The sequence below is a fragment of the Bufo bufo genome, chromosome 5, assembly GCF_905171765.1.
Source record: "Bufo bufo chromosome 5, aBufBuf1.1, whole genome shotgun sequence".
In the NCBI taxonomy this organism is placed as follows: domain Eukaryota; kingdom Metazoa; phylum Chordata; class Amphibia; order Anura; family Bufonidae; genus Bufo; species Bufo bufo.
Window position 1 is genome coordinate 14,255,350 of NC_053393.1, and position 72,089 is coordinate 14,327,438.

At 48.2% G+C, this 72,089-nt stretch overlaps 1 protein-coding gene across 1 annotated transcript; it reads right to left on the bottom strand.

Moving 5' to 3' along the window:
* Nucleotides 1-8,590: 8,590 nt before the first annotated feature.
* On the bottom strand, nt 8,591-37,386 carry LOC121002356 (general transcription factor II-I repeat domain-containing protein 2-like). Its single transcript, XM_040433821.1, is given in 9 exon segments — nt 8,591-8,813; nt 8,866-9,114; nt 9,216-9,297; nt 9,773-9,893; nt 29,849-29,900; nt 29,902-30,427; nt 30,430-30,597; nt 36,350-37,065; nt 37,067-37,386. Coding segments are annotated over 9 exon segments (2,457 nt in total).
* Nucleotides 37,387-72,089: the final 34,703 nt, after the last annotated feature.

Genomic DNA, 72,089 nt, shown 5'->3' on the forward strand with positions numbered 1-72,089 from the left:
TCACCGAGATTCCTGGCTTCGGTGAGGTAAGAGGCGGTAATTTTAAGTGTCAGCGGCAGTTAGTGCTGACTGACACAATTTATTATTTAGTATGGCTATAGAGCCGATCCGGGCCGGCTCTTACTGGGAGCAGCCAAAGTGCAGGGTGGGTGGCTGCTCCCCACGTTCCAGGCCGGGTTTTGGTTTGGGATATAAAAACCCAGCCAGCAGTCTCAGCTATTATCCTCCACTTCACAGTGAAGCTGTGGAGACGCTGTGGTTTTGGGATCTGCATGAGGTGTGCCGTGCTAAAGAGCTGAGAGCCGCATTGCTGGAAAGCAGGCCCCTAAAGCCTGCAGTGGATGGCTGATGAAAAACTGCTAACAAGGTGAACGTTTGTGTTCTGTGGACTTTCCATGGTGTGAACATACACCAACACTGCGAACTGTTATTTTGTTTTGCCTTTTGTGTGAATAAACACTGAACTATTTAAGTTAAAGACTTTGTGTTTGCCTCTATAACGTGTCCGCTAAGATGCCTACCAGAGCAAATCCCCACATTTGGTGTCGGAGGCGGCTAAAAGCAGTGAGGCAGGCCTGAAGGCCGAAAAAGTTTTAGTTTTTTCCCCGGGCACGAGTGTATGTCTTTTATCAAGCCGGCAAGGTTACGACCCGTATCCCCTGACAAAATGGAGGCGTGAAAGCCCTCGTGGAGGCTAATTTGCAGCAGCGGGAGGCAAACAAGCAGCAGCAGGAAACCAACCAGCTGCTATTACAGCATGTGATGGCATTACAAGCGGCAGGAGCGTCCCAGAACGTCCACGATGCCCGGAAAGCTGTTCGTGCGGCGATCCCTAAGATGACCCAATTGGACGACGTCGAGACGTATCTGGCGGTGTTCGAAAAGGTGGCCGTGCGGGAGAAGTTACCCCGAGACCAATGGGCTGAGGTCGTCGCTCCGTTCCTGGCGTCTGGACCCCAGCAGATGTTTTTCGACCTACCAGCTGACTAAGCGGCCGACTACCTGACCGTAAAAGGTGAGATTCTGGCAAGACTGGGGGTGAATGTGTTGGTCCGGGCCCAGCGAGTGCGTCAGTTGGAATTTAACCCGGCTGAACCCGCTAGACCGCAGTATTATGATCTGCTGCATCGGCTGCAAAAATGGCTGCAGCCTGACGTACTGAGTACCACTGCTATGCTGGACCGCCTGTTGGCGGATGTGTTCTGGAGGGCTTTGCCGTACCCTCTCCAGCACTGGATCGGCCAGGTGTCCCCTGGTAATGCCTTAGAGATGTTTGACCTGGTGGAGCGCTACGAGGCCACCAAAAATCTGCAGGGGGGTTCTTTTGGGAGGGGGCCAGTCAAACCCTGCAAATCTCCATCCTAGGCCCGGCGGCTGGGGCCAGCCAAACCCGCCCGGGATGTACCCCCTGCAGACCTAGCCCCAGTGGTTTGCTGGCAGTGTCACGAGCCTGGACACATAAGGGCCAACTGTCCCCATCGGGGTGAACCCATGAACACTTACTCTGGCTACCGCCCCTCAATGTACGCCACGAGGCTGTGTCAGGTGCAAGTGGGACATACCCTGGCAGTGGCGCTGCTGGACTCAGGGAGCCTGGTTTCCCTGGTAAGAGCTGCCCTGGTGCGGCCTGCCGAGTATATTGGCCGAAGAGTAGGCGTAGTGTGCATCCATGGAGACTTAAAGGACTATCCCACCGCCCTGGTGTCACTATCCACGGTGGCCGGCACGTGGACTCATGAGGTGGCCGTCGCCACAAAGTTGCACTATGAACTAATAATTGGGAGAGACTTCCCCGGTTTCCTGGCACTATGGCCAGATAAGAAAGTTATCGATACCCGGGAGACAGATGTGACCCTAGCAGAGTGGCCCGGCTCAGGTGGGAGACCAGAACCCTGGGAACCTGAGTCCGAAGGGCCAGCGCCACTTCGGTAGAAGAGAAGGAGACAACCCCACTAAGTGTGATGGTGGGAGACGTGGAGGACTTGCCGTCGGGTTCCGGAGTTGGCAGACCTCAATTTCTCCGGAGATAACTTTGGTACAGGACAGCACCAGGACCCGACTCTATCTTGAGCCTGGGAAAATGTGGTAGTAGTTAAAGGTGAGCCGCAACAACCGGGGGCCAAGTCTATGTTCCCCCGTTTTGGGGTTTAACAGGAGATGCCGTATCGGGTAAATCAACTTCGGGGTGAGCATATTGAACAGCTGGTGGTGCCCAAGGCGTATCTCAAGCTCGTGTTGGAGTTAGCCCACCAACATGTTCTTGGGGGACACCTGGGCCAGCAGAAAACGCAGGACCGGATTCTACAGCGGTTCTACTGGCCCAGTGTGTTCAGAGAGGTGGAATAGTATTGCAAGTCTTGCCCAACTTGACAGATAACCAGCCCCAGCCACAGCCACATTTCCGTAGTCCTCTGGTCCCTCTCCCGATTATTGAGGTTCCATTCGAGCGGATCGCTATGGATCTCATAGGCCCAGTACTGAAGTCCACTAGAGAGCACCAACACATCTTAGTCGTCCTCGACTATGCCACTCGGTACCCGGAGGCAGTGCCTCTGCGTCATACATCAGCCAAACTCGTAGCTAAGGAGTTAATGGAGATGTTTTCTCGAGTGGGTCTGCCTAAGGAGGTTCTGACTGACCAAGGGACCCCATTTATGTCCAAGGTCATGAGGGAACTCTGTAAGTTGCTCCACATAAAACAGCTACGGACGTCCGTGTATCATCTGCAAACGGATGGCCTGGTAGAGAGGTTTAATCAAACACTAAAAAATATGTTAAAAAGAGTGGTGTCTAAGGATTGGAGGGACTGGGACCTTCTTCTGCCCTATCTCATTTTCGCAGTGGGGGAGGTGCCTCTACTGGGTTCTTGCCCTTCAAACTGCTATACGGCAGACACCCTCGCGGTCTGTTGGACGTTGCCAAAGAGGTGTGGGAACAACAGCCCACACCGCACAAAAGTGTTGTTGAGTACATTACCCAGATGCAAGGACAGATGGAAACAGTTTTACCTCTGGTTAGGGAACATATGGAGGCAGCTCAGTGAGCCCAGAGTAGGGTCTATAATCGGCAGGCTCGGGTCCGGAACTTTAACCCGGGTGATCGGGTGTTGGTTCTGGTACCGACCGTAGACAGTAAGTTCCTAGCTAGGTGGCAGGGGCCCTACGAGGTACTTGAAAAAATTGGAGAGGTAGATTACAAGGCACACCAGCCAGGGAGGCGAAAGCCGGAGCAGGTTTACCATGTGAATCTGCGCAAACCCTGGAAAGATAGGGAAACCTGTACGGAAGACACCCCACGTCCAGGGTTCCTAGGGAAAGCGGATTCGGCCCCTTTGTCTAAAGCAGGGGAAGTGGCTGCCACAGTGAAAATTGCTGACAGCCTCTCCTCTAAACAGACTCAGGAGGCCTGGGAGTTTGTTAGTCGGAACATGGATGTGTTTTCGGACCTTCCTGGACGCACTTCCATAATCCAACATGACCTTGTCACTGAGCCTAAGGCAAAAGACAGGCTAAAACCGTACCGGGTACCCGAGGCTCGGCGACAAGCCATCGCGGAGGAAGTGCAGCTGATGCTGCAGCTGGGTGTCATCGAGGAGTCAAAAAGGGAATAGGCCGGCCTGATAGTCTTAATACCCAAGCCGGACGGGATATTGCGATGCTGTAACGACTTCCGCAAGCTGAATGAGGTGTCCAAGTTTGACGCGTATCCCATGCCCCGAATAGATGAGCTTATTGAGAAGTTAGGTCAAGCCCGGTATTTTTCTGTGTTGGACCTCACCAAAGGGTACTGGCAGGTACATTTGACGGAGGCTGCCACAGAAAAAACGGCTTTCATCACACCAGAGGGGCTGTATCAGTACAAGGTATTACCCTTTGGTCTACATGGCGCTCCCGCCACGTTTCAAAGGCTAATGGACATTGTACTATGTCCACATCGCTTGTACTCTTCGGCGTACCTGGACGATGTCGTTGTCCATAGCACCGACTGGGAAAGTCACCTACCTAAAGTACAGGCTGTAGTGGACTCCCTTAGGAAGGCTGGCTTAAGTGGCTTAACCGCTAACCCAAAAAAGTGCTCGATAGGGTTAGAAGAGACCAAGTACCTGGGGTATGTAATTGGGCGTGGAATGATCAAACCTCAGGTGAACAAAATTGAGGCAATTCGGAATTGGCCCCGACCTGTCACTACTCGACAAGTAAAGTCGTTCCTGGGTATGGTGGGGTAATATAAGAGGTTTGTCCCCCACTTTGCTACAGTCGCTACACCATTGACAGGCCTTTTGAAGGGACGCAAGTCAGTGACGGTTCAGTGGAATAAGCAGGCGAAAAAGGCTTTCTCCGCTCTGAAGTTGGCCCTGTGTGGGTCCCCGGTATTGGTGACGCCCGACTTCAAGAGGGAGTTTGTGGTACAGACCGATGCCTCTGAATTAGGCCTCGGAGCTGTACTGTCTCAGTACATCAATGGGGAGGAACATCCTATTGTTTTCCTGAGCCGAAAGCTTACCCCAGCCGAGACTAGGTACAGTATAGTGGAGAGAGAGTGCCTGGCTATCAAGTGGGCACTTGAGTCTCTCTGCTATTATCTGTTGGGGAGAAAGTTCTGACTGGTGACCGACCACTCCCCTCTCAAGTGGATGAGCAAGGCCAAAGATACGAATGATCGGGTCACCAAGTGGTTCTTGTCTTTACAAAACTTCAAGTTTTCCGTGGAACATAGGGCAGGCAGGTTACAGGGAAATGCAGATGCCCTGTCCTGGGTACACTGTCTGGCAGGTGTTCACCCCCTCAGGGATGAACAAAAGGGGGAGGTATGTAGGAAGGCGCAAGGGGCAGTCATTGACTGAAGGTATGTGTCACCGAGATTCCTGGCTTCGGTGAGGTAAGAGCCGGTAATTGTAAGTGTCAGTGGCAGCTAGTGCTGACTGACACTATTTGTTATTTAGTATGGCTGTAGAGCCGATCCGGGCCGGCTCTTACTGGGAGCAGCCAAAGTGCAGGGTGGGTGGCTTCTCCCCACATTCCAGGCCGGGTTTTGGTTTGGGATATAAAAACCCAGCCAGCAGTCTCAGCTATTATCCTCCACTTCACAGTGAAGCTGTGGAGACGCTGTGGTTTTGGGATCTGCATGAGGTGTGCCGTGCTAAAGGGCTGAGAGCCGCATTGCTGGAAAACAAGCCCCTAAAGCCTGCAGTGGATGGCTGATGAAAAACTGCAAACAAGGTGAACGTTTGTGTTCTGTGGACTTTCCATGGTGTGAACATACACCAACACTGTGAACTGTTATTTTGTTTTGCCTTCTGTGTGAATAAACACTGAACTATTTAAGTTAAAAACTTAGTGATTGCCTTTATACTGCGTCCGCTAAGTTGCCTACCAGAGCAAATCCCCACAGTGTATATACAGTATATATACACTCACCTAAAGAATTATTAGGAACACCTGTTCTATTTCTCATTAATGCAATTATCTAGTCAACCAATCACATGGCAGTTGCTTCAATGCATTTAGGGGGGTGCTCCTGGTCAAGACAATCTCCTGAACTCCAAACTGAATGTCAGAATGGGAAAGAAAGGTGATTTAAGCCATTTTGAGCGTGGCATGGTTGTTGGTGCCAGACGGGCCGGTCTGAGTATTTCACAATCTGCTCAGTTACTGGGATTTTCACGCACAACCATTTCTAGGGTTTACAAAGAATGGTGTGAAAAGGGAAAAACATCCAGTATGCGGCCGTCCTGTGGGCGAAAATGCCTTGTGGATGCTAGAGGTCAGAGGAGAATGGGCGGACTGATTCAAGCTGATAGAAGAGCAACGTTGGCTGAAATAACCACTCGTTACAACCGAGGTATGCAGCAAAGCATTTGTGAAGCCACAACACGCACAACCTTGAGGCGGATGGGCTACAACAGCAGAACCACTCATCTCCACTACAAATAGGAAAAAGAGGCTACAATTTGCACGAGCTCCCCAAAATTAGACTGTTGAAGACTGGAAAAATGTTGCCTGGTCTGATGAGTGTCGATTTCTGTTGAGACATTCAAATGGTAGAGTCTGAATTTGGCGTAAACAGAATGAGAACATGTATCCATCCTCTGATGGCTACTTCAAGCAGGATAATGCACCATGTCACAAAGCTCGAATCATTTCAAATTGGTTTCTTGAACATGACAATGAGTTCACTGTACTAAAATGGCCCCCACAGTCACCAGATCTCAACCCAATAGAGCATCTTTGGGATGTGGTGGAACGGGAGCTTCGTGCCCTGGATGTGCATCCCTCAAATCTCCATCAACTGCAAGATGCTATCCTATCAATATGGGCCAACATTTCTAAAGAATGCTATCAGCACCTTGTGGAATCAATGCCACGTAGAATTAAGGCAGTTCTGAAGGCAAAAGGGGGTCCAACACCGTATTAGTATGGTGTTCCTAATAATTCTTTAGGTGAGTGTGTGTATATATATATATATATATTTGTGGTAGATGCTAAAGGCAACTGACGAGGAGGAGCACCTAAACCCCTGCCCTAAGCTGGCTGAGTTGTGCCGGGAGCCAGGAGCGTGGGTAAGCCTAGAAGTGGGCAAAAAAGAAGCGAGGAGACTGGGAAAGTGGTAAACCATTTAATACGCCCTCAGAGCACGAGATCACAAAAAGCCTGGGATATCTCGACATTCGGGTTAGGAATGTACGTAGCAAAACAAGAGGACCGCCACTGCCCCATTTTTTTGATCACGTGGGCCGGGACCCTGTTTTTGGAAGCAGCCAAAGCTGCCCCGATACGGAATGAATGACCGGTGATGGTGAGAGGGTTATACCCGAGACCTGACGCCAAGGTCCTGATATGGGATGTCAACTGGACAGAAAACCTTCGTGGAAAGGCAACAGCGGGAAATTGGGCGGAGCGTCTTGCAGCAAAGCCAACAACTGTTGAAGGACTCTGACGGACACCAATCATTGGAGGTCCTGAAAAACTTGACCTCGGAGGGAGGCCCGTGCTGACTAGTTTTGGTAGAAGGTAGATGGAGGACAAAATGGTCCTGGGCCCAGGTAGGTTGCTGTCTCTGCAGTTCCTGATGCCTGGAGGTGGTGCGGGTGAATTTGCCTGGCCTGAGGAAACCGTAGAATCCAAGGTACATTGCTGCCTTGATGACTAGGCTGCGAGGGGGCCCAAAAGGATTACCATCCAAAGCAGAAGAAAGTCTCCTAAACATTTCACCGGAGACAGGCTGTCTATGGGCAGGGGAGGCATTCCCGCTTTTCTGGATTCCCCGGAGTGCAGCTTTGACGGCCTGTATTGAAAAAATGGAACCTCTGCCTGGTCTGTGGAGCATGGAGCAGTGCTGGATCCCAGCTAAATACAGTTTAATGGTATTATAAGAAAGCTTGCGGTGGAGATGACAATGGGCGATGAATGCCAATATGTAGGAGATATCATCCAGAGTACCTTGCAGGTGAGACCTGCAGAATTCCTTATAAATTTTGAGGCCGGCTTGGTGTTGGAGGAGAGGGAATGTTGAACTAGGTTCCTGGCGTGTGAGAGGAGGGATTCTAATCCATCACCAGGGAATTAATCGAACAACCATGGACTACTCTTGAAACCAAACGTGAGCCTGTCCGCAAAGTAGTAGCGACCAGCCCACTTGAGTCCATAGTATCCCCATAATTTCGGTTGGACAGGAAGGAGCTTGAAGGCATCAGCAATATCCGCCTTTGCCAACCAAGAACCCCTGACGGAGAGCACAATGGACTTAATAGCCTCATCAATAGAGGAATATTGCATCGAGAACTCCTCTGATGGGATGAGTGAAATGGGACTGGGTGTGACAGAAGCATGAGGAGCAGAAAGATCATAAATTAAACGCTTTTTATTAGACTATTTTTTTAGAGACCAGACCAATCGGGTTGATACGCCAGGAAGAAAAGGGGATAACATCAAGCGGGCCAATGAGGAACCCCTTATCGACCTCCGACAGGAGCAACTCCTCAACCGCTGCCGGGTCCCCAGTGGCAGACCGCAAGTTAACGCCCTCCCAAGAGGTCTGAGGAAGGGCAATAAGGCCTGTGTGGAAGCCTTCCGTGAAACCGGACAACAGGAATTGAACGAACCCCCTGTCATGATGATCCTGCAGAAGGACACCAAGTAAATCAACATTAATGTCGGCTAGTCAGGACTGCTTGGCAGACCTCTTGGGACAGGCGGAACGAGGGTGAGCCCTGAAACACAAGGAGCAGATGTGGAGAGCCCTGCAGCTGCTGAAGGCGCATCCGCCCGCATTGAAGTTATTACAGACCTGGCTTCTACCCAGGTACACTATAGGGCGACCAAGCTTGTCAACCCCGGGGGGCGCCCAGTTGAGAACCGAGGGGCCGGGCAGGGACCTATCCTGGATGGGGTTGACAGTGTTGGGACACCAGTCGGAGGGGTGGAATATGGAGCCCTGAGACCCGCAAAGTGGCGGCAGAATAGCTCCATATCGATGTTGGCCCAGAAGCAGCCGCAGCCTTTGCCGAGAAGGAGCGTTGATAGTCGTAGAACGACGAGCCGCCATACTTATGACCCAGGTCGGTGATGAGGTAGAGGTAGGTATCTAACCCCTACCTCCTTTCGGGCTGAGCCGAACAAAGGATGTCCCTGAAAAGGCTAAAAGCCAGCACGAATTCGGGGATGGAGAGCTTCCTATGAAGCCGAGCGTCCTTGACCTTGAGCACGAGTGAGACATCACCACAGTTAATGACCCTGTTCTCGGGCACGTCTTGAGAGGCGATGAGGATGGACGCCAAGTTCACATCCTTCCCCGCCAGAATGTCTTTTCTGATACTGTCGGGAATAAAATGGGAAGGTGCCACCTGGGGGCTGAGTCCGGAAGTACCTGACGAAAAGATCTGAGAAGCAGCGGGAACCGCCGGAGGGTTTAACGCTTGGGGGGGCGCGGGGGCCCCGAGATTCCAGCACCGTCACCCTGGACTGTACGTCCGCTACCGAGCTGACCAGGGAGTCAATGGTGGACTGTAACTGGGACAGTGACTGCTGGATGGACGTAAACCCGGACTGGCCTGACACTGAAGATTCTGGGACTGACACGGTGTCATCCACGTCCGAAGCCCGCGACATGCTTGACCTGCAGAGAAAGAGACACCCCTGGATAACCAAGTATGTACGGGAGGTAGAACAACCAGAGCCGGGAGGAGTGAGGCCTGGGGAAAAAAACGGGAAACGTACCTGAAGTTGCTAGAGAAGGCCTGTAAGACGTTTAAGGAACCCGACCTGGGCAAAGTGTCGGATGAAAGCTGCCGGCTAGAACCTGGAAGAAAAAGGGAGGACATGCAGACTGACCAGACCCCAGACCAAGGCCCGAACGGTACAAAGTAGACGAAGCGAAGCCCGCGCGCGCCGTAGAATGAGTGAGCGTAGAGAGCTAGGGCGTGCAGGAGGCAAGAGTGACCGAACCAGGACAGAACCACAGGAAGTTTGTGAAGCGACCCCTGCACCCTGGGAGACCGAAGCCGAGACTGGGAGACCCTGAAGAGTGATCGGAACGCTGACCCGTGAAGCCTAGGCGACCCGAGGTGAGGACAGAAACGTGACCTGAAGGAGGGTGATGAATGAACGCGGCAAGCGTGAGTGAACGGGGCGTGCCTAGCCGAGGGCCAAGATACGGACCAGACCCAGACTGAACACGGAAGTGCAGAAACCGAGATGAGGACGGCAGGAGTGACGACGGATGGAGCCTGAGCGAATCAGGGGAAGTGGCACGAGGTGAACCCAGAAATACATACCCACGTGGCCAGGCGGCGGACAGGCCTGGCAGATCCAGGAAAAGGTGCCTCGGCGACCAGGAAGATGATAGCCAATGGAAAGAGCCAGAGCCTGGACAAACCCGGCCGACGGCGTCGGAACCTGGGAGAACAAGGACGGGTGAGACATGCATGGAGAGACCAGACCTGGATGGACCAGGCTGACAAGGTGAACAGAGCCTGGGCGAACCAGGACGAGACTAACAGTGTAATAGACAGAGCCTGGGCGAACCAGGCGAACTGGATTGGACCAAACCAGGGCGTGCTAGGAGGAGGTGTCACAACAGGAGACTGAGACTGAGGGACCCGGTCACAGGAGGACAGGAGCAGGTCGTGGCGGAAGGACGAGACAAACTGAAAGAGAGGAGTGCCGGGGCGTTCCAGGCGGACAGAGGTAGAACGAGCCTGGGCATTCCAGACGGACAGAGGTAGAACGAGCCTGGGCCATCCAGGCGGAAAAAGGTAGAACGAGCTTGGGCGATCCAGGCGGACAGAAGTAGAACGAGTCTGGGCGATCCAGGCGGACAGAGGTAGGATGAGCCTGGGCGATCCAGGCGGACAGATGTAGGACGAGCCTGGGCGTACCAGGGAGAAGCAGAAGAGAGAGACGGAGCCTGGCCGAGTGAGAGGCTTGGAAGACAGACAGGATGACCATCAAGCCCCTCCAGAACCGGCGGACAGACAGCCACATAAAGAATCCCACAGGAAGTGAAGAACATGAATGCTTAACCTGACCTGACGTGACACACACAAAGACATAAAAAATAAATAAAAAAAATTGTACAAACGATATGGCCATGACAAGATCTCCAGGCTGACTAGACAGTCAGCTGAAAAAACGGCCTAGTGGTGCACTGGAACACAGGGGTAACACTGCACTATCCGGCAGACTGACAAACCAGAACCAGGCTGATGCATGGAACCGTGCTGGAGCTGTAATGGCCATAATCGCTCAGCACAGGGAGCCACTGGCAGCAGAAAGGGCAAGAGCTTGATAGAATAACTACACATAAGAAGAAAACAGGACTTGCCGATACAGTGCAAAATAGCGATCCACGGCGTGTGCTCCACGCTGGAACGCACGCCGACTCTGCAACCGGAAGTATTTGTGGTGGAGAAGGGAACGAGGGAGGGAGACTCACCCGACCTACGGGATTGACGTACGGGCGGCGAGCAGGCTGCTTGAGGACTCCAGGTGAGAGGAAGCGAGGCGGCTCCTGACCCGGCACTGTGAGCTGTGATCCGGAAGCGCCCAGAGGAGATGGGAGACGGCTCTTATGAGGGGACAGACGCCCCTCCCACAAATCCAGGCTGACATTTCAGCCTTCCAACATATATATAGATATATATATACATATGCTTCTAATTCTGAGGGGGGTTCAGTACCTCCTACCTCTCATTGCCTTCTTAGAAATTGGCTATTAGTAATTAGGCAATGAAGGGCAGGGACTGAACCCCCCTTCAGAATTTGAAGCACATGTCTATGGGGGGCTGCTGTGTGGTAAGCAGTGAATAGTGCCCTGTGTGTATGTAAGTGTATAGATATATATACAGTTGAAACCAGAAGTTTACACACACTATATAAAAAGACACAATATCTGACATGAAATCAGAATAAACCTTTCCTGTTTTTGGTCAATTAGGATTACCATAATTATTATTATTTGTCAAATGCCAGAATAATGAAAAAAGAGACAATGTTTTAAGGCATTTTTATTACTTTCTGCAAAGTAAAAACTTTACATACATTTCATTCATATTTGGGACTAGGGATGAGCGAATTGACTTCGGATGAAACATCCGAAGTAGATTCGCATATAACTTTGCTTCAATACTGTACGGAGCGAGCGCAAGTATCGAAACAAAGTTTTATGCGAATCGACTTCAGATTTTCATCCAAAGTCGATTCGCTCATCCCTATTTGGGACTATTGCCCTTAGGCCTGCCTGTGGCCGTGCTGCGAACCGCAAATTGTGGTCTGCAATGCACGGGCACCAACCATGGGCCAGTCACATGCGGATTGCAACCCAATTCACTTGAATGGGATCCGCAATCTGTCCGTTCTGCAAAAAGATAGAACTTCTCCTATCTTTTTTGCGGAACGGAAGCACGGAACGGAACCACACAAAAGCACTCCATAGTGCTTCCGTTCCATGGTTCTGTTCTGCACCGCATCTCCGGATTTGCGGACCCATTCAACTGATGCAGAATGCACACGGCCGCTGTCCCGTGTATTGCGGACCCGCCGTATGCAGGTCACAATACAGCCACGGTGGACACGCGGTCGTGTGCAAGAGGCCTTAAACTGTATGACTTGGGTCAAACGTTTTGGATATCCTTCCACAAGCTTCTCACAATAGTTGGTCGGAATTTGGGCCCATTCCTCCTGACAGAACTGGTGTAACTGAGCCATGTTTGTTGGTCGCCTTGCTCACACCTGCCTTATCAGCTTTGCCCATAAATTTTCATTAGATTTGAGATCAGGGCTCTGTGATGGCCACTCCAAAACATTGACTTTTTATCCTTAAGCCACTTTGTAACCAGTTTGGCAGTATGCTTCGGGTCATTGTCCATTTGGAAGACCCATTTCCACCCAAGCTTTACCTTCCTGGCTGATGTCTTGAGATGTTGCTTCAGTATTTCCACATAATCTTCTTTCCTCATGATGCCATCTATTTTGTGAAGTGCACCAGTCCCTCCTGCAGCAAAACCACCGCACAACATGATGCTGCCGCCCCCGTGTTTCACAGTTGGGATGGTGTTCTGAGGCTCCAAGCTTCTCCCTTTTTCCTCTAAACGTAACAATGGTCATTACGGCCACAAAGTTCAATTTTAATTTCGTCAGACCACAGGAAATGTCTCCAAAAATGTAGGTCTTTGTTCCTGTGTGCATTTGCAGACATTAATCTGGCTTGTTTTATGTTTATTTAGGAGTAATTCTTCCTGGGAGAGTGTCCTTTCAGCCCATGTTGATACAGTCCTCATTTCACTGTGGATACTGACACAATCTTATATACTTACATAGTTAATACGGTTGAAAAAAGACATAAGTCCATCAAGTTCAACCAAGGGATAGGTGGCGACGCGAATCCCAGGAGGAAATGAAACTAAGATTTCTACACGTTTTCATAAGCATTAATGTCATTTACATTTAAGAATTCATCTAAACACTTGTATAAACCCATCCACTGTGACCACGTCCTGAGATGTCTATTCCACAGATTCGCAGTTCTTACAGTAAAAAGCTTTGACACTTCTGGAGACTGAACTTTTTCCTCTCCAGTCGGAGGTAGCGCCCCCTTGTCTTTATAGGGCATTTTACATGGAACAGCTTTTTTTGTATTGCCCATTTACAGTACCTTGCAAAAGTATTCACCCCCTTGACTTTTTTCATATTTTGTTACATTACAGCCTTAAGTTCAATGTTTCGTTAATCTGAATTCTATGTGATGGATCAGAACACAATAGTCTAAGTTGGTGAAGTGAAATGAGAAAAATATATAAATAAAACTATTGTTTAGAAATAGAAAACAGAAAATTTCCCTGTGCGTATGTATTCACCCCCTTTGTTAGGAAGCCCATAAAAAGCTCTGGTGCAACCAATTACCTTCAGAAGTCACATAATTAGTGAAATAATGTCACCTGTGTGCAATCTAAGTGTCACATCATCTGTCATTACATATACACACCAGAGGCTGCAACACCTAAGCAAGAGGCATCACTGACCAAACACTGCCATGAAGACCAGGGAACTCTCCAAACAAGTAAGGGACAATGTCAGGGTTAGGTTATAAAAAATATCCAAATCTTTGATGATCCCCAGGAGCACCATCAAATCTATCATAACCAAATGGAAAGTACACGGCACAACAGCAAACCAAGAGACGGCCGCCCACCAAAACTGACGGACCGGGCAAGGAGGGCATTAATCCGAGAGGCAGCACAGAGACCTAAGGTGACCCTGGGGGAGCTGCAGAGTTCCACAGCAGAGACTGGAGTATCTGTACATAGGATGACAATAAGCCGTACGCTCCATAGAGTTGGGCTTTATGGCAGAGTGGCCAGAAGAAAGACATTACTTTCAGCTAAAGACAATAAGGCGCGTTGTGAGTTTGCGAAAAGGCCTGTGGGAGACTCCGAAAATGTATGGAGGAAGGTGCTCTGGTCTGATGAGACTAAAATGGAGCTTCTCGGCCATCAAAGAAAACTCTATGTCTGGAGCAAACCCAACACATCACATCACCCAAAGAACACCATCCCCACAGTGAGACATGGTGGTGGCAGCATCATGCTGGGGGGATGGGACTGGGAAACTGGTCAGAGTGGAGGGAAAGATGGACGGTGCGAAATACAGGGATATTCTTGAGCAGAACCTGTCCCACTCTGTGCGTGATCTGAGGCTAGGACGGAGGCTCACCTTCCAGCAGGACAATGACCCCAAACACACGGCTAAAGCAACACTTGAGTGGTTTAAGGGGAAACATGTAAATGTGTTGGAATGGCCGAGTCACAGCCCAGATCTCAATCCAATAGAAAATCTGTGGTCAGACGTAACAAGCACAAACATCCAACCTGAAGGAGCTGGAGCAGTTCTGCAAGGAGGAATGGGCAAAAATCCCAGTGGTAAGATGTGGCAACTGCTCCTAGAGACTTATCCAAAGCGACTTGGAGCTGTGACTGCCACAAAAGGCGGCTCTACAAAGTATTGACTTCAGGGGGGTGAATAGTTATGCACATTGACCTTTTCTGTTATTTTGTCCTATTTGTCCTTCACAATAATAAAAAAAAAATCTTCATAGTTGTCGGCATGTTCTGTAAATTACATGATTCAAATCCTCAAGCAATCCATGTTAATTCCAGGTTGTGAGTCACCAAAACACGAAAAAAGTCAAGGGGGGTGAATACTTTTGCAAGGCACTGTATATATTTGTACAGGTTAATCATGTCCCCCCTTAGATGTCTCTTCTCAAAACTAAATAAATTCATTAATTTTTTTTCTTAACTCAGACCCTCCATGACCCTCATCAGTTTAGTCGCTCTCCTCTGTACTTTTTCCAGCTGCAGTGCGTCCTTTCTATAGACTGGTGCCCAGAACTGATCTGCATATTCCAGGTGAGGCCGCACCAACGCTTTGTAAAGTGGTAATATCACATCCCTGCCCCGCAAGTCCATGCCTCGTTCAATGCATGACAATATCCTGGTGGCCTTAGAAGCAGCTGATTGACATTGTATGCTGTTATTTAATCTACCATCCACAAGGAGACCCAAATCCTTCTCTATAAGTGACTCTCCCAGTGTTACATCACCTAGGACATATGAAGCACGGAGATTATTACTACCAAGATGCAGAACTTTACATTTATCCACATTGAACCTCATTTGCCAAGTTGATGCCCAATCACTCAGTGTCCCAGTCAGCTTGTAGTTTATGGACATCTTCCATAGATTGCACAGTTCTACACAGCTTAGTGTCATCTGCAAAAATAGAAATGGTACGACTACTTCCATTCTCGATATCATTATTAAATAAATTAAATAATAGAGGACCCAGCACTGAACCTTGGGGTCACCACTTATAACCCCGGACTATTCTGAATAGGAATCATTGACCACAACTCTCTGGACACGGTCCTTCAGCCAGTTTTCAATCCAATTACAGACTAGACTTTCCAAGCCTATAGACCTTACTTTACCTATTAAACGTCTATAAGGGACAGTATCAAAAGCCTCATCAAAATCCAGAAACACTACATCCACAGCCGCCCCTCTGTCCAGGCTTCTACTCACCTCACTACATCCTCAGCCGCCCCTCTGTCCAGGCTGCTACTCACCTCACTATATCCACAGCCGCCCCTCTGTCCAGGCTACTACTCACCTCACTACATCCACAGACGCCCCTCTGTCCAGGCTTCTACTGACCTCACAATATCCACAGCCGCCCCTCTGTCCAGGCTTCTACTTACCTCACTATATCCACAGCCGCCCCTCTGTCCAGGCTTCTGCTGACCTCACTATATCCACAGCCTCCCCTCTGTCCAGGCTTCTACTTACCTCACTATATCCACAGCCGACCCTCTGTCCGGGCTTCTACTCACCTCACTACATCCACAGCCGCCCCTCTGTCTAGGCTTCTACTCACCTCACTACATCCACAGCCGCCCCTCTGTCCCGGATTCTACTTACCTCACTACATCCACAGCCGCCACTCTGTCCTGGCTTCTACTTACATTACTATATCCACAGCCGCCCCTCTGTCCAGACTTCTACTTACCTCACTACATCCACAGCCACCCCTCTGTCCAGGCTTCTACTGACCTTACTACATCCACAGACGCCCCTCTGTCCAGGCTTCTAGTTACCTCACTACATCCACAGATGCCCCTCTGTCCAGGCTTCTACTGATCTCACTATATCCACAGCCTCCCCTCTGTCCAGGCTTCTACTCACCTCGCTACATCCACAGATGCCCCTCTGTCCAGGCTTCTACTTACCTCACTATATCCACAGCCGCCCCTCTGTCCAGGCTTCTGCTGACCTCACTATATCCACAGCCTCCCCTCTGTCCAGGCTTCTACTTACCTCACTATATCCACAGCCGACCCTCTGTCCGGGCTTCTACTCACCTCACTACATCCACAGACGCCCCTCTGTCTAGGCTTCTACTCACCTCACTACATCCACAGCCGCCCCTCTGTCCCGGATTCTACTTACCTCACTACATCCACAGCCGCCACTCTGTCCTGGCTTCTACTTACATTACTATATCCACAGCCGCCCCTCTGTCCAGACTTCTACTTACCTCACTACATCCACAGCCACCCCTCTGTCCAGGCTTCTACTGACCTTACTACATCCACAGACGCCCCTCTGTCCAGGCTTCTAGTTACCTCACTACATCCACAGATGCCCCTCTGTCCAGGCTTCTACTGATCTCACTATATCCACAGCCTCCCCTCTGTCCAGGCTTCTACTCACCTCGCTACATCCACAGCCGCCCTTCTGTCCAGGCTTCTACTCACCTCACTACATCCACAGCCGCCCCTCTGTCCAGGCTTCTACTGACCTCACTATATCCACAGCCGCCCCTCTGTCCAGGCTTCTACTTAGCTCACTATATCCACAGCCGCCCCTCTGTCCAGGCTTCTGCTGACCTCACTATATCCACAGCCGCCCCTCTGTCCAGGCTTCTACTTACCTCACTATATCCACAGCCGCCCCTCTGTCCAGGCTTCTGCTGACCTCACTATATCCACAGCCTCCCCTCTGTCCAGGCTTCTACTTACCTCACTATATCCACAGCCGACCCTCTGTCCGGGCTTCTACTCACCTCACTACATCCACAGACGCCCCTCTGTCTAGGCTTCTACTCACCTCACTACATCCACAGCCGCCCCTCTGTCCCGGATTCTACTTACCTCACTACATCCACAGCCGCCACTCTGTCCTGGCTTCTACTTACATTACTATATCCACAGCCGCCCCTCTGTCCAGACTTCTACTTACCTCACTACATCCACAGCCACCCCTCTGTCCAGGCTTCTACTGACCTTACTACATCCACAGACGCCCCTCTGTCCAGGCTTCTAGTTACCTCACTACATCCACAGATGCCCCTCTGTCCAGGCTTCTACTGATCTCACTATATCCACAGCCTCCCCTCTGTCCAGGCTTCTACTCACCTCGCTACATCCACAGATGCCCCTCTGTCCAGGCTTCTACTTACCTCACTATATCCACAGCCGCCCCTCTGTCCAGGCTTCTGCTGACCTCACTATATCCACAGCCTCCCCTCTGTCCAGGCTTCTACTTACCTCACTACATCCACAGCCGCCCCTCTGTCCAGGCTTCTACTCACCTCACTACATCCACAGACGCCCCTCTGTCCAGGCTTCTACTCACCTCACTACATCCACAGCCGCCCCTCTGTCCAGGCTTCTACTGACCTCACTATATCCACAGCCGCCCCTCTGTCCAGGCTTCTACTTACCTCACTATATCCACAGCCGCCCCTCTGTCCAGGCTTCTGCTGACCTCACTATATCCACAGCCTCCCCTCTGTCCAGGCTTCTACTTACCTCACTATATCCACAGCCGCCCCTCTGTCCAGGCTTCTACTCACCTCACTACATCCACAGACGCCCCTCTGTCCAGGCTTCTACTCTCCTCACTACATCCACAGCCGCCCCTCTGTCCAGGCTTCTAGTTACCTCGCTACATCCACAGACGCCTCTCTGTCCAGGCTTCTACTCACCTCACTACATCCACAGCCGTCCCTCTGTCCAGGCTTCTACTTACCTCACTACATTCACAGCCGCCCCTCTGTCCAGGCTTCTAGTTACCTCGCTACATCCACAGACACCCCTCTGTCCAGGCTTCTACTGACCTCACTATATCCACAGCCTCCCCTCTGTCCAGGCTTCTACTCACGTCGCTACATCCACAGATGCCCCTCTGAACAGGCTTCTACTGACCTCACTATATCCACAGCCTCCCCTCTGTCCAGGCTTCTACTCACCTCACTACATCCACAGATACCCCTCTGTCCAGGCTTCTACTCACTTCCCTACATCCACAGCCGCCCCTCTGTCCAGACTTCTACTCACCTCACTACATCCACAGCCGCCACTCTGTCCTGGCTTCTACTTACCTTACTATATCCACAGCCGCCCCGATGTCCAGACTTCTACTTACCTCGCTACATCCACAGACACCCCTCTGTCCAGGCTTCTACTGACCTCACTATATCCACAGCCTCCCCTCTGTCCAGGCTTCTACTCACCTCGCTACATCCACAGATGCCCCTCTGTCCAGGCTTCTACTGACCTCACTATATCCACAGCCTCCCCTCTGTCCAGGCTTCTACTCACCTCACTACATCCACAGCTGCCCCTCTGTCCAGGCTTCTACTCACTTCCCTACATCCACAGCCGCCCCTCTGTCCAGACTTCTACTCACTTCACTACATCCACAGCCGCAACTCTGTCCTGGCTTCTACTTACCTTACTATATCCACAGCCGCCCCTCTGTCCAGGCTTCTAGTTACCTCACTACATCCACAGACGCCCCTCTGTCCAGGCTTCTACTGATCTCACTATATCCACAGCCTCCCCTCTGTCCAGGCTTCTACTCACCTCGCTACATCCACAGCCACCCTTCTGTCCAGGCTTCTACTCACCTCACTACATCCACAGCCGCCCCTCTGTCCAGACTTCTACTCACCTCACTACATCCACAGCCGCCCCTCTGTCAGGGCTTCTACTTACCTCACTATATCCACAGCCGCCCCTCTGTCCAGACTTCTACTTACCTCACTACATCCACAGCTGCCCCTCTGTCCAGGCTTCTACTGACCTTACTACATCCACAGACGCCCCTCTGTCCAGGCTTCTACTGATCTCACTATATCCACAGCCTCCCCTCTGTCCAGGCTTCTACTCACCTCGCTACATCCACAGCCACCCTTCTGTCCAGGCTTCTACTCACCTCACTACATCCACAGCCGCCCCTCTGTCCAGACTTCTACTCACCTCACTACATCCACAGCCGCCCCTCTGTCAGGGCTTCTACTTACCTCACTATATCCACAGCCGCCCCTCTGTCCAGACTTCTACTTACCTCACTATATCCACAGCTGCCCCTCTGTCCAGGCTTCTACTGACCTTACTACATCCACAGACGCCCCTCTGTCCAGGCTTCTACTGACCTTACTACATCCACAGCCGCCCCTCTGTCCAGGCTTCTACTTACCTCACTATATCCACAGCCTCCCCTCTGTCCAAGCTTCTACTTATCTCACTACATCCACAGCCGCCCCTCTTTCCAGGCTTCTACTCACCTCACTACATCCACAGCCGCTCCTCTGTCCAGGCTTCTACTCACCTCACTATATTCACAGCCGCCCCTCTGTCCAGGCTTCTACTCACCTCACTACATCCACAGACGCCCCTCTGTCCAGGCTTGTACTCACCTCTCTACATCCACAGCTACCCCTCTGTCCAGGATTCTACTCACCTCACTACATCCACAGCCGTCCCTCTGTCCATGCTTTTACTCACCCCACTACATCCACAGCCGCCCCTCTGTCCAGGATTCTACTTATCTCACTACATCCACAGACGCCCCTCTGTCCAGGCTTCTACTTACCTTACTACATCCACAGACACCCCTCTGTCCAGGCTTCTACTCACCTCACTACATCCACAGACGCCCCTCTGTCCAGGCTTCTACTTACCTCACTACATCCACAGCCGCCCCTCTGTCCAGGCTTCTACTCACCTCACTACATCCACAGCCGCCCCTCTGTCCAGGCTTCTACTTATCTCACTACATCCACAGCCGCCCCTCTGTCCAGACTTCTACTCACCTCACTACATCCACAGCCGCCCCTCTGTCCAGGCTTCTACTCACCTCACTACATCCACAGCTGCCCCTCTCTCCAGGATTCTACTTATCTCCCTACATCCACAGACGCCCCTCTGTCCAGGCTTCTACTTACCTCACTACATCCACAGCCGCCCCTCTGTCCAGGCTACTGCTCACCTCACTACATCCACAGCCGCCCCTCTGTCCAGGCTACTACTTAACTCACTACATCCACAGCCGCCCCTCTGTCCAGGCTACTACTCAGCTCACTACATCCACAGCGGACACTCTATCCAGTCTTCTACTCACCTCACTACATCCACAGCCGCCCCTCTGTCCAGGCTTCTACTCACCTCACTACATCCACAGCCGCCCCTCTGTCCAGGCTGCTACTCACCTCCTTATAAAAACAAATTAGGTTAGGCTGACAACCCTCACCCTGATGCGTGACCTAGTGTCTCAAGGAGGAAAACATTTTGGAAGATGGAGAAGGAGTACGTAGCAGACCGTGTCAGCATCCTCAGCATCCTCACCCTCTGTCCAGACTTCTACTCACCTCACTACATCCACAGCCGCCACTCTGTCCTGGCTTCTACTTACCCTACTATATCCACAGCCGCCCCTCTGTCCAGACTTCTACTTATCTCACTACATCCACAGCCACCCCTCTGTCCAGGCTTCTACTGACCTTACTACATCCACAGACGCCCCTCTGTCCAGGCTTGGACAGAGGAGCGGCTGTGGATATAGTGAGGTGAGTAGAAGCCTGGACAGAGGGGCGGTTGTGGATATAGTGAGGTCAGTAAAAGCCTGGACAGAGGGGCGGCTGTGAATATAGTGAGGTGAGTAGAAGCCTGGACAGAGGGGCGTCTGTGGATGTAGTTACCTCACTACATCCACAGACGCCCCTCTGTCCAGGCTTCTACTGATCTCACTATATCCACAGCCTCACTATATCCACAGCCTCCCCTCTGTCCAGGCTTCTACTTATCTTACTACATCCACAGCCGCCCCTCTTTCCAGGCTTCTACTCACCTCACTACATCCACAGCCGCCCCTCTGTCCAGGCTTCTACTGACCTCACTATATCCACAGCCGCCCCTCTGTCCAGGCTTCTACTCACCTCACTATATCCACAGCCGCTCCTCTGTCCAGGCTTCTACTAACCTCACTTCATGTACAGCTGCCCCTCTGTCCAGTCTTCTACTGACTACTCACCTCACTACATCCACAGACGCCCCTCTGTCCAGGCTTGTACTCACCTCTCTACATCCACAGCTACCCCTCTGTCCAGGATTCTACTCACCTCACTACATCCACAGCCGTCCCTCTGTCCATGCTTCTACTCACCTCACTACATCCACAGCCGCCCCTCTGTCCAGGATTCTACTTATCTCACTACATCCACAGACGCCCCTCTGTCCAGGCTTCTACTTACCTCACTACATCCACAGACGCCCCTCTGTCCATGCTTCTACTCACCTCACTACATCCACAGACTCCCCTCTGTCCAGGCTTCTACTTACCTCACTAAGTCCACAGACACCCCTCTGTCCAGGCTTCTACTCACCTCACTACATCCACAGGCGCCCCTCTGTCCAGGCTTCTACTTACCTCACTACATCCACAGCCGTGTACGTAGCAGACCGTGTCAGCATCCTCAGTGATCCCTCTGTGCCTTACAAGTACTCTGTGCCTTACAACAAACTGGCGCTTTGCGCCTTGGAGGTGCTGGCCTGCCCTGCCGCCAGCGTTTTGTCAGAGCGTGCATTTAGTGCTGCTGGGGGCATAATAACTGATAAGCGCATCCGCCTGACAGGTTGACTCTTATAAAAATGAACAAGGCCTGGATTGCCCCTGACTTCTCTACTCCACCAGAAGAAAGCCGATGAACATAAAGGCAGTTTAAATGTGTATTTTATAATGTACTGAATACACTGTATTCCCATGCACCCCTTCCACCACAAAAAAGGGTATATGGTTCAATCTTCCTTTTCTCTTCGTCCTACTCCTCCTCTTCCATTATATCAACATGCTTATTAGTCTGCCCTCGCTCCTAATGTTGTAGAGGGTCAGCTCACCTGCAGGCCCTTGCATATAATGTTTTAGAGGGTCAGCTCACCGGCAGGCCCTCACCTACAATCTTTTAGAGGGTCAGCTCACCTGGAGGCCCTCGCATATAATGTTTTAGATGGTCAGCTCACCAGCAGGCCCTCAACCATAATGTTTTATAGGGTCAGCTCACCAGCAGGCCCTCAACCATAATGTTTTATAGGGTCAGCTCACCTGCAGGCCCTCGCCCATAATTCTTTTCAATGGTCAGCTCAGCAGCAGGCACTCGCCAATCATTTTTTTAATGGTCAGCTCAGCAGCAGGCACTCGCCCATAATTTTTTAGAGAGTCAGCTCTGCAGCAGACCCTCATCCCTAATGTTTTAGATGATCAGATCAGCAGGCTCTTGCTCCTAATGTTTTTGAGGGTCACCAGCAGGTTATCAATTATAATTTTTCAAGGCTATGTATGATGCCCTCCTTTATGTGTAATAAAGGGTGTATTGGAGTGCTGGTTCTTTGTAATTTTTGGCAGCCCTTTCACTTAGTGCATAGGCTTTATGAGTGTAGGAGCCCCACTACCTGAACTATTGTACCACAATGTGAATGAGGCCCTCCTTTATGTGATATACAGGTTGTATCGGAGTGCCTCTTGCTTGTAATTTTTGGCAGCACTTACACTCCATATATACAAGTAAATATAACAATTTTTCCTCTAAAATCGATTTAATCTTCGGTTTTGTGCGTATTATTGTCAGTCTGTAAAGGTGGCGTACTACTCGGCAACATCGTTCCCAGCAGCGACCTGGGAGTCCAAGATGCATCCAGATTTCCTCCCCATGCTGTTCCCAAACCATTTCGGTGGTGTTTCCATCAATTTCTGACCTTTTGCTGTGAACCAGACACCCTCCCCTCTTCAGAGCAGGGGGCGCCTGGTTTAATGCTCCAATTAACTTCCATTGTGCTCGGGTGCTCGGTAGAGCAACCGATCATCCTGAGGTGTTCGGGCCGAGCACTTTGGTGCTCGATCATCACTAGACACTACCTTTCCGGCCGGGCTCTGCAGGTCACAGTGGTCAGGAGGTCAGAGCAGTAAAGTTCTGCTGACCTTGCCGGGGCCGCTCTGTCTCACAGGGCTCTGCTGCTGCTAAAACTGTAGTGATGACAGGTCCATCATGCAGGAGAGTAAATCAAACTAAACGATTTGGTGGGCAGCTGCAGGGGCAAGAGGAAGGGAGCAGTGTACCCAGGTAGGAAAGGGGACGGGCCATTCAACTCACAGGCCCCATAGCAACTGTGTAGTCTGCCTCTATGGGGCGGTACGCCAGTGCTTATAGTAGTCCCCACACTGCCAGCCTTATAATAGTACCCACAATGCCAGCCTTATACTAGTCCCCACAATGCCAGCCTTATAATAGTCCCCACAATGCCAGCCTTATAATAGTCCCCACAGTGTCAGCCTTATAATTATCCCTAAAGTGCCAGTTTTATAGTAGTCCCCATATTGCCAGCATTATAATAGTCCCCACAATGCCAGCCTTATAATAGTCCCCACAATGCCAGCCTTATAATAGTCCCCACAGTGCCATTCTTAAATGTAGTCCAGCGTAATAGTCCACATTGTGCCCGTCTCACTGTAGCCCCAGTTTTATGTTAGTCGCCACAGTGCCAACAATCAGTAGTCTGGTACAGCTATCGGTTATCTTACAGCTGAGGGTTTGTTGCAATATATCCAATCTATGCAATCCTCTGCGAGCTAAACACAGCACAAATCTCCCTCCTGTCCTGATTTACAATGGAGAAGATAGAATACACCACTATGGTCTCCGCCAACCTCATGGAAAAGGCTGGTAGTCACTGCTATACATGATGTCATATAGTGTGGACTTCATGCGGCCCCTGATCTGCACTTTAGTATGATATGTTTTCATGTATATTTGTAACTTTTTGCACAACTTTAGAATTCCAGATAAAAAAGTAAACCACAGATACCCCATAACAGTGTGTCCTCCACAGATCCCCCATAACAGTGCCATTCACAGATCCCCCAGAACAGTGTCCTCCACCCATCCCCCATAACACTGTCATCCACAGATCCCCCATAACATTGTCGTCCACAGATCCCCCCATAACAGTGTCATCCACAGATCCCCCATAACAGTGTCATCCACAGATCCTCCATAACAGTGTCATCCACAGATCCTCCATAACAGTGCCATCCACAGATCCCCCATAACAGTACGTCATCCACAGATCCCCCATAACAGTATAATCCACAGATCCCCCCATAACAGTGTCATCCACAGATCCCCCATAACAGTGTCATCCACAGATCCCCCATAACAGTGTCATCCACAGATCCCCCATAACAGTGTCATCCACAGATCCTGCCCGAGCCCTAGGCCCAGGGTAATCCTGCACCACCTGTGTCCTGCCTGAGCCCTGGGCCCGGGGTAATCCTGCACCACCTGCGTCCTGCCTGAGCCCTGGGCCCGGGGTAATCCTGCACCGCCTGCGTCCTGCCTGAGCCCTGGGCCCGGGGTAATCCTGCACCGCCTGCGTCCTGCCTGAGCCCTGGGTCCGGGGTAATCCTGCACCGCCTGCGTCCTGCCTGAGCCCTGGGCCCGGGGTAATCCTGCACCGCCTGCGTCCTGCCTGAGCCCTGGGTCCAGGGAAATCCTGCACCGCCTGCGTCCTTCCTGAGCCCTGGGTCCAGGGTAATCCTGCACCGCCTGCGTCCTGCCTGAGCCCTGGGCCCGGGGTAATCCTGCACCGCCTGCGTCCTGCCTGAGCCCTGGGTCCAGGGAAATCCTGCACCGCCTGCGTCCTGCCTGAGCCCTGAGTAATCCTGCACCACCTGTGTCCTGCTTGAGCCCTGGGCCCGGGGTAATCCTGCACCGCCTGCGTCCTGCCTGAGCCCTGGGCCCGGAGTAATCCTGCACCGCCTGCGTCCTGCCTGAGCCCTGGGCCCGGGGTAATCCTGTACCGCCTGCGTCCTGCCTGAGCCCTGGGCCCGGGGTAATCCTGCACCGCCTGCGTCCTGCCTAAGCCCTGGGCCCGGAGTAATCCTGCACCGCCTGCGTCCTGCCTGAGCCCTGGGCCCGGAGTAATCCTGTACCGCCTGCGTCCTGCCTGAGCCCTGGGCCCGGGGTAATCCTGCACCGCCTGCGTCCTGCCTGAGCCCTGGGTAATCCTGCACCGCCTGCGTCTTATATATATAACTAGTGAGGGAGCCAGCTCCTGGCATTGACAAGACGCCGCTGCACGCTGGGTATGAATGCCTCGCTCGCAGCGCTTGAGATTTTTGAAGTTGACGTCCCTCCCAGAATCCTTTGCTTTCCAGAAGCATGAAATTGGCCATAGGGGGAACTCTCCATAGGACACCCATGGCTTTGGATTTGCATAATCACAAGTTCCTGAAACGCTGACTCTGTTACTAATTGATTTTCACAATTGGCTAACAAGACTGAAGTTTCATAGATTAATTGGTATGATCTGGGGCGGGGGGCAGATTTCACATGCAGGGTCTTATGTAAGCGCTTGCTGGCAGGTTGGAAATGTGCGTTCACACTCGGCTCGGTAATTGGCTCAGCAACACCTGGATCCCAGAAGTAATGAGGCCGTGTTGTTGTTGGCGCCATATGTTTGGGTGCTCTGCGAAAACTCTGTAACAAAACATTTCAAGATGATCCGGACCGTGTGCAGCCGGGACCACGAGACGTGGCCAGAAATGCCAGGTTATGTGCCATATATCCCATTACTGCCCAGTATCAATGGTACCACGTCTGTGGTCTGCTCAGAACCAGTGTGGAGCCATGTGGTGAACCGGCTACCATGTCTGAGCCATACATCCGGTGGAGGCTGTGGCCGGGTGCATCGAAGGGATAAGGTCTTCATCTGCAGCTCAGTCGATCCCTGATAACAGAGCACAAGGGGGGCCGCAATCTGCAAGATATGGCCAAAGATAGAACATGTTTTATCTTTTTGCGTGCTGAGGCACGGATCAGAAAGCGCACAGAAGCGCTTCGTAGTGCTTCGCATCCGTGCCTCCACTCCTCAAAAGATAGATGAAGTCCTATCTTCGGTCGTATCTTGCGGATCGCGGACCCATTCAAGTTAATGAGTCCGCATCTGCAGCAAAGAGTGCACATGGCCAGTGCCTGTGTATTGCAGACCTGCTCCTTACGCCCGGAATATGGGCGCTGAGCCATTATGCTCGTGTGCATGAGCCCATAACTATGCTGGGAAGGCTGAGATAACATAACTCTGCCTGTTACCTAATCCGACCCGTGACATTGCATCCACCAACAGATTTTAGATGCCGCATCCAATTTCCAACAGTGTGCTAAACAGCTGAGCCCACTCAGCGCTTTTCTTCTGCAACAGGTAAGTCATCAAAGGGAAGTTTGCACAGGGTGGGTCAGTGGCTGTAGTTTTTGGTGGAAGGGTGCAGTGAAAGGCTGCTGGTGTTCACACTCTGAATCAGCTCTGCACTTACTGAATCTGCCACATTACAATGCAGCGTAGCAGTACACCAAGAAGGGGTTAAAAAAAGCGTATTTTTGTATAGAAAATGCATTTCTGTATACAGTTGCAAGAAAAAGTATGTGAACCCATTGGAATTATATGGATTTCTGCACAAATTGGTCATAAAATGTGATCTGATCTTTATCTAAGTCACAACAATAGACAATCACAGTCGGCTTAACCTAATAACACACAAATTCTTATCAGCATTAAAGTTTTGAGATGATGCTTTGTCACAACCGTTTTTAGAAGTAAATAGCATATATGAAAAAATTTGACTTTTAAAAATACCTTTATTTAATATTCAAGCGGGTATAGGTATGTATATACCAACAGTGGTGTACTACAGTTAACAAGATTTCTAAGTAGGGGAGTAGTGGCCCCCAAAAAGAAAAACATTCACGGTGACGGGATAGACACTCGGGTTCGGGTGGAGGGATGTAAGTCTAGCCCAAAAAGATGGCAGGGCCGACAAAAACTTACCCTAAAGGCTCTAGAAGACTGCTAAGCCCAGGGCGACCCCCTGATGGTGGAGGTTCCCTGTCCCCGAACCTAATGCTACCCGGTCCCTAGAAAACCCTCAACAGGGAAGATATTAACAATAATGTGGTAGCGAGTGGCTGGTTGTCCTATTGGATGGACATCACCACCACTCTCTAGACCAAAAGAAAACACACAAAACCCCGACGGGGTCTTAGGGCCCTAACTACTTGGCGTTTTCTCTCTTCTTTCCTTTGGTGACCTACAAAAATACCCTGTGGTTTGACATCTGGCTGCAAAGCTAAGTATTGTAATTACATCATACTATGTATATGTGTCTATCCTGATCCATTCACCCCCTGATGAACCTGACAAATGTTAGACGAAACACGTCGGGGTTTTGTGTGTTTTCTTTTGGTCTAGAGAGTGGTGGTGATGTCCATCCAATAGGACAACCAGCCACTCGCTACCACATTATTGTTAATATCTTCCCTGTTGAGGATTTTCTAGGGACCGGGTAGCATTAGGTTCGGGGACAGGGAACCTCCACCATCAGGGGGTCGCCCTGGGCTTAGCATCTTCTAGGGCTTTTAGGGTAAGTTTTTGTCGGCCCTGCCATCTTTTTGGGCTAGACTTACATCCCTCCACCCGAACCCGAGTGTCTATCCCGTCACCGTGAATGTTTTTCTTTTTGAACACTCACAGTGCAGGTGGAAAATTCAGTGCAGGTGGAACATTCACAGTGCAGGTGGAAAAAGTATGTGAACCCTTGGATTTAATAACTGGTTGAACCTCCTTTGGCAGCAATAACTTCAACCAAACGTTTCCTGTAGTTGCAGATCAGACGTGCACAACGGTCAGGAGTAATTCTTGACCATTCCTCTTTACAGAACTGTTTCAGTTCAGCAAAATTCTTGGGATGTCTGGTGTGAATAGCTTTCTTGAGGTCATGCCACAGCATCTCAATCGGGTTGAGGTCAGGACTCTGACTGGGCCACTCCAGATTTTCTTATGTTTAAGCCATTCTGTTGTTGATTTACTTCTATGCTTTGGGTAGTTGTCCGGTTGCAACACCCATCTTCTGTTGAGCTTCAGTTGGTGGACAATCCGTCCAAGCCCTGACGCAGCAAAGCAGCCCCAAACCATGATGCCCCCACCACCACACTTCACAGTTGGGATGAGGTTTTGATGTTGTGGAACATCCAGGTGCTCTTGTGCAAACTGTAAACGTGCAGCAATGTTTTTTTTGGACAGCAGTGGCTTCCTCTGTGGTATCCTCCCATGAAATCCATTCTTGTTTAGTGTTTTACATATCGTAGATTCGCTAACAGGGATGTTAGCATATGTCAAAGACTTTTGTAAGTCTTTAGCTGACACTCTAGGATTCTTCTTCACCTCATTGAGCAGTCTGCACTGTGCTCTTGCATCTTTACAGGACGGCCACTCCTAGGGAGAGTAGCAGCAGTGCTGAACTTTCTCCATTTTTAGACAATTTGTCTTACCGTGGACTGATGAACAGCAAGGCTTTTGGAGATACTTTTATAACCCTTTCCAGCTTTATGCAAGTCAACAATTCTTAATCGTAGGTCTTCTGAGAGCTCTTTTGTGCGAGGCATCATTCACATCAGGCAATGCTTCTTGTGAAAAGCAAACCCAGAACTGGTGTGTGTTTTTTATAGGGCAGGGCAGCTGTAACCAACACCTCCAATCTCATCTCATTGATTGGACTCCAGTTGGCTGACACCTCACTCCAATTAGCTCTTGGAGATGTCATTAGTCTAGGGGTTTACATACTTTTTCCACCTGCACTGTGAATGTTTACATGGTGTGTTCAATAAAAACATGGTAACATTTAGTTCTTTGTGTGTTATTAGTTTAAGCAGACTGTGATTGTCTATTGTTGTGACTTAGATGAAGATCAGATCACATTTTATGACCAATTTGTGCAGAAATCCATATCATTCCAATAGGTTCACATACTTTTTCTTGCAACTGTATGTATGCAAAAGGTGTTAATAGGCTGTATTCACATCCACAAGTAGATGAGGCTGTTGTAACCATCTCTACATAGAGAGGAGAAGTTAGTCCAGTTTAGACAAGAATAGTCAATTTCTGGACCTGTTTCAGATAGAGTCTAAGTCTAGCCCGAGAAGAATTCTGAAGCAAAATGTAGGAGCTGACAGCCCTGGGCCAGGCTAGAAAAGAACTTTATATACTTAAAAAAGCAGGCAAGAAGTAAAGAGAGAGGTGCAGAGTAGAAGTTCTGTAGAGATAAGAAGTCTAAAGAGGAACTATTTAGATTAGACTCTACAGCAGGGGTGTCAAACTCAAATACACAGTGGGCCAAAATGTAAAACTTGAACAAAGTCGCAGGCCAGCATTGAACAAATGAACCTTTTAACATGGACCCAAACAAGATTTGCTTTAACATTGAATATGGAACAAGCATATTCATTTATTAAATAAGATTTAAATAATAATAAATAATAATAATTTTTAAAATAAAATAACAATAATAAAATCAATCAACCATTCAAGCCCATGTCTTGGAGTAGCAAGAAAAAGTGCATAAAGAAAACATTAAATTTTGCTCAGTTTGCTGCACACTGATCTAATCTGATGTGCCCAAGCCAGATACCTGGCATCTCTTCTTGGATGATAGTTCATCAATGTCTGGGCTCAGGCTTTGATGAGGAAATACTCAGTATCGAGCGAAGGTGTTCATCAGTCAGACGTCTCCTGTGAGATGTTTTGGTCATCTTCATCGAGGAGAAAAGTTGCTCACATAGATAAGTGCTGCCGAACATGGAGAGCATCTGAGCAGCTTGGGTGCGGAGCTGAGGCATTGTGTCAGGGATGAACTGTGGAAACTGTGCGGCGCCCACAGCATCATACTTTGACTTCAGCGTGTCATTACACTGAAGTTCAATTAGCTCCATTTGGAGGTTGGTTGGTGCGTTTTCCACATTAACTGCGAAGGGATTACTGAGCAGTTCAAACCTACATTTCTGGACATCAAAGTCGGCAAATCGCCGGCTAAACTCAGCGCCGAGTACACTGAGTTTTTCAGCAAACTGTGCGCATGGGAACAAGTTGGTAAAGAACTGCGTGTTCATGGTTTGGCAGCAGGGAAAATGGCCAAGGTTTCCTTGCAGCATCTGATTCTCCCACAGGCACAGTTTAGTTTTAAAAGCCCTCACTGCAGCGTACATGTCGTGATGATGCACCCGCGCCCCTGAAGCTGCAGGTTCAGCGCATCGAGATGGCTCGAGATGTCACACAGAAAGGCCAGCTCACACAGAAACTTTTTCTCCCGAAGCTCTGCTGTGTCCTTCCCTTTGCTTTCCAGAAACTGACATATTAAAAGCAACGGAGCGGGGGCGCAGCCTTAGCGCAGGGCGAGCTGACTTAGGGGGAAGACCGGAGGCTAGGAAGGGGTTAAAATGGCCGGGTGTATGTTTAGGGGTTGAGTTTGGTGGGGAGGAGTTGGTTTGAAGGCGGGAAAATATAATACTGGGAGGCGGAGCTTTGGGTCAGTTGCAGCTTTCCAGCGTGGAATTTAGTCGACATGGCCTCCCTGGACGAGTTGCTGGGGGCAGTGAGGGACGCGGTGCAGGTACATGGAGTGGATTTCATGCAGCAATCCATCCAGGCTGCCCTCCTCCCTCCCGCCCCTCCGGTTGCTGTAGCTCGCGCTGTCAGGGCCAGGAGATCTGTTCCCCCTGAGCGCTTGAGCCCAGAAGCTACCCCCCGGGTCCGCCGACGCATTAGAAGCCCCGCCAGGGACCCTCCGCTGAGGTCTGAGGTGTCGGTGGCCAACCGGACCCCCAGACGCAGCGGGAGGAATTCAGCATCGCGTGGCGGGCCGGCGGGAGAGGGTCAGGCTTCACCTAGACCAGTCTCCCTTTCAGCACGGGGGAGGGATCGTTCCCAGGCGGCGACGTCCCCGCGAGAAGCTCCGCGTCGGGGTCGAGCCAGGAGGACATCACCTGTGGAGAGAAGAAGTGTCGCGGCTGGGCTGTCTGCGGGCTTGGGCCTACCTGTGAGTGAAGAGCTGGCGTCTCCGGCGCTGCGGCGGAGGGTTTCTGGCCGGCAGCTTCAGTGTGAGGAGGATCGGTGCGCAGCGGCTGGATGTGATGCAGGTACGTCGGGACCCCGTTCGGTGGGTCGGCGGCATGGCAGCCAGATGAACGTCAGGGAGGAAGCTGGGGCCATATACACTGATCGGCGGCATGGTGTGGCGGCTGGCTGCAGGATTGCAGCTGAGTCGGTAACTAGTGGAGCAGGAGCGATTTTGGAACTGCGGCCAGAGGATGAGGCCTGCCCGGCTGGGGTGCGGACGGTTACCCTCCCCTCACGCCGGTGTCCTGAGGGGGAGGCTGCGCTTATGGAGGAAGGAGAGCTGGAATCGGGAGAGGATGTCGCGGCAGGCGGAAGGGATGAAGCAACTCTGGATCTGGCCGTGCCATGTGGAGCGAGCTCGCCGGCGGGGACATCTCCGAGGGAAGAGGCGGCTGCCGGAGGATCTGTCCGGGGACGGCCAGGTGAGATGACGACGGGGCAGATGTTAGCTGGGAGTGATGTTCAGTATAGTGGGGGGGTTCAGATAATTTGGCGCGGGAGGTTCTGTCAGGGATGTTGTCTTTGTTGTCACGGTTGGGGTCAGGAGCGCCTTCATCTCCGGCGTCGGTCTGGGCGCCTGTGCAGGCGGGCGGGACCCTAGAGCAAGGGACGGTACAAGGTACGGCGGGTGTTGGGGATAGCGTGGGCACCGGTGGTGTGCAGGCCTCTGCGGCGGGGGGTAGAAGTGAAGTGGGGGATGGCGTTCGGTTGTCGGATGCAGCAAAAGGTGAAATTTATGTGTGCTTTGAAGGGCCACTGGGGTCTCATTTAAAGCAAGAAATCTGGAGGGATGAATATGTAGAAATATTTTCTTTGCTCCCTTTAGAAAAATTTAATTTGGATCGTGGAAGGCCAGATGACAGTAAAAAGGAGGATGAGGAAAGGAGGCGGTACAGGTTGATCCCACGTACTTTTCAGAATTGGCTGCAGGCATTTGCGATTTTGGCCAGCGTGGTTGGGGAAAAATCGCCTGAACATTGCTCTGCGCTGTTCTGTTATATGGATGCGATAGGGGAGGCTCATCGGACGTATGGGGGTGTGGCGTGGCTAAGGTATGATGAGCAGTTCCGGCAACGGAAGGCGGTCAGGCCTAATATAAGGTGGGACCATAAGGACATCGGTCTATGGATGCGATTGATGGCGGCACCTAGGAGTGGCCCTCAGCCTTTTCGGGGATCGGCCGGGGGTTCCTCGGCTTCTGAATCACAGGGAGGAGGTAGAAAAGGCTGTTGTTGGCAATACAATGAGGGACATTGTAGGTTCTTGTCAGATTGCCGGTACAAGCACGAGTGTTCCGGTTGTGGTGGTTCCCATAGTTTGTCGCGCTGCTTCAAGCGAGGGAAGGGTAAGGGACCCGAGGTTGTGCAGAAGAGGGGTGACTCCGGTGAGGGTGGGAGAGATGGAGCCCTATTTAAAGAGTTATCCAAATAAGGAGGTTGGGCGGTTTTTGCTGGCGGGGTTTACTAAGGGTTTTGTGATCCCGTGTAGTTCAGTTGTGCCGTGTTTGTCGGTGCGGAATTTGCCATCAGCATTGCGTCATCCGGATGTGGTGAGGGAGAAGATTGAGAAGGAGGTCGCTGCGGGCAGGGTTGTAGGCCCCTTTAGTGAGCTCCCCTTGCCCGACTTGTGGGTGTCCCCGTTGGGGTTGGTTCCCAAGAAGGAACCCAATAAGTTTAGACTTATTCATCATTTATCTTATCCGCAAGGGGGGTCTGTGAATGATGGAATAGCGGATGAGTTGTGCTCTGTGTCTTATACGTCTTTTGATGCGGCGGTGCGGTGGGTTAGGCGTTTTGGGCAGGGCGCCTTGCTTGCTAAGACGGATATTGAGGCTGCTTTTCGGTTGTTGCCCATTCACCCGGATAGTTTGCATTTGCTGGGATTTCAATGGGATGGTTGTTATTATGTGGATTGTTGTTTGCCTATGGGCTGCGCAATTTCTTGTTCACTGTTTGAATCGTTTAGTTCTTTTCTGGAGTGGGTGGTGAAACAGGAGTCTGGATGGAACTCGGTGCTACATTATTTGGACGATTTTTTGTTTTTAGGTCCGGCTGGATCCAAGGTGTGTCCGGTGTTGTTGCGCACGATGGAGCGAGTTGCAGGGAGGTTTGGTATTCCTTTAGCCGGGGAAAAAACGGAAGGGCCTTCCACGGTCATTACGTTTTTGGGGATAGAAATCGACAGCATGGCCATGGAATGTCGGTTACCGGACAACAAGGTGTCTGATTTGTTGGAGGAGGTTGTTTTTCTGAGGAAAGCTAAGAAGGTTCAGCTTAAGCGGGTTCAGTCTGTATTGGGAAAATTGAATATCGCTTGTCGTATTTTACCAATGGGTAGGGTTTTTTGTCGGCGTTTAGCGTTAGCTACGGCTGGGGTGGTCGCCCCTTTTCATTATTTGCGATTGCCTGTTGCGGTAAAGGAGGATTTGGCGGTGTGGGAGAATTTTCTGGGGGAATATAATGGGCGGTCAATGTGGATGGAGGAAGCGATTAGTAGTGTGGATTTGGAGTTGTTTTCTGATGCCGCGAGTTCGTGTGGATATGGGTTTTTTTGCCTGGGGCAATGGAGTGCGGGTGCGTGGCCTGTGGAGTGGGAACGGGCTGGTTTCCTTAGCAACTTGGTTCTGTTGGAGCTTTTTCCCATAGTTTTGGCTACTGAGTTGTGGGGGGATTGGCTCAGGAATCGGCGAGTTCGGTTTTATTGTGACAACATGGGGGTAGTGCAGGCGATTAATAGCCAGACGGCTAATTCTCCGCCGGTGTTAAATTTACTCAGGCATTTGGTGTTGCGGGGGCTGCGTTTGAATGCATGTTTTGTCGCGGTACATGTTCCAGGTGTAGATAACTCACTCGCAGATTCCCTTTCTCGTTTTCAGTGGGATCGTTTCCGCAGTCTGGCGCCAGGCGCCGAAGTTCAGGGCTTGTCCTGTTCCCAGTGGCTCTGGAGCGTGGCCTTGGGGTGTCAGCGGGCTTGATTGGTCAGTCACTCAGTAGAGGTACGTGGTCGGCATATTAGTCAGTATGGTTGTTGTGGGAGGAGCTGATAGAGCGAGTTGGGGGGTATAGTTCGGTTGAGGAGCTTCAGACTTTGTTGGTTTTTTGGGTAGGTTCATGTTATGCGGAAGGTTTGTCTTTTTCTGTGGTGTCTAAGAGGGTGGCGGCTGTTGCCTTTTGGTTGCGGGTGCGGGGAATTACGGATGTGTCTCGGTGTTTTATGGTTCGGCAGGCGCTAAAAGGTTATAGACGGGGTACGATTCGTAAGGACGGTAGACGGCCGGTTTCTTTTGATGTGTTACAAGTCTTGTGGGAGAAAGCAGGTGTGGTTTGTGTGTCTGAATTTGAAGCGCTTTTGTTTAGGGCGGCGTTTTCGTTGGCCTTTTTCGGAGCCTTTCGGATTTCGGAATTGGTTTCTGCCAGTCGTTCGGGTGATGGTGGTTTGTTGAGGGAGGATGTTTGGTTGGGAGATGGCGGTTTACGGTGTGTGATACGCAGGTCAAAAACGGATCAGTTCGGTAAGGGTTCAGTTTTGTGGCTCAGGCCTTTGGTTGGGTCTGCGCTTTGTCCGGTGCGTTGTGTGAATGAGTATTTGGAGGTGCGGCCTGATGGTTGGGGTTCTTTGTTGATTCACCGGGACGGTTCGCGGTTGTCGCGTTTTCAATTTATTGCGGTATTTAAAAAATGTCTGGGCGCAGCGGGGCTCCCCGTTAATGAATATGCGTCTCATTTTTTTAGGATAGGGGCTGCGACGGAGGCGTCTAAGTGGGGGCTCGGGGAAGAGGTTATTAAACGTATTGGGCGTTGGGAGTCGGATTGTTTTCACTCTTATATTCGGCCTCATTTGTTGTGATTGTGGGGTGGGTGGCGTTGTTACGGGATTCAGTGTGTTGGATCTGTTGTCACAACTATGTTATTTTGTTTTAGGGGCAGCGCCGTGTCTCGCATGGATCTTCGGGCATTCCTACGTCTACTGGGGGGCCTTACGCGCCGATGTTAGAAGGAATGGACGCCAGTTGGGTTTCCCGGTGGAGGAATTGCTAGTTCGTTGGATTGGTTTGAGGGGGCTACTTTGGGGGCGGGTTCTGCCTGAAATTCACATGAATGCCACTTTAGATCGGCCACCTGATATATTGGTGCTTCACGTTGGAGGCAACGATTTGGGGGTGCGGCGTTCCCGGGATGTTATTCGGGATATCAAATTGGATGTGCTACGTTTATTGTCGGAGTTTCCGGATCTGTTGCTGGTGTGGTCAGAGGTGGTGGCGCGGCGTTGCTGGCGGTTTGCTAGGTCGATGGAGCGGATTAACAAAGCCCGGGCAAAATTGAATAAAGAGGTGGGACGGTTTGTGCGCAGGCAAGGTGGGATTGTTGTTCGTCATCGGGAATTGGAGGCGGCGTCGCCTCAATTCTTAAGAGATGATGGCGTACATCTGAATGATGTGGGCATAGATATGTGGGCTTTGGGTATCCAGGAGGGTTTGGAGACGGCCATTAGGGTTTGGCGGGACGCCCACAGGTGAGGTGTCACCGGTGGTTGTCGGTGGCTGATGGAAATAGGATCCTGGGGAGCAATTCAATGGTTAAGAGGTGCAGGACATGTTGGAGCCTGCATCTCAGATGGTTTGTTAATGACGAGGATGGGTCCCCTGTTTGGGCTACAAGGCCTACAGGGGGGGATACTAGTATACTTCAAGGAGTTGGTGCCCTTGGGTCGGTGAGTGCGGCCAAGGGTAAGTCTTGAAGTGAAGCGGTGAAGGAGGATACGGCTCGTTTGGGTTGCCCTCCAGGATCCTTGTTATGTGTGTAAAATGCCGGATGTTATTATGGTTATTGTTATTATTGTTATTATTATTATTATTAATGTTATATGGTGTACGATGTGGTTTTGTTATGCGTGGAATAATAAAGTTGGCCACCATGGTCATTATACCAAGCAAGTAAGTGTTGGTGTGGTTTATTTAAAAGGGGGAACAGGGTAGGTTTATAGCCGGAGGAGATTCTTCCATCCTATTAAAAAAAACATCTATTCAGTACTTTTCCTCGGCTTAACCATCTCACCTCACCTGTGTGATACGGCACGTCTGAATACGCCGAACCACACTCCTCCAGAAAAGACTTAAACTGGCGGTGATTCAGACCTTTGGCTCTTATAAAGTTAACTACTTGTGTTACTGTGGTCATAACATGCTCCATCTTTAGGGCTTTGCCACACAGTGATTCCTGATGTATGATGCAGTGATAAACAGTTAGTTCACCTGCACAGTTCTCTTCCTGCATCTTCTCCCGGACCCTGCCCACCAGTCCACTTGTTTTACCGCACATCGCTGGCGCACCATCTGTCGTTAATCCCACGAGTTTATCCCACGACAGCTTTATTTCAGTTACGCATTTGGAAACCTCCTCAAAGATTTCCTTTCCTGTGGTTGTGCCATGCATTGATTTGAATCCCAATAGCTCCTCCGTAACACACATATTTGAGTCCACTCCACGGATGAAGACTGACAGCTGAGCAGTATCAGATGCGTCGCTGCTCTCATCCACAGCAAGGGAGAATGCAACGAAATCTTTTCCCTTTTCCAAAAGCTGGTCATACAGATTGGTGGCAAGATCACATGTGCGATCAGCTACTGTGTTTCTGCTCAGGCTCACGTTTGAAAAGGCTTGCTTTTTCTCTGGGCACACGATGTCACAAACTTTCAACATGCACTTTTTCACAACCTCTCCCTCATTAAAGGGCTGATTTTGCGATCTCTACTTCTACAATATAACTAGCTTTTACAGCAGCCTCACTTTGTGATGTGGCTTTTTTGAACATATTCTGTTGTGAAACCAAACTTCTTTTCATCTCCTCCACTTTCTGGCTCTTTTGAGTCATGTCCAGGTCCTTGTACTTGTCATGGTGTTTTGTTTCATAGTGTCGTCGAATGTTGTACTCCTTAGTTATAGCCACGTTGACTCCACAAATCAGACAAACAGGTCTGTCTTTTACATATGTAAACAGATATTCTGTCTCCCACCTGTCCAGAAAGTTCCTGTTGTCTGCCTTTCTTTTTGCCATTTTTGGGAAGGGGTTCCACAGTGACAGTTGTAGCTTGAGATCGCTATGACTTCTGTCACACAGGAGAGGGCGTTTCTGGGACCTGTCCTTATTGACGCGCCAAAACATCAGCAAGGCATTATGGGATTTGTAGTATTAGCGATGAATGAATGCGCTGTATAAGACCGGCGGGCTAGCTCTAGTAGTCATTTGGTATAGCCTCGCGGGCCAAATATAATTACACTGCGGGCCAAATTTGGCCCGCGGGCCAGAGTTTGACACCTATTCTCTACAGCTTCTTTGTTCAGGAATTTTCTTCTGGTGTCTGGATATACATCTGCGTAAGAGAATATCCACATCCCGCAGAGGACAGGTACATTGTAAATACAGCAACCTGTTCAAAAAAGGTGCAGAGCTTGCTCTGATGTTAGGGTCTGCCCTGAGGTTGCATTGCAGCAAGAGAAAGTTTTGTACCCAGTTTAACTAGAGAAGCGCAGTGTGAGAATTGCTTTCAAGAAACACATTGCCCTATTAACTACCTTTGCTGGTGACCAGCCATGCCACCTGTTAGAACTGTGGAAAGTGCATTTGTGTAACATCTACCAGTCCATGCATACTGAGAATTACAATTGATCTGCTTAACCCTTTCAGGACCCTACCATTTTTTCACCTTAAGGACCAGGCCATTTTTAGCAAATCTGTGTCACTTTATGTGCTGATAACTTTAAAACACTTTTACTTATCCAGGCCATTCTGAGATTGTTTTCTGGTCACATATTGTACTTCATGACACTGGTAAATTTGCGTCAAAATATTTCATTTTTATAAATAAAATAAAAAACAAATTTACAAAAAAAAAATTTGAATTTTAATTTCTCGACTTTTATAATACATAATAATACCTCCAGAAATAGTTATTACTTTATATTCCCCATATGTCTACTTCATGTTCGGATCATTTTGAAAATGACATTTTATTTTTGGGGACGTTAGAAGGCTTAGAAGTTTAGAAGCAAATCTTAAAATTTTTAAGAAAATTTCCAAAACCCAATTTTTTAAGGACCAGTTCAGTTATGATGTCACTTGGGGCTTACTTATTAGAAACCACCCATAAATCACCACATTTTAGAAACTACACCCCTCAAGCTATTCAAAACTGATTTTGCTAACTTTGTTAACCCTTTAAGTGCCCCGCGAGAATTAAAGGAAAATGGGATTGAAATTTCTAAATTTCACTTCTTTTAGCAGATTTTAAATTTTAATCTATGATTTCTGCAACACATTAAGGGTAAACAGCCCAACAAAACTCAAAATCTATTACCCTGAATCTGGAGTTTACAGAAACACCCCATATGTGCTAAAAAAATGATGTATGGGCGCACAGCAGGCTTCAGAGTGGAAGGAGCACCATATGGCGTTAGGAGAGTGGATTTGGCTGGAATGGTACTTGGGAGCTATGTCGCATATCAAGACACCCTGAGGTGGCCCTACAGTGGAAACCCCCAACACTATGCAAATAATGTTTCAGCTGAAAAACAAGGCAGATTCTGCTAACTTTCATGTCTTTCCCATATGCCCAAGTTTATGCAAATGAGTTTACATGACAAAACAGTATAGAAAGGTTATTACCATGATTTTAGGACAATTAGAAAACTGAAAATTTTTATGCAGCCCTCCTAAGCAGTGAGAGAAGAGTTAGCTGGCATCCCAAAAAAAAATTATTTGTCATCCTAATGATAATGATCTATGATCTAGGGGCGCAGGTCCCCCAAGCCATCCAACTGAAATCAAGCAACTTTAAGGCTTGCTGGCTTTCTCCTTTTGGATAGAGAGCTGGTCTTGTGTGTCTCATAGTGCTGACTGTACCTGTCTCATGGATAGGTTTTTGGCTTGCACATACCCAGCTTTTGGCATATAGCCTTTGTGTGATTGTTTGTTATATGTTATAGGTAATGAAATTGCGCGTGCAATACGTGCATATTACATTGCCGATTTTTGAAATATTTTGAATATTTTCAGCTAAAAATTCATGAAATATCGTGAATTTGAATATTGCCTATGCCACTCATCACTATTGGCAAACATGGATTTTAGGTGCCATGTCGCATTTAAAAGATTCCTGAGGTCCCCAGAAATTAAAAACCCCAAGAAGTGAAAGGAAAGAGCACCCCTGTACAAACATTTTAAGTGGTAGAAAGGGCACTTTTGACCTAACAGGTGTTTCACAGAAATGAATATGTAGTGGTTGGTGAAAAGTGGATCTGTAAGCTATCGGACTAAATCAGAGATATAAGGTGGTACATCATGCTACAGGGCCCATCATGGATGAAATTAAATGAATACTCCATGGATGAGTGGTAGATTCTGAAACACCCCTGCCTGCACAGGCCAGGTTTTTCAGGGCAGGTTTCGCAGTGGTAAATGGTGTCTTTCCTTATCCCCCTTTTGGAACACACCCTGCATCTTTTTTGGGTCCTTCCCTTCCTTGCTGTCTGGGGGGCTTGACCTGGAAAATGTTGCCCTGGTACAACACGGGCACCATGACTTCCTGAAGTACTGGGACCCTCCCCGGCCTGGGTTTGAAAAATTAGGGCCTTGATAACCACCTCTTGGAACTAGAGGAAAGTTCCTGTGTGGCCTGCAGAATGAAATAGCACGTATGCATTGCACATTGCCATCTGTACGAGGTGCACGGCCAGCTTTTTGTACCACACTTTTGTTTTCATGTGTCACTGTAGGGCTTCATAAGTTGATCTGAAAGATCCACCCCTCCCATGTGCTTATTGTAGTCCAGGATGCAAACTGGTTTGGGGGTAGTGGTGGTGGTACCTCGTACAGGAGCAGGGGAGCTGGCGTCCCTCTTGTCCTTGTACTTAACCGCCAGCATGTTCTCATGGAGGAGAGCCCTGCTTTCACCCATTCTCAGTGGTTGCCCTACCAGGGATCTAGGGAGGACTCTCTGATTTTTGCACACTGTGCCGCACACCACAGTACCTCTGGCAGTTAGGGACATGAATAGGGGTATGCTGGTGTAATAGTTATCCACATAGAGGTGGTAACCCTTATCCAGCAGTGGGTGCAGTAAGTCCCACCCAATCTTCCCACTAACTCCTAGGACGGGCGGGCATTCTGGGGGTTCAATTCGGGAACCTTTCCTTTCATAAATGCGGAACTTGTGGGTGTACCCGGAGGTACTCTCACAGAGTTTGTAAATCTTTATGCCATACATTGCCCGTTTGCTAGGCAGGTACTGGCGGAATCTGATCCCTCCTAGGGGGGGACTCATCTACACAGACATTTTTATCTGGTTGTAAACCTCAGCAAACTTGGTGTTAAAGTTGTCAAGGACGGGCCTAACCTTGAACAGACGGTCAAATGTCGGGTCATTTTGGGGTGGGCCCTGTGCATTGTCGTTGTAGTGTAGGAATTTCCGAATTGACTCAAATCACTTCCGGGTCATGGTGTTACTGTAAATTGGAGCCTGGTAGAAAATGTCCGAACTCCAATATTGTCTGACGTTTGGCTTCTTTAGATCACCCATATGCAGCACGAGTCCCCAAAACGTCATCATCTCTGCTGCACTTACTGGAGTCCAACCTAGGGGTCTAGCATATGGCGATGTGGGGTTCTGAGAAATGAATTGTTGGGCGTATAATTTGGTTTGGACCACCATTAAATTTACAAAATCTTCAGAGAAGAAGATTTAAAAAAAAATCTAGTTCAGTGAAGCCTGCACTGTCTATCTGTATTCTGGAGCTGCCCTCAGAATCACAGGGACAGGGACGGAGGGTGGTTTAGGGATCTGGAACAGCTGCAAAAAAAAAATCAGTGCAGCAATTCAAAATGTTCTTCTTCTTTTCTTCTTTCAGCAGGAAAAGTTGAAATCACAGTAGTGGTGCACCACAAGTCCCAGCAAGCCAACAAGCAGCACAGAAAAGCATATAACCTCTCTGCATGCAGTCTCCAGCTAGAATGGCTGCATGCAGGGGGGTTCAGCCCTTTCCTGTGCTGCTATAGTGCTGCCATTGGCCGGAGCATTGTTCCATCCAATCGCAGCACTGGCAGGGGACGCCCGGAGTCCCCTGCCTGACCTCGGAGGAAACTGGTCAGCACCGGTCATCTCCGCCTGATCTCCACCCTTTCCCCTCCGCCCCGCAGCTTACTTCTGCTTCCAGCGCTGCAATGTGCCGGTCTTCATTGACCCGCCAATCGCAGCGCTTGGAGCTGCAGGGGGGCGGTGCTGCATCATGCTGCCCTTAACGGGCATAGATGCCTGCCGGTAAGAGCAGCCCCATGGTGACCTGATCGCCCCCACGATTCCCTCCCAGCACCCTGCGGACCTTGTGCCAGCTGTGACGTACATGTACGGCAAGGGTGCTTAAGGGGTTAAGCTAGAATCTTCAGTAAATAATTGTTTGCTGTTAAACTGACCTCATTATTTCCTGCACCACTACATTGCACCGACATCTGCAGCAGCATCAAGGAACCCTGCCATGCACCTGAAAACCACCAACAAGGGCACGCAGACCTGTATCATACAGGTGACCCCCAAGGACCAAGATGTACCCCAAAGAGGAGAAAAGGCGTGACCTTTACTAGTACTATTCTCCGGGGAGCTGGTCGGGGCCTGGAGCCTAAATGTGGGGTGGGAATGGAGCCCCTTTGTGATCTCTGACATAGTAGTACATCAGCGGAGCATGAGAGGTGTATGGAGAGGCGTCATCCACTGATCCCATTCCATATGTTGTTCTATTAAAAAAAGGGTTGTTTTACGTTATGCCACTGCCCTAAAAATACTCATACCGATTAGTTAAATTTTGGCCAAACCTGATAGCAAATATGTATGTCGGTCACCAGGCCGTCTCCTGAAGGAAATTACTGATACTTTGTAACTGTAGTAGAAAAGTCACTGTCTGAGAAATCTGGGGGGGAAGGGTGGCAGAAGAGCCTGGGGGCCAGAGTGGTCTAGGGGAAAAAAGAGGGTTCTGGAGGGGACAGAGGAGTCTGGAGTGGGACAGAGGAGCCTGGGAGCCAGAGTGGTCTAGGGGGAAAAAGAGGGCTCTGGAGGGGACAGAGGAGTCTGGAGGGAAAAAGAGGGCTCTGGAGGGGACAGAGGAGTCTGGAGGGAAAAGGAGGGGACAGAGGAGTCTGGAGGGAAAAAGAGGGCTCTGGAGGTGACAGAGGAGTCTGGAGGGAAAAAGAGGGTTCTGGAGGGGACAGAGGAGTCTGAAAGGAAAAAGAGGGTTCTGGAGGGGACAGAGGAGTCTGGAGGGAAAAAGAGGGTTCTGGAGGGGACAGAGGAGTCTGGAGGAAAAAAGAGGGTTCTGGAGGGGACAGAGGAGTCTGGAGGGAAAAAGAGGGTTCTGGAGGGGACAGAGGAGTCTGGAGGGAAAAAGAGGGCTCTGGAGGGGACAGAGGAGTCTGGAGGGAAAAAGAGGGCTCTGGAGGGGACAGAGGAGTCTGGAGGGGACAGAGGAGTCTGGAGGAAAAAAGAGGGTTCTGGAGGGGACAGAGGAGTCTGGAGGAAAAAAGAGGGTTCTGGAGGGGACAGAGGAGTCTGGAGGGAAAAAGAGGGTTCTGGAGGGGACAGAGGAGTCTGGAGGAAAAAAAGAGGGTTCTGGAGGGGACAGAGGAGTCTGGAGGGAAAAAGAGGGCTCTGGAGGGGACAGAGGAGTCTGGAGGGAAAAAGAGGGTTCTGGAGGGGACAGAGGAGTCTGGAGGGAAAAAGAGGGCTCTGGAGGGGACAGAGGAGTCTGGAGGGAAAAAGAGGGCTCTGGAGGGGACAGAGGAGTCTGGAGGGGACAGAGGAGTCTGGAGGAAAAAAGAGGGTTCTGGAGGGGACAGAGGAGTCTGGAGGAAAAAAGAGGGTTCTGGAGGGGACAGAGGAGTCTGGAGGGAAAAAGAGGGTTCTGGAGGGGACAGAGGAGTCTGGAGGAAAAAAAGAGGGTTCTGGAGGGGACAGAGGAGTCTGGAGGAAAAGAGGGTTCTGGAGGGGACAGAGGAGTCTGGAGGAAAAGAGAGGCTTCTGGAGGGAACAAAAGGGCCTGGAGGGAAACAGAGCATTTTGAAGGGGACAGAGGGATCTAAAACGTCAGTCTTAATAAATGTGACCCAACGTTTTCTGGAGGAGGACAGAGATGTGCGGAAGGGACAGAGATGTGCGGAGGGGACAGAGGAGTCTGTATAGAGACAGAGGAGTCTGGAGAGGAGTCGTAAAGGATAGAGGAGTCTGGAGGGAATAGAGGAGTCTGGAGGGAGACACATTAGTCTAAAGAGACACAGGAGTCTGGAGGTGACAGAGCAGTCTGGAGGATACAAAAGTAGCCCAGAGGGAATAGAGGAGTCTGGAGGATACAGTGAATTCTAGAGAGAAACAGAGGACTCTGGAAGGGCACCAGAGTCTGGAGGGAAACAGGGAAGTCTAGAGGGGAAAGACAAGTCTGGAAGGGACAGAGGGGTTTGAAGAGAAGAGAGGTGCCTGGAAGGACCGAGAGGTCTGGAGGGCACAGAAGAATCTGGAGAAAATAAAGGTGTCTGGAGGGGACAGAGAAGTCTGAAGGGGCACAGAGGAGTCGAGAAAATAAAGGTGTCTGGAGTTAAAAGTAAAGTGTCTGGAGGGGACAGAGGAGTTTGGATGGGGACAGATAATACAAATGGATCCGTTCATGACGGATGCATGCGGTTGTATTATTGTAACGGATCAGTTTTTGCAGCTCCATGACGGATCCGCCCAAAACGTGAGTGTGAAAAAAAAAAAAAACTTTGAAAAACAATCATTTTTTTATTTTCATTGCCATATTCTTACCCCATCATTTTTTTATAGTTATGTATATCTGTAGTGTTTATTGATACCATTTCGGAGTGTGTATGACTTTTTATTAAATCTTTTTAGGGTAAAACAACAACAAAAATTGAGAATTGCTATTTAGATTTTTTTTCCCATTACGGCATTCACTGTACGGGATAAATATATTTATATTTTAATAGTTTTGGCAATTTTGGGACATGGAGATACCTATGATGCTTTTGTGTTACTTATTTTTTTGTTATGAGGAAAGGATGGGGGGGGGGGGCGTTTGAATTTTGATAGTTTTTTATATGTTTAAAATCTTTATTTTACTTAAATCTCTAGGGGTCTTGCACATGTGATCTTCAGAGAAGTCTGGAAAGGCCTTCGTAAGGCTCAAGACTACTACAGCAATAGTTCAATAGAAATGTATTGAATCTCCCATAGACTGCAATAGTAATTCATTGCCATCTATCGGAGATTCAATACATTTCTATTGCTGTGGTAGCCTCGAGCTTGCCTAAGGAGAATGAACAGTTTCCCCGATCTCAGTGAGGGGGGAGCCATTCGGGCACACAATTGACCATGGCATCTGAGGGATTAAATGTCTGTGATCGGCGTTATCACCAGTGGAAGAAATTACCCCTGGGTGTCTGCTGTTTAAAACTGCAGAAACCTGGTGGCTATGGCACCCGCTGCTCTCATGAGCCATGGCCATATTCTAGACTTGACTTTCACGGAACATATACTGCAATCTGGAAGGGGTTAATGAAACTTTATTTCACTTTCATTTTTACAGTTTATTAGTCCCACAAGAGGAATTTGACAGGTGATTTTCTGCTTCACTGTATTACATATCTATAATACGCTGTATTACGTATGTAGTACAGTGCATTATACTGTCAGTACTCTGGCACAGCCTGATGGCATACACCGAGAGCAGACCTGGGGGGCCTTCATTAAGCCTCCAGCTGCCATAGGAAGACATTGACACCCTGCAGTCTCCTTCATGGCAGTGCTGATGCCTGACAGAAAGAGCCTTCTCCCTTTTGAAACTGCTTAGATGCCATATTAGATATTGAATACGGCATCTAAGGGGTTAAATATCTGGGATCGGCACTTGGACCAATTCTGCCATTAGAACAGGAGCCCAGGCTGTCATGGAAGAGCTGCACTGGAGACCTTAGACCAGTCTATTGGCGGTCTCTGAGGGGTTAATTTTTGGCTGATTTGTAATGATACCAGTGTGAAGTCACTAACAGGGGGCGGGGCTGTGACAACCTCTCAGACATGATATACAGGCAGGTTGTCAGCAGCAGGGGCGGACTGGGAACTTAAAGTGCCCCTGGAAAAAAATACTAAAAGTGGCCCCGTTTTTTAGTTGGGTCCAAATTGATGGAAGGCAGGGGGGCCAGCAATACCATATTGTGGCAGGTTATACCCCCCAACAGAGCCAAATAGCACAGTCCACCACAAAATACATCCCCAAGAACTTCCACTGGCCGGCCATGAGGAGGGCGCAGGCGGCCCCCTGGTCAGCAGGAATAGATGTTCCTATGGTATAAGGTGTGTGGATCTCGTGTCTGATCACATGTCATTGTATCAGTGATGTCACTATCAGGGGGCGGGGCTGTGACAACCTCTCAGACATGATACAGAGGCAGGTTGTCAGCAGTAACACATGAATAGCTCCTTGTACTTTATAGTTAGCGGCTCCTGGGTTCAGTGATGAGTCTGTGGGCACGTCTAGATTTCGGGACAGGTCTGGGTGAGATACGTGCAGGTGACGGTACTTGATAATGTGCTGAATTATTCAGGGAGCGGGCCATTGAAATTGGATTGTGTGGGGGGGGGGGGGGGGGGGAGCGCGGCAGGGTGATCCACAGAAAGTAAACACAGACTCGGTTGTCACTTGACTTCTTAAGTTAAAGCCAACGAGGCGCGGGCGGTGAGACGGGGAATCTGGTTTCTCCCAATTAAATTTAACAAGTGCTGTCTTTGAATGTTTCATGAAAGCCTCTTCCCGCGCCCCTCCCCCTCCTCGGGACACGTTCACTATTACCCTCCGTCTTTAAGCTGCATCAATAATTTCTAAATGACTTGGGCACAGGCTGGCGCGGCTTCAGGAGGAGGACGAGCGACTCTGCCGCTGCTGTGAAGGATCCCTCTGCGGGGCAGCGGTCACGTCCGTCTCGCCCTCTGTCCGATCAATTATCACTTAATTATCAGGACAAGCAGAGCAGGTAACCCTACCCCGGCGGGCGGTGGAGCCTCGCACGCCCCTATCACAGACAAGCATCAGTAGCTTTCAATTAATGCATCAGATACATGGAAGGCGCTGAGCGGCGATATTGCAGGAAGGCGCAGCTGGAGGAGTGTGATAGCGCAGGCAGCAGGAGAGTCCAAATAACTTGTCACCATAAGCCAGACATGATGTCCCCACTAATGTGATATGTCACCTGGAACTGGAGCGGGGGGAGAGCAGCTCTGCAACAAAGTAACAATTACTATCTATAAGTATCACTGAGTCCTGGGGTCTAAGGACATGAAATATACAATAATATGGCAACAATAGAGTCCTGTACAAGATCATGTAATGTATGTACACAGTGACTGCACCAGCAGAATAGTGAGTGCAGCTCTGGAGTAGAATACAGGATGTAACTCAGGATCAGTACAGGATAAGTAATGTATGTACACAGTGACTGCACCAGCAGAATAGTGAGTGCAGCTCTGGAGTATAATACAGGATGTAACTCAGGATCAGTACAGGATAAGTAATGTATGTACACAGTGACTGCACCAGCAGAATAGTGAGTGCAGCTCTGGAGTAGAATACAGGATGTAACTCAGGATCAGTACAGGATAAGTAATGTATGTACACAGTGACTGCACCAGCAGAATAGTGAGTGCAGCTCTGGAGTGTAATACAGGATGTAACTCAGGACCAGTACAGGATAAGTAATGTAATGTATGTACACAGTGACTGCACCAGCAGAATAGTAAGTGCAGCTCTGGAGTATAATACAGGATGTAACTCAGGATCAGTACAGGAAAAGTAATGTAATGTACATACAAGTGACTGCACCAGCAGAATAGTGAGTGCAGCTCTGGAGTATAATACAGGCTGTAACTCAGGATCAGTACAGGATAAGTAATGTATGTACACAGTGACTGCACCAGCAGAATAGTGAGTGCAGCTCTGGAGTATAATACAGGATGTAACTCAGGATCAGTACAGGATAAGTAATGTATGTACACAGTGACTGCACCAGCAGAATAGTGAGTGCAGCTCTGGGGTATAATACAGGATGTAACTCAGGATCAGTACAGGATAAGTAATGTATGTACACAGTGACTGCACCAGCAGAATAGTGAGTGCAGCTCTGGAGTAGAATACAGGATGTAACTCAGGATCAGTACAGGATAAGTAATGTATGTACACAGTGACTGCACCAGCAGAATAGTGAGTGCAGCTCTGGAGTATAATACAGGATGTAACTCAGGACCAGTACAGGATAAGTAATGTAATGTATGTACACAGTGACTGCACCAGCAGAATAGTAAGTGCAGCTCTGGAGTATAATACAGGATGTAACTCAGGATCAGTACAGGAAAAGTAATGTAATGTACATTCAAGTGACTGCACCAGCAGAATAGTGAGTGCAGCTCTGGAGTATAATACAGGCTGTAACTCAGGATCAGTACAGGATAAGTAATGTATGTACACAGTGACTGCACCAGCAGAATAGTGAGTGCAGCTCTGGAGTATAATACAGGATGTAACTCAGGATCAGTACAGGATAAGTAATGTATGTACACAGTGACTGCACCAGCAGAATAGTGAGTGCAGCTCTGGGGTATAATACAGGATGTAACTCAGGATCAGTACAGGATAAGTAATGTATGTACACAGTGACTGCACCAGCAAAATAGTGAGTGCAGCTCTGGAGTATAATACAGGATGTAACTCAGGATCAGTACAGGATAAGTAATGTATGTACACAGTGACTGCACCAGCAGAATAGTGAGTGCAGCTCTGGAGTATAATACAGGATGTAACTCAGGATCAGTACAGGATAAGTAATGTATGTACACAGTGACTGCACCAGCAGAATAGTGAGTGCAGCTCTGGAGTATAATACAGGATGTAACTCAGGATCAGTACAGGATAAGTAATGTATGTACACAGTGACTGCACCAGCAGAATAGTGAGTGCAGCTCTGGAGTATAATACAGGATGTAACTCAGGATCAGTACAGGATAAGTAATGTATGTACACAGTGACTGCACCAGCAGAATAGTGAGTGCAGCTCTGGGGTATAATACAGGATGTAACTCAGGATCAGTACAGGATAAGTAATGTATGTACACAGTGACTGCACCAGCAAAATAGTGAGTGCAGCTCTGGAGTATAATACAGGATGTAACTCAGGATCAGTACAGGATAAGTAATGTATGTACACAGTGACTGCACCAGCAGAATAGTGAGTGCAGCTCTGGAGTATAATACAGGATGTAACTCAGGATCAGTACAGGATAAGTAATGTATGTACATAGTGACTGCACCAGCAGAATAGTGAGTGCAGCTCTGGAGTATAATACAGGATGTAACTCAGGATCAGTACAGGATAAGTAATGTATGTACACAGTGACTTCCCCAGAAGAATAGTGAGTGCAGCTCTGGAGTATAATACAGGATGTAACTAAGGATCAGTACAGGATAAGTAATGTATGTACACAGTGACTGCACCAGCAGAATAGTGAGTGCAGCTCTGGAGTATAATACAGGATAAGTAATGTATGTACACAGTGACTGCACCAGCATAATTGTGTGGATGTGGAAAGTGTCGGGTAATAAGAGGCATGTGGCCACAATAGTAACAGCAGCAGTGGTAGCGTAGCAGGAACATACAAGGCAGCAGATGTGTTTGCAGCATTTTAGGTGTTGTAGTAGTAGTGGAGGCTGTGTAACGGTAGTGGGGGTAGGGGATTTAGCAGCAGGGAGTAGCAGTCATATGGTACAGAACATGATGGCAGGCAGACAGTGGCAGGGCATGATGGGACACTGTCAGCAAGGGCAGATCTATTCTTCGGCCTCAGCCGGAGTAGTGTGACAATCCTCCCGAATCCATGCCTCCTTCATTTTGACATATGGTGCGGCACATTGAAAAATGTCTTCATCATGTTGATGACACTGACCTGGCTTCTGTTCCCTGTGTTTGTGGAGATGATGGGAGGTGGTTGACCCTGTGTGGGGCCTCCTGGTAAGACATGCAGGGGGCGGGCGTCTTCTCAACAAAATCTGTGGCAAGCTGCGTACACAATGTATCCTGGAAACAAAGCAATTTGGTCTCCCATTTTGGTAACAGGAAAACATTCAACCATTTTGCTTTGATAGCACTGGTCTAAAAGCATGGTTATCCAGTAATCATCACGCTGTTAGATGGTATGGCTTTCATTATGTAAGTGCAATGAGCCAACTGGCCGCGCCTGGGGGATCCCTTACCCCTCTAGAGGTATTTACGATTATATGTCCCTCTGTTAGAGTAGGTTTAGTTGAAAGAAGAAGATCGGACCAAATTTAAATGGCGCTGATGCAGAAGAAAGACTCCGTGTTGAGATGTTACCATATAGGTAATCTTTTATTCAAAAGTCTACGCATTTCAGGGGCGGACTGCCCCCTTCATCAGGACAATAAAACTTATTAGGATAAAAAGAGTAAGTAGTCGTGACGCCAGCTGCGGTGAAGAAGGGGAAGCACAAGGCTCCCTATGTAGTGATGTTATGGTACCCAGATGTAGGAAGCCCAGAGTGGTGGTAAATAGGCCACAATATCCCTGGAGATGTTGTGTTGCACTTTGTCACGGTGCTCCTACCTTTGGATACTTATAATAAACGATAATCCAAACAGTTTCCAGACTTTATTTTGGTTACCAGCAGGTTTCAGTATAGGAATAATGTGGCGCACAGGAGTGACACACAAACCAAATAGAGGTGCACACGGTTTAAGAGGAATCACCCTTCCTCCCAGAATAAATGACTAATGGAAAAATGTAACCAGGCACACTCAATATATTGGGATCATATAGAATTGATATAAAATGATGATTTAATATAATAGTATAGAGTTACTATATTAGTAAAATCATAAAACCATAACATATGTTCAACAATGGTTAATACAGCCTATGAAAATATATATAAATAGTACAAGACGATGACAATGGCAATGCGGTGATGGTACAGTGGTCCTGTATAGTGCAGCTGTACTAGGAACGATCTCCCAAAGTCAACCTATACACTTCACTTCCAATAATGATATATGTTGGCATCAAAATCGTCAATTGCATCAAATATATTGGTAAAATGTACTTGCGGTAAGTAAGGTTAAGCGGCGTCCCGCTATACTTGCAAGTCAGCGGCGTCCCGCTGAACTGTACTGAATGCTGCTCCTTTCCAATGTAAGTTCTTGTTATCCTGTTTGGAAAAGTGCTTCCCGTGCTAATTGCATACCCCGATTGTCGCTCTGAACACCTCTCTTGTGTGGAAGGAGACCGGTGTCCTGCAAGCTCTATTCGTCCGACTTCTGTGCTGGTGGTTGTTTGCGCGTGTAAACGGCCGTTGAACCTTGTAGCGGTGCAGTAACTTTCCACTCCTCGCGCACTGGATGGTTTCTTGTGGGTATATTATCACACGGACAATTTGTATCCAATAGTATTCCAATGTTTCTGGGGGACCCTTGACCAAACGCGTTTTGGGGTTCTAAATGACCCCTTCCTCAGTGGTTCTCAGTCCCCCATAAAATCACCCCTTATATAGGGTATTTTGGTCTTCTCAAAGACCCGATATGGATTTGTTTTCAATGGATGGATTTAGTTCCATTTGTTTCATTTTTATCACTAATACATATTTTTATCATTCCTATGCACCCTATGTACCATCTTGATGAATAATTCAGGCCACTAAAATAATACAATAATACAATAAATATCGCCATTAAATAAAATGCTCTAAAAAACTTAGTAATCTTTAATACGCATAAACTCTGCATTCAATCCTCCTGGGAGCAATGTGTTTAATTCATATATCCGTTGAGTTTCCAATCTAGACATCTTGCCTATATGGAATTGCGGATCCGGGTCTGCAATTCCGGATCGGGGCCGCACGTCGTGCGGCCCCATAGAAATGTATGGGTCCGCAATTCCCTTCCACAAAAAGAGACAGCTACAAGAAGCTTGATTAACCCTAAGGGAAACATAGCAGTTCTTTTCATTTACATATGTGATGTCATGATATGGGCAGATCATCTGATAAGGGGGGAAGGGGGGGGCGGCAATTTTTATCTTGCCTAGGGCGGCAAAAATCCTTGCACCGGCCCTGCCTTCCACACAAGAGAGGTGTTCAGAGCGACAATCGGGGGATGCAATTAGCACGGTAAGCACTTTTCCAAACAGGATAACAAGAACTTACATTGGAAAGGAGCAGCATTCAGTACAGTTCAGCAGGACGCCGCTGACTTGCAAGTATAGCGGGACGCCGCTTAACCTTACTTACCGCAAGTACATTTTACCAATATATTTGGAGTATTCATTTTGATTGAGACTGTTCATACCATCCATATTTATTTTGGCAATAGCAGCACGATTTTGATGCCGACATATATCATTATTGGAAGTGAAGTGTATAGGTTGACTTTGGGAGATCGTTCCTAGTACAGCTGCACTATACAGGACCACTGTACCATCACCGCATTGCCATTATCATCGTCTTGTACTATTTATATATATTTTCATAGGCTGTTTTAACCATTGTTGAACATATGTTATGGTTTTATGATTTTACTAATATATTAACTCTATACTATTATATTAAATCATCATTTTATATCAATTCTATATGATCCCAATATATTGAGTGTGCCTGGTTACATTTTTCCATTAGTCAGGTTTCAGAATACTTTGGCAGGCAAACGATCACTGCAAACAAACTCCTCTCTGATGTTTAGTAGCTCTCTTAGCTCAGCTATGTTAGTCGTAGTAGTCTTGCTGTGGAAAACTCTAGGAACTTCTTGTCCTGGTTAGGAGTACCTCAAGCTCACTTATGCTTGGGTTTGCACAACCTCCAGTGATAAGGCTGGTGTAGGACTAACAGAACCTGTCTAGACAGGACCAGGCCTGCTGTCTTCCCCTAGCAGGGGTTAAGTCAGACGGACTCCTCAAACAACCTCTCCCCAGGAGGGGAAAGGCTAGACTAACCTAGCTCCCTAGCTAACTCCTCCTCTCTTTTAACTCCCCCTCTCGAGGGAGAGAGAATGGACAATCCAGTCCATCCCCTGTAACTAGCTCTGCCAAGCGTATCTGCCACCCAGTGGTAGACCAGGTTAATACACTTGAACCATACAGTTGCATATTAATAAATTAGCACAATACACAGATGGAATAAAATACATTTGATGATATAAATTAGCTTGTAGAAAGTGGTACAAGGTGCAAAAGGAGTGGTAATGGCACTCCGGGTCATACATTAGCAAGCATTCAGCTGGCTATACTCATCAACATGTCCAAGGACTGTTTTTTATGTCTCCTCCCCCACTGAGATATTAGTTATCACGGCCTTGCCCTCATCATCCTCTTCCTATTCCTTCATCTGACTTTTTCATGTGGGTTCCCAACAGCTACAGGGCGGCCAGCTAGATGTGGAAGATGTTCTTCTTTCACTGTCCCTTGTATCATCAGTTTAGCCTACTGACACATCAGGTGTTCTCTTCGAAGGGCCTGAGGTGTCTCTGATGATATGCCACTGTCTGACCTCGAACATCACATGCTTCCTGCTGAGGTGGTCTGATGCATGATGAAATCATTTACGGATTTCCACTGCTCGTACAGACGCTCTACTACGTGCAAGGTAGAATTCCAGCGAGTTGGATCATCGCGGATCAAGCAGTGCAATGGCAGATCGTTCTGTCACTGCAAGTCCAGGAGGGAGTTCCTTGCCACATAAGAATGGCTGAAATGCGAGGACAGTCTCCTGGACATTGCCAGCACCTTCTGCATGCTAGTGTGTACTTTTTCAAAAAGCGTTCCATGACTAAATCATGTGTGCCATGCAAGGAGCATGTGTTATTTCCTTCAATTTCAGGGTGGCCATGATGTTGTGTCCATTGTCGCTTACCACCTTGCCCAGTTGGAGTCAGCAGGGTAACAGCCAGCGGGATATTTGCTGCTTGATGCACTGTAGCAAATGATCAGCTGTGTGGCTACGCTCTCCCAGGCCCTCCCTGTTCTTCTCCGGGTCTCCAGGTCCACACTGCACTGTCCTGACTGCGTACAGCATCAGGACGTAGTGCACAAACTGTGATCTGATGTTGTACGCAGTCAGGTCTCAGTGCAGCACAAGCCCGTAGAAGATCAGGGAGTGTGACTACAGGAGAGAATGCTGGACCAGCAGAACAGGAGAGGTAAATTAATGTATTTATTTAGGATCTGATCTGAGGTCTGATAGAGGTCCGACATGGAGGTCTAAAGAGGCTCTGATCTGAGGTCTGAAATGGTTGTCTGAAAAGGGGGTATGATCTGAGGTCTGACATGGAGGTCTAAAGGCGGTCTGATCTGAGGGTCTGACATGAAGGTCTAAAGGCAGTCTGATCTGAGGGTCTGACATGGAGGTCTAAAGAGGCTCTGATCTGAGGTCTGAAATGGTTGTCTGAAAAGGGTGTATGATCTGAGGTCTGACATGGAGGTCTAAAGGCCGTCTGATCTGAGGGTCTGACATGAAGGTCTAAAGGCAGTCTGATCTGAGGTCTGACATGGAGGTCTAAAGAGGCTCTGATCTGAGGTCTGAAATGGTTGTCTGAAAAGGGGGTCTGATCTGAGGTCTGACATGGAGGTCTAAAGGGGGTCTGATCTGAGGTCTGACGTGAAGGTCTAAAGGGAGTCTGATCTGAGGGTCTGACATGAAGGTCTTAAGGGAGTCTGATCTGAGGGTCTGACATGAAGGTCTAAAGGGAGTCTGATTTGAGGGTCTGACATGAAGGTCTTAAGGGAGTCTGATCTGAGGTCTGACATGGAGGTCTAAAGGGAGTCTGATCTGAGGTCTGACATGAAGGTCTAAAGGGAGTCTGATCTGAGGGTCTGACATGGAGGTCTAAAGGAGGTCTCTATAAGAGGGACATTACTTATACTGGGGGAACTATGGGGACCATTTTATGTCCAGGGGGCACTATGGGGAGCATTATGTTTACTGAGACCACTGCAGGAATGTGGTTAAAAAAAAAAGCCTACGAAATTAATCTGTTTTGCAAACTGGCCATTAAAAACGGATAAACGACCAGAGAACGGATGTCGACACTTATGTAAAAGGGCCATGAAAACTCACATTACGCACTCACTTATCCATTTTTGAAGGCCGTTTTTTACCGTAAAGATAAAGCTCTGTGTACTGGTCTGGCCCTGTAAGTCCTCTGCCCCTGTGTACACCGAACAGTGTCTGTATTGTCCACGTCCGCTCTGATTTATTTGTGCGACCAGCAGAGCATGTGGCCGTTAAGCAGAGCAGATCGAATTCCTCATATGTGGGTGCAATTAGGTGTGTCCGGCGTGCACTGTGGTCCTGTGATTACGGGATTATCGCCCTATCCTGGCTTTATGAAGATAATAAATACAAGTCATAGAGACCCCAGTACACGACAGAACACGCTGCTGTCATGTGTGGATATTCCCAGACGTGCAGCCGTTTGGCCGACTGTCATGTTATTAATTTCCTGAATGACATCATAAACTTTGTGGATGACATCTCACTCTGGACATCACAGATTCCTGGGGGCGATCAGGTTCCATCTCAGGTTAGACGCTGGCACATCTGAACGGCTGCTTCCCCCTAAAATATAGCAATGTGTCTGTATATGAGGCATATGCACGATATGTATGCTAGATACTGTATATGGTCTATGTACATGGTTGAGTGCCATTATTCTGATCAGTTCCTACTTTCATAGCTCATGAAGGAAGTCATGTGTCCTGAGCTGGCTCGGTGGGTATATAATGAGTGTGATAGGCTGTCTGCACACATATCCCTCGGTGGGTGTATAAGGTGTGATGGGCTGTCTGCACACATATCCCTCGGTGGGTGTATAAGGTGTGATGGGCTGTCTGCACACATATCCCTCGGTGGGTATATAAGGTGTGTAATAGGTTGCCCACATATCCCTCGGTGGGTATATAAGGTATGATAGGCTGTCTGCACACATATCTGTCGGTGGATATATAAGGGGTGTGATAGGCTGTCTGCACACATATCATTCAGTGCATATATAAGGTGGGTGATAGGCTGTCTGCACACGTATCATTTAGTGGGTATATAAGGTGTGATAGGCTATCTGCACACATATCTGTCGGTGGGTATATAAGGTGTGGTAGGCTGTCTGCACACATATCCCTCGGTGGGTATATAAGGTATGATAGGCTGTCTGCACACATATCTGTCGGTGGGTATATAAGGTATGATAGGCTGTCTGCACACATATCCCTCGGTGGGTATATAAGGTATGATAGGCTGTCTGCACACATATCTGTCGGTGGGTATATAAGGTGTGATAGGCTATCTGCACACATATCATTCAGTGCATATATAAGGTGGGTGATAGGCTGTCTGCACACGTATCATTTAGTGGGTATATGAGGTGTGATAGGCTGTCTGCACACATATCCCTCAGTGGGTATATAAGGTGTGATAGGCTGTCTGCACACATATCCCTCGGTGGGTATATAAGGTGTGTGATAGGCTTTCTGCAAACATATTCCTCGCTGCTATCATGGGTAAAAGAGGTGATTTATCAGAGTTGGGGATGAGTTTTGGTTTCCAGGCCCCAGTTGGCGGTACAGTATTTCAGACGCTGCGCAGTGTGCACTGTTCTCGTGCTGCTGTGGTGAAACTGTATGGTAAGTGGACAAATGGCGCCATTGTGAATAAGAAACGTGGAAGCTGAGGAGCACCACGAGCCACTAATGTGAGGGGTGAACAATGGCGTAGCGTGGGGGGGCCGGGGGGGGCGTTGCCCCGGGTGCCAAATTGCAGGGGGCGCCCGGCAGCAGGCATTTCCATTCTGCCTCATAGGCTTCAGGACAGGTCTAGAATGTATTGGCTTCTTCGAGGGCATGACGTCATGAGATCATGTGACCGCTTCCTCCCGCCCCATACAGACTGTGCCCCTCTGTATTATTAGTATATATGAGTGTGCCTCAACTCTGGTCCTCCTATCTGTCTGGCTCTACCACAGTATTGGGGGGCAGCAGGATAACAGTGTTGAGGTACAAGGAGGGGAGGATGAAAATGCTTTCTGGGAAACTCTGTAGAGACGCGTCTGAAAGAAGGTGTCATGGCGGTCTTATCTCCGAATGAAGACGCTGAGGAAAGTCTACATCACAGGAGATGTCACTGGATGGATGAGGTATGTGGTGCTGTATTATACTGAATATTTCGTAGCGATGTATGCTATGTCCATCCACATATCTGTTTCACGGTAGGGTTGGGGGGGTGGATTGAGAATATGGCCGACCCTGCTGCATCCTGGCCCCAGACTTCAGGTCACACTGTGTTCTGAATTCTGGGGCCTCACACCCATCTACTACATTATCTGTACTCAGAGAGTTATCATTGTGTTATCTGTGGTGTGACATAGGACTGCAGGTGACATCTACTACATTATCTGTACTCAGAGAGTTATCATTGTGTTATCTGTGGTGTGACATAGGACTGCAGGTGACATCTACTACATTATCTGTACTCAGAGAGTTATCATTGTGTTATCTGTGGTGTGACATAGGACTGCAGGTGACATCTACTACATTATCTGTACTCAGAGAGTTATCATTGTGTTATCTGTGGTGTTACATAGGACTGCAGGTGACATCTACTACATTATCTGTACTCAGAGAGTTATCACTGTGTTATCTGTGGTGTTACATAGGACTGCAGGTGACATCTACTACATTATCTGTACTCAGAGAGTTATCACTGTGTTATCTGTGGTGTTACATAGGACTGCAGGTGACATCTACTACATTATCTGTACTCAGAGAGTTATCATTGTGTTATCTGTGGTGTTACATAGGACTGCAGGTGACATCTACTACATTATCTGTACTCAGAGAGTTATCACTGTGTTATCTGTGGTGTTACATAGGACTGCAGGTGACATCTACTACATTATCTGTACTCAGAGAGTTATCCCTGTGTTATCTGTGGTGTTACATAGGACTGCAGGTGACATCTACTGCATTATCTGCACTCAGAGAGTTATCACTGTGTTATCTGTGGTGTTACATAGGACTGCAGGTGACATCTACTACATTATCTGTACTCAGAGAGTTATCATTGTGTTATCTGTGGTGTTACATAGGACTGCAGGTGACATCTACTACATTATCTGTACTCAGAGAGTTATCACTGTGTTATCTGTAGCGTGACATAGGACTGCAGATGACATCTACTACATTATCTGTAGTCAGCTCTTCCACCGCATTCGATTCAATTGTATTGTCGTCCTGTGGATGGCAATACAGTTGAATCTAGCAGGCAGGCAGGACATTCGGGGCCTGGGACAAAACATCAGGGGCACCCATACATACATTCTGATTGTCTCCCCTGGGTCTTCCAGCTAGACAATACAAGATATCACACAGCTAGAAATGTCCGTCAGTGGTTGGAAAAGCATGACCAAGACTTCCAAGAACTACACTGGCCCCCTAATTTCCCAGACCTGAACCCCACTGAGTATCTGGGAGACCACTTCAATGGTCATGTTCTATTGATCCTCCCACGCGCCCATCAGCAGATGTAGGATGCACTGCAGTGAGCATAGCTCCAGAGACCTGTGACAACGACCAGGACCTTATGGAGTCACCAATTTTGTATTAGTTTTCAATAAAATGTTTTTAAACGTACTTTATTCAGGCAGTTACCAGTGATGACATCACCAATTTGTGATCAGTGCAGGAGGGGCGGAGCTCAGCAGTGGAGAGGTGGTGAAGGACCTGTGATGACATCATCATCATGTGATCAGTTCAGAAGGGGCAGAGCTCAGCAGTGGAAAGATGGTGAAGGACCTGTGATGACATCACCATCATGTGATCAGTGGAGGAGGGGCGGAGCTCAGCAGTGGAGAAGTGAAGAGGTGGTGAAGGACCTGTGATGACTTCATGTGATCAGTGCAGGATGGGCGGAGCTGAGCAGTGGAGAAGTGGTGAAGGACCTGTCATGACCTCCTATAACATGAGGGGACCCAGCTTTGTGTGGAGGAGAAACTGAATAAGCAAGGATTCAATGTAAGAGCCAGGGAAATGCTGGGAGTTGTAGTTCTCTTCCCTTCTGCAATGTCCTGTGATATCACATAACATAGAACAAAACATACAATGCAACAGCTCTCTGCAAACCAAATAAAGTACAAGAATGTATTATATTGCTAATGCTATGCTTATAAATTAGAGATTCTTGGCAAATACATTTTGTACAAAATTATTTGAGCCCGTTTGCCGCACGTCAAGGCGATCTCTGTAAAATGGGAACCTAACACTAAATTCTACCTGTTATGTGCCATGACGGCTACCATACAATTCAGGGAGTGTAGGTTCCACATGCATGCTGGGCCCACTTTAATCTTTGGTGCCAAAATGGCCTGCATTATATTCAGGGAATGCAGGTACCAACATGCATGCCGAGCCCGCTCCACACCTCTCCTGGTGCCAAATGGCCACCATCGAATGCAATGAGAGTCCACACTATACCTCTCCTGGTGCCAAATGGCTTCCAGTGAGTGAGGGAGAGCAGGCTAAGCTTTATATTCACACTAATTAAAATCAGCCTATGGGGCAGACGAGCTGGTCAGGAGTGCACGACTGAGGTGTCAGCCACACCTCCAGTACAAGCTGCAAAGAAAAAAAGGGGGTCAGTCAGCACATCCCAATGCGCAGGTGCACGTTGCCATGGCTGAAAACACGACATAGAACAAAACATACAATGCAACAGCTCTCTGCAGACGGGCTCAAATAATTTTGTACAAAATGATTTGCCAAGTATCTCTAATTTTTTAAGTATAACATAAGCAATATAATTTATTTTTGTACTTTATTTGGTTTGCAGAGAGCTGTTGCATTGTATGTTTTGTTCTATGTTGTGTTTTCAGCCATAGCAACGTGCCCCTGCGCATTGGGATGTGCTGACTGACCCCCCTTTTTTTCTTTGCAGTTTGTACTGGAGGTGTGGTAGAGAGGAGGATGAGGCAGCTCTTTAGTTCAGTGCTGTGTGATTAGAAAAGGTTTTGTGTGTATTAATAGGACAGTGGCCATTTTATTTTTTCCTGATGATTGCTCCCCAGAGAAAACGAGCCACTATAGCTAATGAAAGGTATTTGGGAATATATTTATAACATAGTAATATTTAAGTATTTTCATTTTCTTAATTCGAAGAAGATCGACGGAACGTGTGGGAGATCCACATGGCGGTGAACGTGTGGAAGTATTTTCATTCTCTTAATTCCTGGAGAATCCCTTTAAATATACCAGGAGTAAAGCGATGATTTATGTTGTAGATTTCTGGTGTAATGTAACTGACGCTGTGCTGTAGATTATAGGACCTGCAGACAGGAGCAGTGAACATGTGGAAGATCCACGGGTGGGGGGAGGGGGGGGGGTGAACGCGCAGAAGATCCACAGAATGTGTGGAAGATCCATGGGGGCGGTAAACGTGTGGAAGATCCACAGGGTGGGTGAACGTGCGGAAGATCGACATGAATTTCCTTGCAGATTTCTGTGGGTTTTGCACCTAAAACTGCAATGACCAACAGTGGTTTGTGGTGCGGGTTGGATGCAGTTTTGCTGCAGATCTCACGATTCTATATAAAAAGGGTGAAATCCGCAGCTAAAGAATCTCTAAATCCATGCAGCAGGTCAATGTCTGCACGGAAGACATGTGCAAAGTGGACATGAGATTAGTGTAGTGTCTTCAACTGTGCTGGTGCCGGACTACATGAGAATCCGCATGGAAAAAACGTGCGTCTGCCGCAACGTGTGTGGGTGGCCTAAGGTTTCCTTTCTGTCCCAGGTGTGATGTCCTCCTTCTGGAGGTGTGCACTTTTGGTACAGTCCACATTACCCAGGATCCTCTGTATAGCAGGTGCAGCGCTGTTAGTACAGTCCACATTACCCAGGATCCTCTGTATAGCAGGTGCCGCACTGTTAGTACAATCCACATTACCCAGGATCCTCTGTATGGCAGGCGCAGTGCTGTTAGTACAGTCCACATTACCCAGGATCCTCTGTATAGCAGGCGCAGCACTGTTAGTACAGTCCACATTACCCAGGATCCTCTGTATAGCAGGTGCAGCACTGTTAGTACAGTCCACATTACCCAGGATCCTCTGTATAGCAGGTGCCGCACTGTTAGTACAATCCACATTACCCAGGATCCTCTGTATAGCAGGCGCAGCACTGTTAGTACAGTCCACATTACCCAGGATCCTCTGTATAGCAGGCGCAGTGCTGTTAGTACAGTCCCCATTTTACAGAATCCTCTGTATAGCAGGTGCAGCACTGTTAGTACAATCCACATTACCCAGGATCCTCTGTATAGCAGGCGCAGCGCTGTTAGTACAATCCACATTACCCAGGATCCTCTGTATAGCAGGTGCAGCACTGTTAGTATAGTCCACATTACCCAGGATCCTCTGTATAGCAGGTGCAGCACTGTTAGTACAATCCACAGTACCCAGGATCCTCTATATAGCAGATGCAGCACTGTTAGTATAGTCCACAGTACCCAGGATCCTCTGTATAGCAGGTGCAGCACTGTTAATACAGTCCACATTACTCAGGATCCTCTGTATAGCAGGTGCAGCACTGTTAGTACAGTCCACATTACCCAGAATCCTCTGTATTGCAGGTGCAGCGCTGTTAATACAGTCCACATTACCCAGGATCCTCTGTATAGCAGGTGCAGCACTGTTAGTACAGTCCACATTACCCAGAATCCTCTGTATATCAAGTGCAGTGCTGTTAGTACAGTCCCCATTTTACAGAATCCTCTGTATAGCAGGTGCAGCGCTGTTAGTACAATCCACATTACCGAGGATCCTCTGTATAGCGGGTGCAGCGCTGTTAATACAGTCCACATTACCCAGGATCCTGTGTATAGCAGGCACAGCACTGTTATTACAGTCCACATTACCCAGGATCCTCTGTATAGCAGGTGCAGCGCTGTTAGTACAGTCCTATCACCCAGGATCCTCTATATGGCAGGTTCAGCGCTCTTAGTACAGTCCACATTACCCAGGATCCTCTGTATAGCAGGTGCAGCGCTGGTAGTACAGTCCACACTATCCAGGATCCTCTGCATAGCAGGTGCAGCGCTGTTAGTACAGTCCACATTACCCAGGATCCTCTGTATAGCAGGCACAGCACTGTTATTACAGTCCACATTACCCAGGATCCTCTGTATAGCAGGTGCAGCGCTGTTAGTACAGTCCTATCACCCAGGATCCTCTATATGGCAGGTTCAGCGCTCTTAGTAGAGTAAACATTACCCAGGATCCTCTGTACAGCAGGTGCAGAGCTGTTAGTACAGTCCACATCACCCAGAATCCTCTGTATAGCAGGCACAGCACTGTTAGTACAGTCCACATTACCCAGGATCCTCTGTATAGCAGGTGCAGCGCTGTTAGTACAGTCCTATTACCCAGGAACCTCTATATGGCAGGTTCAGCGCTGGTAGTACAGTCCTATCACCCAGGATCCTCTATATGGCAGGTTGAGCGCTCTTAGTAGAGTAAACATTACCCAGGATCCTCTGTACAGCAGGTGCAGAGCTGTTAGTACAGTCCACATCACCCAGAATCCTCTGTATAGCAGGCACAGCACTGTTAATACAGTCCACATTACCCAGGATCCACTGTATAGCAGGCACAGCACTGTTATTACAGTCCACATTACCCAGGATCCTCTGTATAGCAGGTGCAGCGCTGTTAGTACAGTCCTATCACCCAGGATCCTCTATATGGCAGGTTCAGCGCTCTTAGTAGAGTCCACACTATCCAGGATCCTCTGCATAGCAGGCGCAGCGCTGTTAGTACAGTCCACATTACCCAGGATCCTCTGTATAGCAGGCACAGCACTGTTATTACAGTCCACATTACCCAGGATCCTCTGTATAGCAGGTGCAGCGATGTTAGTACAGTCCTATTACCCAGGATCCTCTATATGGCAGGTTCAGCGCTCTTAGTAGAGTAAACATTACCCAGGATCCTTTGTACAGCTGGTGCAGAGCTGTTAGTACAGTCCCATTTCCCAGATTCCTCTGTATAGCAGGCGCAGCACTGTTAGTACAGTCCACATTACCCAGTATCCTCTGTATAGCAGGTGCAGCGCTGTTAGTACAGTCTACATTATCCAGGATCCTATGTATAGCAGGCGCATCGCTTTTAGTACAGTTCACATTACCCAGGATCCTCTGTATAGCAGGCGAAGCGCTGTTAGTACAGTCCACATTACCCAGGATCCTTTGTATAGCAGGTGAAGTGCTGTTAGTACAGTCCACATTACCCATGATCCTCTGTATAGCAGGAGCAGCACTGTTAGTACAGTCCCCATTACCCAGGATCCTTTGTATAGCATGCATAGCGATGTTAGTACAGTCCACATCACCCAGAATCCTCTGTATAGCAGGCACAGCACTGTTAGTACAGTCCACATTACCCAGGATCCTCTGTATAGCAGGTGCAGCGCTGTTAGTACAGTCCACATTACCTAGAATCCTCTGTATAGCAGGTGCAGTGCTGTTAGTACAGTCCACATTACTCAGAATCCTCTGTATATCAAGCACAGTGCTGTTAGTACAGTCCCCATTTTACAGAATCCTCTGTATAGCAGGTGCAGCGCTGTTAGTACAATCCACATTACCGAGGATCCTCTGTATAGCGGGTGCAGCGCTGTTAGTACAGTCCACATTACCCAGGATCCTCTGTATAGCAGGCGCAGCGCTGTTAGTACAGTCCCAATTGCCCAGGAACCTCTGTACAGTATAGCAGGCACAGCACTTTTAGTACAGTCCGCATTACCCAGGATCCTCTGTATAGCAGGTGCAGCACTGTTAGTACAGTCCTATTACCCAGGATCCTCTGTATAGCAGACGCAGCGCTGGTAGTACAGTCCACATTACCCAGAATCCTCTGCATAGCAGGCGCAGCGCTGTTAGTACAGTCCACATTACCCAGGATCCTCAGTATAGCAGGCACAGTGCTGTTAGTACAGTCCACATTACCCAGGATCCTCTGTATTCCAGGCGCAGCGCTGTTAGTACAGTCCCAATTGCCCAGGAACCTCTGTATAGCAGGCACAGCACTGTTAGTACAGTCCACATTACCCAGGATCCTCTGTATAGCAGGTGCAGCACTGTTAGTACAGTCCTATTACCCAGGATCCTCTATATAGCAGACGCAGCGCTTGTAGTACAGTCCACATTACCCAGAATTCTCTGCATAGCAGGCGCATCGCTGTTAGTACAGTCCACATTACCCAGGATCCTCTGTATAGCAGATGCAGCACTGTTAGTACAGTCCACATTACCCAGGATCCTCTGTATAGCAGATGCAGCGCTATTAGTACAGTCCACATTACCCAGAATCCTCTGTATAGCAGGTGCAACGCTGTTAGTACAGTCCCTATTACCCAGGATCCTCTGTATAGCAGGTGCAGCGCTGTTAGTACAGTCCACATTAGTGTTAATCGCGAATGTTTGAATCACGAATTTTAATCGTGAATATCGTTACTTCGAGAATTCGCGAAGATGTAGACTATAGTGCTATATATTCATATTTGCGAATATTCTAGATTTTTTTTTTCCATCTGAACCCATAATCCCTCACTGCTTCTTGCTTGTGGGCCAATGAGAAGGCTGCAATGACTTCGTCTGAGCTTAGCAACATCCCTAGCAACCAATAGGAAAGTTGCCTACCCCTTACTATATAAGAACTTCGCTAGCAGCCATATTCTACCGTTTTTTGCAGTTCTGAGAGAGAGAGCAGTGACATTACTGCGCTCTGTGATTTGCTGTGTAATTACATTAGATAGTTAGTTAGCTGATACATATAATACAGATAGTTAGTGGGAGATAGTCAGTGTAGGTTATATCCTGATATAGTGTAGCTGATCCAGTGCAGGGTGTTAGGTAGTGAGATAGGTTCTGCTGTCCTTACATACTGTACATACTGTACATACAGACATAGTGCTGTGATGTCACAAGTTCACAACAATACTTAGTGCACCAGTCAGTAATATGTTGTCAGACCTGTTAAATGTGATGTTGCACCTATTGCGCAAAAATATGTGCATCATTAATTGCCGATTTGCGCAATTGCGAATATATTGGAGCACTCTATCTGCTTATAAAGCTATTGTAATGTTCTGCCGTGCCGACCATTTTCTCCATGTGTATATAGGTAAACAGGGCACTCAATTAGCACCAGGTGCTCCTGTAAATTGAGACCACTCACTCAATATAGAAAGGCATATGTATATATAGGTAAACAGGGCATATATACATATGCCTTTCTATATTGAGTGAGTGGTCTCAATTTACAGGAGCACCTGGTGTTGTTTGAGTGTTCTTAGTGCGACATCTTACTTAATGACCATTTTCTCCAGTCTCAGGAAACTTCTAGCAGCTTGAAAAATGTAGCAACAGTGACCCACGCCTGTATTGCGCGCTCATTACGCAAATATTACATTGCCGATTTTCGCAATCAAGAAAATAATTGCGAATTCGCAAATTCGCAAATTTCTGACAAATATTCGCCCAAATATTCACGAAATATAAAAAATTCAAATATTGCCCCTGCCGCTCATCACTAGTCCACATTACGCAGAATCCTCTGTACAGCAGGTGCAGCGCTGTTAGTACAGTCCTATTACCCAGGATCCTCTGTATAGCAGGTGCAGCACTGTTAGTACAGTCCTATTACCCAGGATACTCTGTATAGCAGGCGCAGCATTGTAAGTACAGTCCTATTACCCAGGATCCTCTGTATAGCAGGTGCAGCACTGTTAGTACAGTCCTATTACCCAGGATCCTCTGTATAGCAGGTGCAGCACGGTTAGTACAGTCCACATTACCCAGGATCCTCTGTATAGCAGGCATGGCGCTGTTAGTACAGTCCACATTACCCAGGATCCTCTGTATAGCAGGCATGGCGCTGTTAGTACAGTCCACATTACCCAGGATCCTCTGTATAGCAGGCATGGCGCTGTTAGTACAGTCCACATTACCCAGGATCCTCTGTATAGCAGGTGCAGCGCTGTTAGTACAGTCCTATCACCCAGGATCCTCTGTATAGCAGGTGCAGCACTGTTAGTATAGTCCACATTACCCAGGATCCTCTGTATAGCAGGCGCAGCGCTGTTAGTATAGTCCACATAACGCAGGATCCTCTGTATAGCAGGTGCAGCTCTGTTAGTACAGTCCACATTATGCAGGATCCTCTGTATAGTAGGTGCAAAACTGTTAGTACAGTCCACATTATGCAGGATTCTCTGTATAGTAGGTGAAGCGCTGTTAGTACAGTCCACATTACCCAGGATTCTCTGTATAGTAGGTGAAGCGCTGTTAGTACAGTCCACATTACCCAGGATTCTCTGTATAGTAGGTGAAGCGCTGTTAGTACAGTTCACATTACCCAGGATTTTCTGTATAGTAGGTGCAGCGCTGTTAGTACAGTCCCTATTACCCAGAATCCTCTGTATAGCAGGTGCAGGGCTCTTAGTAAGGTCCACATTACCCAGAATCCCCAGTGCATCAGGTATGGCACACTCCTGTACCTTGGAAGCAGCTGCTGTGATCAGCGACACCTTCATCACCTATTAATAGAGCACAATGTAAAATGGCCTCAGGTCCTAAACCCGCACCTCATGTATCACCTCGGATCTGTAAGTAAGAAGTCCCCCCACATGTTGTTTGCTGACACCGGTGCAAATACTAATAGTCAAGGTGTCGCTGCATAGAAAGGACGTGCAGACAATATATTGTGATTTACTTTAAAGGAAATTTGTGTAGAAATTATTGGATTATATTCATGGTCCGTGTCACCAAGAAGACATTTAGATTTAGAATACTTTGCCATGAAGAATACTCAGATATTGCTGAGGATGTCCTGCTTGCTGTAAGTGAATGGCGAACCCTAACATCCCTGTTTATATTCAGAGGTGGAAATCCCATCCTGATCCTGTCCTGCTCACACTGCTGATGTGCTTGTTACAATGTGTCCTTGTAGTTACCATCAATTAACCAAGCATGGAGCTCAGGAGAGAGGTTTGTGCTTTACTCTAGAACAGGCTCCATTCACACATCCGCAATTCCATTCCGCATTTTGCAGAACAGAATTGCGGACCCATACATTTCTATGGGGCCGCACGATGTGCGGCCCCGATCGGAATTGCGGACCCCCACTTCCGGGTCCGCAATTCCGATCCTGAAAAAAATAGAACATGTCCTATTCTTGTCCGCAATAGCGAACAAGAATAGGCATATTCTCTTAGTGCTGGCAATGTGCAGTCCGCAAAATGTGGAACGCACATTGCCGCTGTCCGTGGATCCGCAAAACACTATACTATATGTAAAATATATAGGCACCATTTTGTGCTGCAAAATACAGCGCTCTATATTATTTTATTTTTATTGAAGCGTAATTTCTGTAACTTACCCCTAAGTAAGTTATATGTTTGACCAAATACAGCAGTCAAATTTTTAAGTTGAACATTTTGTATGGCCCCTGAACGATGTTACAAATATACAAATGGCCCTCGGCAGCAAAAAGGTTCCCCACCCCTGGTTGAGCACACGGAGACACAGGAGGGAAAGTGCAAAAGTATCGCGGTTCCATAGTAATATTTAGCATGTGGTCGTACTTAAATTTTCTCTGTCACCTTAGAGACATTTTAACACTAACTGCACCTTATGTCTGAGTGGATATGGGCCCCTTTAGTTGTTGTGCCCCACAGCAGGTGTTATTTCTGCTACCCTGGTAGTTACTTCCATGATCCTAGACAGTAACACAGATTGTAGTAGAAAGCGGCAGAACATATATCTGTATGCAATCATCTCCTGAGCTCCCTCTAGTGGTGGCTGTATATATCTGTATGTAGTAATCTCCTGAGCTCCCTCTAGTGGTGGCTGTATATATCTGTATGCAGTAATCTCCTGAGCTCCCTCTAGTGGTGGCTGTATATATCTGTATGCAGTAATCTCCTGAGCTCCCTCTGGTGGTGGCTGTATATATCTGTATGTAGTAATCTCCTGAGCTCCCTCTAGTGGTGGCTGTATATATCTGTATGTAGTAATCTCCTGAGCTCCCTCTAGTGGTGGCTGTATATATCTGTATGCAGTAATCTCCTGAGCTCCCTCTAGTGGTGGCTGTATATATCTGTATGTAGTAATCTCCTGAGCTCCCTCTAGTGGTGGCTGTATATATCTGTATGTAGTAATCTCCTGAGCTCCCTCTAGTGGTGGCTGTATATATCTGTATGCAGTAATCTCCTGAGCTCCTTCTAGTGGTGGCTGTATATATCTGTATGTAGTAATCTCCTGAGCTCCCTCTGGTGGTGGCTGTATATATCTGTATGTAGTAATTTCCTGAGCTCCCTCTAGTGGTGACTGTATATATCTGTATGTAAAAAAAAGAGGGTTAGTCAGCACCTCCCAGTGCGCAGGTGCACGCCGCCATGGCAAAGACCTAGAGGAAAAAAAGGAGACAATGCGGCAGCACTCTGCAAATCAGACAAAGTACAACAATGCTTACAAAAATTATGGTGCTAATACTGCGCTTATTTATAAAAGCGAGATGCTTGGTCAATGCATTTTGTACAAAACCATCTAAGTCCGTATGCCAAACGTCAAGGCGATGCAGTAATCTCCTGAGCTCCCTCTAGTGGTGGCTGTATATATCTGTATGTAGTCATCTCCTGAGCTCCCTCTAGTGGTGGCTGTATATATCTGTATGCAGTAATCTCCTGAGCTCCCTCTAGTGGTGGCTGTATATATCTATATGTAGTAATCTCCTGAGCTCCCTCTAGTGGTGGCTATATATATATCTGTATGTAGTAATCTCCTGAGCTCCCTCTAGTGGTGGCTGTATATATCTGTATAAAGTAATCTCCTGAGCTCCCTCTAGTGGTGGCTGTATATATCTGTATGTAGTAATCTCCTGAGCTCCCTCTAGTGGTGGCTGTATATATCTGTATGCAGTAATCTCCTGAGCTCCCTCTAGTGGTGGCTGTATATATCTGTATGCAGTAATCTCCTGAGCTCCCTCTAGTGGTGGCTGTATATATCTGTATGTAGTAATCTCCTGAGCTCCCTCTAGTGGTGGCTGTATATATCTGTATGTAGTAATCTCCTGAGCTCCCTCTAGTGGTGGCTGTATATATCTGTATGTAGTAATCTCCTGAGCTCCCTCTAGTGGTGGCTGTATATATCTGTATGTAGTAATCTCCTGAGCTCCCTCTAGTGGTGGCTGTATATATCTGTATGCAGTAATCTCCTGAGCTCCCTCTAGTGGTGGCTGTATATATTTGTATGTAGTAATCTCCTGAGCTCCTTCTAGTGGTGGCTGTATATATCTGTATGTAGTAATCTCCTGAGCTCCCTCTAGTGGTGACTGTATATATCTGTATGCAGTAATCTCCTGAGCTCCCTCTAGTGGTGGCTGTATATATCTGTATGTAGTAATCTCCTGAGCTCCCTCTAGTGGTGACTGTATATATCTGTATGTAGTAATCTCCTGAGCTCCCTCTAGTGGTGGCTGTATATATCTGTATGTAGTAATATCCTGAGCTCCCTCTAGTGGTGGCTGTATAAATCTGTATGTAGTAATCTCCTGAGCTCCCTCTAGTGGTGGCTGTATATATCTGTATGTAGTAATCTCCTGAGCTCCCTCTAGTGGTGGCTGTATATATCTGTATGTAGTTATCTCCTGAGCTCCCCCTAGTGGTGACTGTATATATCTGTATGTAGTAATCTCCTGAGCTCCCTCTAGTGGTGACTGTATATATCTGTATGCAGTAATCTCCTAAGCTCCCTCTAGTGGTGGCTGTATATTTCTGTATGCAGTAATCTCCTGAGCTCCCTCTAGTGGTGGCTGTATATATCTGTATGTAGTTATCTCCTGAGCTCCCCCTAGTGGTGACTGTATATATCTGTATGCAGTAATCTCCTAAGCTCCCTCTAGTGGTGGCTGTATATTTCTGTATGCAGTTATCTCCTGAGCTCCCTCTAGTGGTGGCTGTATATATCTGTATGTAGTAATCTCCTGAGCTCCCTCTAGTAGTGGCTGTATATATCTGTATGCAGTAATCTCCTGAGCTCCCTCTAGTGGTGGCTGTATATATCTGTATGTAGTAATCTCCTGAGCTCCCTCTAGTGGTGGCTGTATATATCTATATGTAGTAATCTCCTGAGCTCCCTCTAGTGGTGGCTGTATATATCTGTATGTAGTAATCTCCTGAGCTCTCTCTAGTGGTGACTGTATATATCTATATGCAGTAATCTGCTGAGCTCCCTTTAGTGGTGGCTGTATAAATCTGTATGTAGTAATCTCCTGAGCTCCCTCTAGTGGTGGCTGTATATATCTGTATGTAGTAATCTCCTGAGCTCCCTCTAGTGGTGGCTGTATATATCTGTATGCAGTAATCTCCTGAGCTCCCTCTAGTGGTGGCTGTATATATCTGTATGTAGTAATCTCCTGAGCTCTCCCTAGTGGTGACTGTATATATCTGTATGTAGTAATCTCCTGAGCTCCCTCTAGTGGTGGCTGTATATATCTGTATGTAGTAATCTCCTGAGCTCCCTCTAGTGGTGGCTGTATATATCTGTGTACAGTAATCTCATGAGCTCCCTCTAGTGGTGGCTGTTTATATCTGTATGCAGTAATTTCCTGAGCTCTCTCTAGTGGTGGCTGTATATATCTGTATGCAGTAATCTCCTGAGCTCCATTACCACATGTGTATAACACTCAAGCCCCGGCCAAGCAGTCTGCCTTTGCCAAAGGTGTATAACATCCAGCCCCCAGTCATGCAGTCACCTTTACAGACATTTGTAATAGAATGGTTCGTTGTAAAGATCTCCCTGAATTCCAGTGTGGAAGTCACCCACGCTCTGCTGACTCCATAACTGCAGAGTCCAGACCTCCTAAGCCATTAACATCAGCAGAATAACTGCTGTGCCGGCAGCTTCATAGCATGGTTGTTTATGGCCACTGCATGCTAGCCTTTCATCACCAATGCCAGGCGTGGGATGGAGGGTGTAAAGCGCACCACCACCGGACTCTGGAGCAGTGGACGCGTATTCTGTGCAGTGACCAATCACCCTTCTCTATCTCTACGTGTCTGGTGAATGCCAGGAGGACGTTACCTACCTGACTGCATTGTGCCAGCTGTGTAGTCTAGTTGAGGAGGAATAATGCTGTGGGGGGTCTTCATGGGTCGGCCTTGGCCCCTCAGTACAAGGAAAGGGAAATCTTACAGCTTCAGCATATGTATGTACCAAGACATTTTGGACAATTCTGTGCTTCCAACTTTACTAATGCTTAGGTGCTGATTCTATTTTATGTGCACTTTATTAGATGCTAAGACTGCAGCTTTCTCCCTGCTCTATGCTATACACTGCAGCTCTGATCGCAGGTATCACCAGTAACCCCAGATTGGTGAAATAGGAGCCTCGGGGTAGTCACAAATCCCCCTCCTGTCTCAACAGAGGCTCAGGCTGCTGTCCACCCCCATACTTCACATTCGGATTGTCACGAGAACAACATTTTTATTCGATTTTGATATCATAAAAAAGTATTGCAATACTCGATACCATTCGATACCACGCAAAAAAAATAAAGCACAAAACAAAGCAGCGTGCATTCCGCATTTTATGGAACGTCCGGCCAATAATAGAACAGTCCTATCCTATTTTTTAGGGGGACAAGGTGACTGTTACGGCGTTCACCGCATAAGAGATATTTTTTACTATTTTAATAGTTTGGACCTTTCGGACGTGACAATATGTAATATGTTTATTTATTTATAGTTGACATATTTTATAAGTAAAATAAGGAAAGCGGGTAATTTAAACTAAAAGTTTTTTTGCTTTTGATTTAATACCTATTAGCCCCCTTAAGGGCTAGAACCTGGGGTCTTTTTGTCCCTTGTCCTATTCACCCTAATAGAGATCTATTAGGGTGAATAGGACTTCATATTGTCCCTGCGGCCCTGGGCTTTCTGCACACAGCAGCAGGGAGATTACCATGGAAGGCTTAAGTAGCGTCCTGGCTGCCATGGTAACTGATCAGAGCCCCGCAATTACACTGCTGGAGCTCAAATTTAAAGCTACCACTGCCACCAGTGAGGAGGGGGGGGAACCCTGTGGCCACTGCCACCAATGATTATAATTTATAATACTAGGGTTTGGGGGGGGGGCGCCACCAATGAAGATAATTAACCTTTTAATACAAATATAGGCGGCTGCCGCTGCCACCGATGTGAGAAGAGAGGGGCGGAGGAGCGAGGGGCTGTGGCTACTGCGCCACCAATGAAGATAACAAACCCATTAATTCAAATATAGGCGGTGGGTGACGGCGGCAGAATCACATACCCGGCACCTGAGGGGTTAATTGCATGGAGCACCGCCTTGTCATAGAGGTCGGGTGCCAGGTATGTGATTCTGCTGCCTTAGTAAGGGGGTGTGGCTTTAATTAGGAGGAGTAACACCTCATATGTAATCAGCGGTTCAATGCATTATAAACTAATGTCATTTCTGATAAGATTGTGCAGGTGTTCAGACATCTCAGCAGCGTACAAGCCATCATGGCCGACCATCCTAGAAGACGTCTTGCTGAATATATGTTAATAATTTATAG